This window comes from Harpia harpyja, chromosome Z (assembly GCF_026419915.1).
Source record: "Harpia harpyja isolate bHarHar1 chromosome Z, bHarHar1 primary haplotype, whole genome shotgun sequence".
NCBI lineage: Eukaryota > Metazoa > Chordata > Aves > Accipitriformes > Accipitridae > Harpia > Harpia harpyja.
The window spans coordinates 86,008,736-86,065,988 of record NC_068969.1 but is presented as its reverse complement, the minus strand read 5'-3'; the positions used below and the strand labels follow the sequence as shown (position 1 = coordinate 86,065,988).

General features: G+C 42.8%; 2 protein-coding genes and 1 long non-coding RNA gene across 6 annotated transcripts; 1 reads left to right on the top strand and 2 right to left on the bottom strand.

The window, feature by feature from the left end:
- Window positions 1-24,979: 24,979 nt before the first annotated feature.
- LOC128137237 (uncharacterized) lies at window positions 24,980-28,636 on the bottom strand. Its single transcript, XR_008233632.1, has 3 exons — window positions 28,510-28,636; window positions 27,849-27,908; window positions 24,980-25,020 (listed from the first exon to the last, which is right to left on the bottom strand). It is a non-coding gene; the product is annotated as an uncharacterized LOC128137237 (long non-coding RNA).
- A 516-nt stretch (window positions 28,637-29,152) lies between these two features.
- Window positions 29,153-37,877, top strand: CDC37L1 (cell division cycle 37 like 1, HSP90 cochaperone). Its single transcript, XM_052776282.1, has 7 exons — window positions 29,153-29,407; window positions 30,849-31,130; window positions 32,543-32,633; window positions 34,712-34,827; window positions 35,128-35,250; window positions 36,124-36,279; window positions 37,125-37,877. Exons 1-7 carry the CDS (start codon window positions 29,168-29,170, stop codon window positions 37,224-37,226), a joined length of 1,110 nt encoding a protein of 369 aa, XP_052632242.1. The 5' UTR covers window positions 29,153-29,167; the 3' UTR covers window positions 37,227-37,877.
- A 2,574-nt stretch (window positions 37,878-40,451) lies between these two features.
- Window positions 40,452-53,173, bottom strand: AK3 (adenylate kinase 3). Of its 4 annotated transcripts, none has more exons than XM_052776286.1 (6): window positions 52,854-52,995; window positions 49,566-49,677; window positions 48,492-48,611; window positions 44,703-44,875; window positions 42,176-42,294; window positions 40,452-40,805 (listed from the first exon to the last, which is right to left on the bottom strand). In XM_052776286.1, exons 3-6 carry the CDS (start codon window positions 48,550-48,552, stop codon window positions 40,682-40,684), a joined length of 477 nt encoding a protein of 158 aa, XP_052632246.1. In that variant the 5' UTR covers window positions 48,553-48,611; window positions 49,566-49,677; window positions 52,854-52,995; the 3' UTR covers window positions 40,452-40,681. The 4 variants fall into 4 exon arrangements, with proteins under 4 accessions (XP_052632246.1, XP_052632245.1, XP_052632247.1 ...); XM_052776285.1 differs by having other exon boundaries at window positions 49,566-49,725; window positions 52,854-52,976; XM_052776287.1 differs by lacking the exon at window positions 52,854-52,995 and adding an exon at window positions 52,529-52,717.
- Between the last annotated feature and the right edge of the window lie 4,080 nt (window positions 53,174-57,253).

Sequence of the window (57,253 nt, the reverse complement as noted above, 5' to 3'; positions counted from 1 at the left end):
GCACTTTCACCTTCATTTGCAAAGTGGGAGTTCAAGTGGATTGGGACTAAACAATGAAAAACAAACAGAGTAGCAGCCCACTCTGTGATGGAAGCAGTTTGGCTCAGTGAAGAGCAGGGAGATATTGAAAGACCGCTTGATCTCATCTTTGATACCAGACATAATTAGTAGCATGCCTGATATTTGAGAGAAGAACAACAGCATTAATTGATAGGGCCTAAAACCGTCTCTCCAAAAAGCCTGCCATTCATCAGACGCTCATCTCATGCCTTTCAAGGATCCTTTACCCAGAGGAGGATAAAGAAAATGGCTGAAGGCAAATACTAGTCTCTAGAACAGGTGATGAGATGTGGTATGGTTCACTTCAAAATTAATCTGGCTCCTCTGATAACACCAACTGCAGTTTAGTATGCGCGCTGCTCATCTCACTTGACATTGGCCACATGAAAGCTTGGCATCCACTTTTGACTAGTCGTTCATGTCAGATAATCAGTGAAGAGAGGTAAGAACTGGTAGTATATGATACACCCCAGTTGCCTTAGATGGTGATTTTATGAAGGAACATCATCTATGGAAAGAGCTGAGATGTTTAGCTGAGACTAGATGTCAAACCTTTTTCTGGCTGTAATTACCTTAGATGATCACTACTTCACTGTTGTCCGTTCAATGGTCTTTCTGATGTTACTGCAGATGCAGTTCAATTATTAACGAGCGGGCATGAAAAATAGATGAAACACCTTTATATTTGGCTCTACCCGTCCCTTGCGACAAAGGCTGGAGTCTGACTGAACCTAGAGGATAGTCAATGAATGACAGGCAGAGGATGACCAAGAATAATACACACGAAGAGCAAACATGCTTTTCCGCTACAAGTTTGGTATTTTGGTTGAGCAGTACTCGACAGAGATGGTCAGGACACAAAACCTTTCAGCGCACGGCTGTACCTGCAGATGTGGAGCAATGGTTCTAGAGCCTTTTCTTATCAATACGAATTACTTTCTGCTACTGCTAATCTAAGGTAGGTTTGAAGTCATGACTGAGAGCAAAGCAACCCTTTATCGTGTTGCTATAATGATGTATCCCAGCTACAGCTTTTGTGTGAAAGACTTCCGCACATTTGACACAGCTACAACTTCTTGGGTACAACTGCCGTGTAGCCCGATGTAGCAGTGCAGCATATGACAAAATGCTGACTTGGTTCTCAAGTCAGTTCAGGTCTTTTAGTGTGCTAGCAGTGACTTTCTTTAGCAACCGTACAAGAAATCCTAGACCAAAGGTTGTATTTGCACAAGAAACTCCCATTCAAGATCATATTACACTGGTTTTGCTGCTGCTAATAGTCAAGCAAGTTAGACTAGTGCTGACACGAGTATGTTTTTACTTACCATACCTCCAAGTGAAATGCAGGCATTGGCAAAGAGTCGTTTGGTCTCCTCCCTTCTGCCCTACTTTTAGGACACTTAGATGTTAGGCTTCTTTACAGTTTTTACTAAAATGTGGTCTGTGAAGTTGTAAACAGTTGTAGAGTCGGGCAGGGAAACTTCAGTATCGTCTATCACTATATTTTTGCAAAATTGAGGATTTGGGGTGATTTTTTTTCTTTTTTAATACCTTTGCTTACTTCTGTGGGGCTTTCATCTTCCCTATGCCAAAGTAACACGTCCTTCACATTTTCTCCAAGACAGATAACTAGAATTACCCATTACTGTCTTCTGAACCACCAACCCTCCTCGTGGAACTGTTCTGTTAGAATACGTAGTAACAGAAGAGACACAATATTCGACTTGTTATTTTTCAATTACCTTAACTGAGGTATTTGACGCTTCACAGTTATCACAAGATGAAGCTATAAAAAAAAAAAGAAGTATTTCCGCAACTATGATTGGCAATTAATCTTATATTGGTACTTTCAATACATTAGCACTAAAGTAAAAACGATATCACACAAAATGTTTCTTACAGGAAATGCTCTTTGTAATCTCGGTTACATGATGTACTTGTGTTGCAGTCTTTCCATCTGGAGAAACTGCTACTGTGAAATTGCCTCCATTAGATAATGCCTCTTAAACTTCTGGGTACTCTAAAGAAATATGCGTGAATAAGGACTGATTTGTACCAAGCTATTTCTCAGAACAGAAGTGCACAGATCGTCCTAGCCTGTATGACATCTTTGCCATTTCCCAGTATGCTGACTGGGTTATGAATAGCTTGCATGTGAGAAGGGGCAGAACAGATGACACATGAAAATTGGTACAATGTCATACTGACGCAGGGATTCGGCTACGCGCCCCCCCGCCCCGGCCAAGTATTTCTATTCATGCGAATGGACTTTGGATGAGGACCTTCAGAGGTCCGCACTGGAACAACAAACACTGGACTAAGACATACAGCTTCAGTCACTGAAGAAAGACATCGGGATCCCCTTTTCCTGAAATGACTTCAAGATCGGTTTTCTTCAGAGGCCTGTGCTGCTTAACAAGGGGGAAATCACTTGCTGGAACTCCTGCCTAAATGTTCACATTCTGCCCCTTCTAGCCAGGTATTGCTGCTTGTCCATCCCAAACAGTGTTTTCTTCTGTGAACAGTTCATCTGAACTGAAAAACAGCACAAGCCTGCACATAGTTTTAAAAAGATTTGTTTGAGATAGGTGGTAATATCAACAGCGGTATTAGCCCTCTTCTATTCTTACCAGCAGCAAATTACAAGTACCTCATTTCACATGGAATTTAAGAGAATCTTGTGCTGCTCTCGCACTTTGCTTCACCTTATGGTAAGGTAACAGCAAGGTTACTTCGATTTAGACCTGTCCACGTAAAAATGAAGAAATAACAGGAAGATGCACTTCTTAACGTACAAAACCTCGCTCTAATGTAAAGCATCTCCAGCTTTCACAGACAACAATAAACTCGTTTGTCCTCCCTTTCTAGTCCGTTTTTTTTTCTCCTCAAAGGTGCGAAAGTATGTACACAGCATAATGCAAACATTTTTTGTAAAATCACCTCCTCTAAAAACACAGTTTGCTCTGCTTTGGGGATTTAATTTCATAACTAGAGACTTCCCACACAACATAAAGTTTCAGGACAAAATGTGCAGCAAGAAACATACACAAGTTTTAGCAATATGAAGTGACATATTATTTCTGGAAGCGAGAACAACTTTTCTACTGTCAGTTTCCTGCACTGGCCCTCAACTCTCTGCAGTGAAAATCAGTCTAAAGCAAGATGTCTTCCTTTAGAAGTTAAGAAACGCTGCTATGAAAGAAGCAATCAGAGTTGTTGCTGTGAGATGCAGGTTCTTCCTTCCTCAGAGAAACATGTCCTCAGCTCCCAATTCCTGTTGACTTGATCCCTGCCCCCAAGCAGGAAAAAGACTCCTTTTTCCCCCTTCCAAGCACTGATTACATCAACAGACAGACGCTTAGTGCTAGACCAATAGTCCCGATAGCCAGTCACTACACTTCCTCTGCTTTCCACGCTAAAATATAAATCCCCTCAAAGGACTGGTAGTGTTCCCCAGTGCCAGGTACGGGCTGGAGCTTTCGTGTGATCTCAGCAAGTCTCACTGCCAACTTCCTCACGGGGGCAGTGGAAGGGCAGGTGCTGATCTTCTCTCTCTAGTGACCAGCAATAGGACACGAGAAAACAGAAGGCAGCTGTGTCAGGGGAAGTTCAGAGTGGACACTAGGAAAAGGTTCTTCACTGAGAGGGTGGTCCGTCACTGGAACAGGCTCCCCAGGGAAGTGGTCACGGCACCAAGCCCATCAGAGTTCAAGGAGCATCTGGACGATGCTCTTAGTCATATGGTTTAGAGCCAGGTAGTCCTGCGTGGAGCAGGGAGTTGGACGCAATGATCCTTGTGGGTCTCTTCCAACTTGAGTTATTCTGTGATTCCATGATTCTTTTTTAACATGTTTGGCAGTAAGATGGCAAAGAGTATGAAGACAAAACTCAGGTCAGCAAGATTAGGAGTCTGTTGCTAAGTATTGCGTGGATGTTTCAAAAAGGTCGTGGGATGCTACATTACTGGTCAATTCACACCATGAAGAACTGGTTCTGGATGTGAAGGTCAGGGGCAGCCTTGGCTACAGGGACCATGAGACATTGGAGTTCAGGACTCTGAGAGGCAATGTCAAGGCAAAAACCAGGACCACAACCCTGGATTTCAGGAGAGCAGACTTTGGCCTCTTCAGGAATCTGCTTTGAAAAATCCTGTGGAATATGGTCCAGGAAAGAAGAGGGTTCTGTTAGAGCTGGCTGATATTCAAGGATCACCTCCTCCAAGATCAAGAAAGCTCCATCCCAACAAGTAGGAAATCAAAGAAAAGCAGCAGGAGACTGGCATGAGTGAGTAAGGAGCTCCTAACTAAACTCAGACATAAAAAGGAAGTGTATGAGGAGTGGAAGCCGGGACAGGTGACCCAAGAGGAGTATAGAGTTGCTGTCTGATCTTGCAGCAATAGCACCAGGAAAGGCAAGGCCAACCTGGAGTTGAATCTGGCAACATTTCTGGATGTGAAGGGGAACAAGAAAGTATTCCAAGTACATAAATAGCAAAACTAGGGAAAATGTGGGCCCCTGCTGAATGGGGTAGGGGTGCTGACAAGGAAGGATATGGAAAAGTCTGAGATACTCAGTTCCTTCTTTGCCTCAGTTTTTACCAGTAAAACTGTCCTTGAGGAATCCCAAGCCCCAGACACCAGAGGCAAAGTCTGGAACAAGACCTACCCTCCACGGAAAGAACAGATTAAAGAGAACTTAAACTGGACATACATAAGTTCATGGGGCATAAGAGGTTGTACCCACAAGTGCTGAGGGAGCTGCATGATGTCATTGAAAGTTCACTTAATTATATTTGAAACATCATGGCAACCGGGAGAGGTTCCTGAAGACTGGAGGAAAGCAAATGTCACTCCTATCTTCAAAAACGGCAAGAAAAAAGATCCAGAGAGCAACAGGCTGGCCAGCTTCACCACAATCCCTGGGAAGATAATGGAGCATCTAATCCTGGAAGCCATTTTTCCGAACATGTGAAGCACAAGACAGTAGTCAGGAATAGTCAGCATGGATTTATGAAGAGGATGCCATGCTTAACCAACCTGATAACTTTCTAGAATGAGGTGACTGGTTTGGTGGATGAGGGGAGAGCAGTGGATGTTGTTAGAATATGACACTGGGGCAACTTGAATCACCTTCCTCCACATGGCCCGTGTGCACAGGACATCCTCTGGATCTTTGGAGACCTCATCATCATCTAGATCACTATAGATGACTTCCAGCACTGCTAACTCTCTCAGGTACTGGATGCCCTCATCTGCAGTAGTCCACTTTCCTGAGGAGTTCACAAGATCTTCCTCGAATGGATATCTCGCCCTCAGACTTGAGAGAAGCCAACTCCAGAGACTGCAAATTGCTGCCTCTTTTCCAATTCCTCTCTCAATTCCCCAGTTTCTAGCAAGGGATCCCAGCTGTTGGGCTTCCTTACCTTCCAGTTGCTGACTGTCAGCCCCGTTATCCCAGCATTGGAGCAGCCAGGCAGCAATCCGCTAACCTGGTTGGCAGCTGTAATCTTTCCACATGTCTCGAAGTTCTGATGAGGTCAAGGACCAGGTAGTTTCCACTTCCTGTCTAAGTTCTCTCACTCCTTCCTCCAATTTCTTTGTTGAAGGACGGGCTTCTTGATCAAACCTTTCCTCTTCTTCCTCTCCCCTTACCAACTGATGATATGGACCCGTTGATCTCCTTGTCCACTGTTTCTTTTCCACTACTGAGGCAATTATTGTAGTTGTTGTTGTTTGGGTTCCTATTTCAAGCATGGTGTCCTCAGATGCAGTTTGGGTCCCTGCCTCAACCACAGTCCTCTGAAAGTACTGAACTGAGGCTCAATAGGCACAGGACAGGCGCCAGTACAGTGTGAGAAGCTGCTGGTTTTCACTGGTGTAGGCAAGGCACTCCTCTATCAGGTGCTGTGTCCATTTGCCAGGGTTGCTTGCCTGTTCAGGTGTAAAGTCCCAGGTTATGGGAGGTGATAACCGCCCTAGGAATCTGCCCAAATCCTTCCATACACCCTGCCACCCAGGGACCGGCTGCTTGAGGGCACATTTCAGTATTGCCTCACCCAAAAGTTGTCTTCTCTTATACCAGGACGAGACCAGATTCCACAAACCCCATAATATACCACCAGTATTAATTAGTAGTATTGAACAGCTCACATAAGGGTGAACAAGGACCTAGGGAGCCTGCATAACAAAACCATCCACATCAATCTCAGGTAGGGAGAGGGAAATGTATTCCCTCATCTCCTCCTCAAGATAGCTCCCTCAGCACAGCAAGGCCATCAATGCCAGGGCAAAGCACATAGCCATTGTTTGTATTAGCATATTCCCAAGTTCCTTCATCCTTCCCACAAAATAGCTCCCCCAGCACTGTAAAGCCATCAGTGCTAGGACAAAGCACATAGCCATTATTTGTATTAACATGTTTCCAAGCTCAGCAAAATAGATAAGCAAAGCAGCCAACAAACTCCATGACCCGCACAGGAGCTTGCCACTTAATAACTACTACACCTATACCACACTTAATGCAAAACCGCCATTGTCACGTCCCTGTTCAGGCGCCAAAAAGGACAGTGGTGGGTTGACCCTGGCTGGGTGCCAGGTGCCCACCAAAGTCGCCCTCCTCAACTGGACAGGGGAGAGAAAAATATAACAAAAGGCTCATGGGTCGAGATAAGGACAGTTTAACAAACCGAAAGCAAAGGTCGTGCATGAAAGCAAAGGAAAAGAAAAGATTTTATGCTCTACTTCCCATCAGCAGGCAATGTCTGGCCACTTCCTGGGAAGCAGGGCTTCAGTACTCATAGTGGTTGCTCCAGAAGACAAACGTAAATAACGAATGCCCCCCGCCCCGGCCCTTACTTAGCTTTTATAGCTGAGCTGACAAGATATGGTATGGAATATCCATTTGGTCAGTTTGGGTCAGCTGTCCTGGCTATGTCCCCTCCCAAGATCTTGACCAGCCCCAGCCTGCCAGTGGGGGGGCAATGTTGGAGAGACAGCCTTGATGCTGTGCAAGCACTGCTCAGCAGTAGCCAAAACACTGCTGTGTTATCAACACCTTTCTAGCTACCAATACAGAGCACAGCACTACAAGGGCTGCTATGGGGAGAATTAACTCCATGTCAGCCAGACCCAATACAATCTACCTCGACTTTAGTAAGGTTTTTGACACCGCATCCCATAACATCATCACAGAAAAACTGACAAAGTATGGGTTAGATTGAGCGCACAGTGAGGGGGATTAAAATAGCCTGAACTGTCAGGCCCAGAGGGTTGTGATCACTGGCTTAGAGGCAAGTCATTAGTGGTGTATCCCAGGGGTCAATACTAGGGCCAGTACCATTTAACATCTTCACCAACAACCCAGAGTGCACCCTCAGTGAGTACACAGACAGTACAAAACTGGGAGGAGTAGCTGATCCATAAGATGCCATTCAGAGGGACTCAGACAGACAAAAGGATGTCTGAGAGAAATCTCATGAAGGTTAACAAGGATGAATGCAAAATCCTGCATCTGGGCAGGAATAACCCCAGGCACCAGTACATGCTGTGGACTGACTGGCTGGAGATCAGCTCTGCAGAGAAAGACCTTAGTTAGGGTCATGGTGAACAACAAGCTGACCATGAGCTAGCAATGCAACCTCATGGGAAAGGCAGCCAACAGCCTCCTGGGCTGCATTAGGAAGGGCATTGCAAGCATGTGGAGTGAGGTGATCTTTCCTCTCTACTCAGCGCTGGTAAAGCCACAGCTGGAGAACTGTGTCCAGTTCTGGGTTCCCCAGTACAAGAAAGAGATGGACTTATTGGACCAAGTCCAGCAAAGGGCCATAAAAAGATTATTAGGGGACTGGAGCATCTTTCATATGAGGAAAGACTGAAAGAGCTGTGACTGTTCAGCCTGGAAAAGAGAAGTCTCAGGGGGGATCTTATTCCTGTGTATAAATAGCTGATGGGTGGGAATGAAGATTATAGAGCCAGGCTCTTTGCAGTGGTGCCCAGAGACAAGACAAGAGGCAATGGGCGCAAATTAAAAACCATGAAATTCCATCTGAACACAAGAAAACACTGTTCTACTGTAAGGCTAGTCAAACACATTGCCCAGGGAGGTTGAGGAGTCTCCATCCACAGACTTAATCAACACCCAACTGGACATGGTCCTGGGCAACATGTTCTAGCTGACCCTCCCTGAGCAGGGGGGGTGGATTAAATGGTTTCATGAGTGTCGTGGTTTAACCCCAGCCAGCAACTAAACACCACGCAGCCGCTCACTCACTCCCCCCCACCCAGTGGGATGGGGGAGAAAATCGGGAGAAGAAGCAAAACCCGTGGGTTGAGATAAGAACGGTTTAATAGAACAGAAAAGAAGAAACTAATAATGATAATGATAACACTAATAAAATGACAACAGCAATAATGAAAGGATTGGAATGTACAAATGATACGTAGTGCAATTGCTCACCACCCGCCGACCGACACCCAGCCAGTCCCCCGAGCGGCGAATCCCTGCCCCCCACTTCCCCGTTTCTGTACTGGATGGGACGTCACATGGTATGGAATACACCGTTGGCCAGTTTGGGTCAGGTGCCCTGGCTGTGTCCTGTGCCAACTTCTTGTGCCCCTCCAGCTTTCTCACTGGCTGGGCATGAGAAGCTGAAAAATCCTTGACATTAGTCTAAACACTACTGAGCAACAACTGAAAACATCAGTGTTATCAACATTCTTCGCTCTGAACTCAAAACATAGCACTGTACCAGCTACTAGGAAGACAGTTAACTCTATCCCAGCTGAAACCAGGACAGTATCCACCCCTTATTCTATACCATTGACGTCATGCACAGTTCCCATACCTTTAGTTACATCCTGATCAATCATCACTTTTCCATCCCTTTAAGACATATGAGCAATGATATATATATATATGTATACACACACAGAGATATCATTCCTTTAGTTCATGGGTCATGTTCATAAAATGTTCATTGAGTTCATTTAGTTTCCGACTCTGGGCTCCATCTGTCATACCAGTCTTTCTGGGCAGGAGGGATGGTGCAAAGTCCTCTCAGTCGGTAGAGCAGAATTGGGCTTCAGTGCAGTGTGACAAGCAGGTGACATTTGGCGCAGCAGGAGGATGGTGTGCACCGTTGGATTGTTGCATGCTGGAGTCAGTTCTGGTTCCATCACTACTGCGCTTTGCTCAGTTTTATCACAGTTCTTTTCTTGCTTGATCTAAGTGATTCTTACTATAGTACTATGGATATAGCACATAATTATAGTAAGGATAATATACAGTAGCAGGGTTATATAGCAACTAATATACAGTTTAATTCTGGCTGTTCTCACCTAAAATTAAATCCCCTTGAGGCACACATCGGACTTCCCCATCTTTTCGCATCACCCACCAAGTGCACCCAGGCCCTTGAGCAAAAGCAATCCCACGAATGGGTTTACCTTTGCCTGAGGCAGGAGTAACCCAGACTGTCTTCCCTAACATATTTTTTATGTGCACTACAGGGACTTTATCCCCTTCTACAGTATGTAAAAATTCCGACTGGGCAGGGCCACCCCGATTGGCAGATCCTCTGGTGTTGACTAACCAGGTGGCTTTTGCTAAATGTGTATCCCAATGTTTGAAAGTTCCACCCCCCATTGCTCTCAATGTAGTCTTTAACAGTCCATTGTATCGCTCAATTTTCCCAGAGGCTGGTGCATGATAGGGGATATGATACACCCACTCAATGCCATGCTCTTTGGCCCAGGTGTCTATGAGGTTGTTTCGGAAATGAGTCCCGTTGTCTGACTCAATTCGTTCTGGGGTGCCATGTCGCCACAAGACTTGCTTTTCTAGGCCCAGGATAGTGTTCCGGGCGGTGGCATGGGGCACAGAATATGTTTCCAGCCATCCAGTGGTTGCTTCCACCATCGTGAGCACATAGCGCTTGCCTTGGCGAGTTTGTGGGAGTGTGATATAGTCAATCTGCCAGGCTTCTCCATATTTATATTTCAGCCATCGCCCTCCATACCACAGGGGCTTTAACCGCTTGGCTTGCTTAATTGCAGCACATGTTTCACATTCATGGATAACCTGTGCAATAGTGTCCATGGTCAAGTCCACCCCTCGGTCACGAGCCCATCTATATGTTGCATCTCTTCCCTGATGGCCTGAAGCATCATGGGCCCACCGAGCCATAAATAGCTCACCCTTATGTTGCCAGTCCAGGTCCACCTGAGCCACTTCAATCTTGGCAGCCTGATCCACCTGTTGGTTGTTTTGATGTTCTTCAGTGGCCCGACTCTTGGGTATGTGAGCATCTACGTGACGTACTTTTACAACCAGATTCTCTAGCCGGGATGCAATATCTTGCCACAGTGCGGCAGCCCAGATGGGTTTACCTCTGCGCTGCCAGTTGCTCTGCTTCCATTGCTGTAGCCAGCCCCACAGGGCATTTGCCACCATCCATGAGTCAGTATAGAGATAGAGCACTGGCCACTTTTCTCTTTCAGCAATATCTAATGCTAGCTGGATGGCTTTCACCTCTGCAAACTGACTCGATTCACCTTCTCCTTCAGCAGTTTCTGCAACTTGTCGTGTAGGACTCCATACGGCAGCTTTCCACCTCCGATGCTTTCCCACGATGCGACAGGATCCGTCAGTGAACAGGGCATATTGCCTCTCATTTTCTGGCAGTTTATTATACAGCGGGGCCTCTTCAGCACGTGCCACCTCCTCCTCTGGCGACATTCCAAAATCTTTGCCTTCTGGCCAGTCCGTGATCACTTCCAAAATTCCTGGGCGACTGGGGTTTCCTATGCGAGCCCGTTGTGTGATCAGTGCAATCCACTTACTCCACGTGGCATCAGTCGCGTGATGTGTAGAGGAGACCCTCCCTTTGAACATCCAGCCCAGCACTGGCAGTCGGGGTGCTAAGAGGAGCTGTGTTTCAGTACCAACAACTTCTGAGGCAGCTTGAACTCCTTCATATGCTGCCAATATCTCCTTTTCAGTTGGAGTATAGCGAGCCTCGGATCCTCTGTATCCCCGACTCCAAAACCCCAGGGGTCGGCCTCGGGTCTCCCCAGGTGCTTTCTGCCAGAGGCTCCAGGTAGGGCCATTCTCCCCAGCTGCAGTATAGAGCACATTTTTAACATCTTGTCCTGTCCGGACTGGTCCAAGGGCTACTGCGTGAACAATCTCCCGTTTAATTTGTTCAAAGGCTTGTTGTTGCTCAGGGCCCCATTGAAAATCATTCTTCTTTCGGGTCACTTGATAGAGAGGGCTTACAATCAGACTGTAATTTGGAATATGCATTCTCCAAAACCCCACGACACCTAAGAAGGCCTGTGTTTCCTTTTTATTAGTTGGTGGAGACATAGCTGCTATTTTGTTAATCACATCCATTGGGATCTGACGACGCCCATCTTGCCATTTTATTCCTAAAAACTGGATCTCCCGTGCAGGTCCCTTGACCTTACCTTCTTTTATGGCAAAACCGGCTTTCAGAAGGATTTGGATTATTTTCTTCCCTTTCTCAAAGACTTCTTCTGCCGTGTTGCCCCATACGATGATGTCATCAATGTATTGCAGGTGTTCCGGAGCTTCACCTTTTTCCAGTGCAGTCTGGATTAGTCCATGGCAAATGGTGGGGCTGTGTTTCCACCCCTGGGGCAGTCGATTCCAAGTGTACTGGACACCCCTCCAAGTAAAGGCAAATTGTGGACGACACTCTGCTGCCAGAGGGATTGAGAAAAACGCATTAGCAATGTCAATTGTAGCATACCACTTGGCTGCCTTTGACTCTAGTTCGTATTGAAGTTCTAGCATATCTGGAACGGCAGCACTCAGCGGTGGCGTAACTTCATTCAGGCCGCGATAGTCAACTGTTAGTCTCCACTCCCCATTAGACTTTCGCACGGGCCATATGGGACTATTAAAAGGTGAGCGAGTTTTGCTGATCACTCCTTGGCTCTCCAGTTGGCGAATCAACTTGTGGATGGGAATCAGAGAGTCTCGGTTGGTGCGATATTGCCGCCGGTGCACCGTCGTGGTAGCAATTGGTACTTGTTGTTCTTCAACCCTCAGCAACCCCACAATCGAAGGGTCTTGAGAGAGACCAGGCAGGGTAGACAGCTGTTCCGTGCCCTCCGTCTCCAAGGCAGCTATACCAAAAGCCCATCGATACCCCTTTGGGTCCTTAAAATACCCTCTCCTGAGATAGTCTATGCCAAGGATGCACGGAGCCTCTGGACCAGTCACAATGGGGTGTTTCTGCCATTCATTCCCAGTTAGGCTTACTTCAGCTTCCAATACAGTTAACTCTTGGGATCCCCCTGTCACACCAGAAATAGAAATGGGTTCTGCCCCTTCATAACTTGATGGCATTAAAGTACACTGTGCGCCGGTGTCTACTAGAGCCTTATACTCCTGTGGGTCTAACGTGCCAGGCCATCGAATCCACACAGTCCAATAGACCCGGTTATCCCTTTCCTCCACCTGGCTGGAGGCAGGGCCCCTCTAATTCTGGTCAGAGCATCCAGTATTCACTTCTCGTAAAATTGGCTCAGAAGTCCCTTCAAGAGGATCAGAAATAAGATCAGCCCTTCTACTCTGTTTGGAAACCGGAGCGGCATTTTTCCTGGTAGAATCCCCTTTTGTGGTGTTTTTTCCTCGCAGCTCACGTACCCGTGCATTTAGGACCGAGGTAGGTTTTCCATCCCATTTCCTCATGTCCTCTCCATGATCACATAAGTAAAACCACAGGGCACCTCGCGGTGTGTACCTTCTATATTCTTTCTCTTGGGCAGAGGAGCGCTCACTCCTAATAGCTGAGACATTGGTCCTTACAGGTGGGCAACAGGACATCTCCTCTTTGAATTGCTGGAAATCCTCGGACAGCTTCTCCACAGCCGAAATGCAGGCTTGTAGGGAGGAGGAGAGATTCTCTTCGTATTGACGGAGTTGGCGAGCCACTTCATCCACTGTCGGTGCCTCTTCGTCTTTCCAGGTCATTATTGCCAGTGAGTTGGCATAGGACGATGGTGCGCTCCGTACAAACTTCCGCCACATGGGTCGTGTGCATTGGACTTCGTCTGGATCTTTGGGTAATTGTGGGTTGTCCGGATCATGATGAATTGTCTCTAGCACAGCTAATTCCCTCAGATATTGGATACCTTTTTCCATGGTTGTCCACTTGCTTGATTGACATATAACATCTTCCTTAAAGGGGTACCTTTCCTTCACACTTGACAGGAGTCGCCTCCAGAGGCTGATGGCTTGTGTCCCTTTTCCAATTGCCTTGTCAATGCCACCTTCCCTGGCAAGCGATCCCAGCTGCTTGGCTTCCCTACCTTCTAATTCCAAGCTATTAGCCCCATTGTCCCAGCATCGGAGGAGCCAGGTGATAATATGCTCACCTATACGGCGGCCAAAATCTTTTCGCATATCCCGCAGCTCACTCAAGGATAGGGACCGGGTTATTACCTCTGGTTCTGCCTCTTCCTCCTGTTCCCGTGATGACCCTGGTTCGCCTTCATCCTTCGCTAAGCGAACTGATTTTTTTGTATATTTCTTTTTCTGTACGGGGGCAACTGATACTGGTGCAGGTTGGTCCACTGGTTCAGTTGCAGTACCGCTCGCCGGGTCTTGGATAACCGCAGTGTCTGTTGCCAAGGTTTGGGTAGCTGCTGTGCTCGTTGCTGGGGCTGGAGGGACCTCAGTGCCCGTTGCCGAGGTTTGGGTAGCTGCCGTGCTCATTGCCGAGGCTGGAGGGGCTGCAGTGCCTGTCGCTGAGGTTTGGATAGCCACAGTGCTCATCGTTTTGTTGTTAGGTCCAGAGACCTTCTCTTCCCCTTGAGGGTACTGAGTGGTGTCGAACAGGGCTCGATAGGCATGGGCCAGGCCCCAGCACGTTGCAGTAATTTGTATCTCTCTGGAGCTGCCGGGGTGACAGCATACCTTTTCCAAATATTTTACTAGTTCTTCTGGATTCTGCACTTGTTCAGGGGTGAATTTCCAAAACACTGGAGGTGCCCACTTTTCTAGGTACTTGCCCATACTACCCCACACACCCTGCCACTCATAATTATCCAGCCTTGGGGCAGATCTCTGGGTGATTTTCTTAAATAGTTGTTTAACCTTAAACGAGAGCTGAACCACATTCAGAAGCATGCTAATTCCTAGCAGTAGGGCTAGGACCGTGCTGGTCCCAACATCCCAAGAGTATTCAAATTTTTCAAAATTCTCAAACACCATTGTAACTGGACTGAAGGAGAAAGGAGAGGGGAAGAAAGGTATCCCACCCATAGACTGGTTTTCCAAGGAGGAAAGGTAAATGGTATAATTATTAATAGTTTCCCACAGATGGCTTCCACAGTATAAAGGTGACAATGCTGGGTGCAAGTACCGGATTAATCCCACAGCCGACGACTTTATCATACCATAAACCAGTGTTATACAATACATCAAAGCGAAAACCTTAATCCACCTCCCACGGATGATAAGCAGCAGAAGAGGGACTACATACAGCAAGCGAGGTGATACATAACAGAACTTTAAAAACCAGAGCAACAACTCTAAGAACACATAAATCAACATAATGACCAGCAACTATTAGACCGATATAATGAATGCTTATAACAAATTTGTTTTAACAAGCTCTGGTCAGGTTTGTCGTTATCTCAACCCTTCGTGCCCCACGTTGGGCGCCAAAAAGGACTGTCGTGGTTTAACCCCAGCCAGCAACTAAACACCACGCAGCCGCTCACTCACTCCCCCCCACCCAGTGGGATGGGGGAGAAAATCGGGAGAAGAAGCAAAACCCGTGGGTTGAGATAAGAACGGTTTAATAGAACAGAAAAGAAGAAACTAATAATGATAATGATAACACTAATAAAATGACAACAGCAATAATGAAAGGATTGGAATGTACAAATGATACGTAGTGCAATTGCTCACCACCCGCCGACCGACACCCAGCCAGTCCCCCGAGCGGCGAATCCCTGCCCCCCACTTCCCCGTTTCTGTACTGGATGGGACGTCACATGGTATGGAATACACCGTTGGCCAGTTTGGGTCAGGTGCCCTGGCTGTGTCCTGTGCCAACTTCTTGTGCCCCTCCAGCTTTCTCACTGGCTGGGCATGAGAAGCTGAAAAATCCTTGACATTAGTCTAAACACTACTGAGCAACAACTGAAAACATCAGTGTTATCAACATTCTTCGCTCTGAACTCAAAACATAGCACTGTACCAGCTACTAGGAAGACAGTTAACTCTATCCCAGCTGAAACCAGGACAATGAGGTCTCTTCCAACCTAAACAATTCTGTGATTCTGAGATTGTGTTGCTGTCTATGAGTATCTCATGCAAGGATGTAGAGAAGACTGAGCCAGGCTCTTCTGAGAGATACCTAGTGGAAGGGCAAGAACAAATGGTATAAGTTCCAATTAGATACAAGGACAACTTTTATTACCATGAAGGTGGTCAGCCCAGAGATTCTATGAAATCTCTGTCCTTGGAAATATTCAAAACTCAACTGCACAAGGCCTTAAGTAGCTTAATCTAACTGGACCTGCTGTAAGTGGGGTTTGGACTAGGTGACCTCCAGAGGTCCACCTCAAGCTGAATGATTTCAGTATTCTCATACAAAGCTGGATTTAAAGAATGTAACCTGTCACAGATTAACATATTTGTGGAAACACTTAAAATACACATGACTGTTAAATATAGGGCTGGTAAAACATTTGCACACTGGAATAGGACTGCAGAATACAAGACCAGGACCCAGGCAAATGTAAGTAAGTTACTCTAGATAGCGATCAGTTTAGCCTGCAAGTACCCATCACCTGAGAAACACTGTTTCCCTCTCTCTAAACCAGGCAAATAGTCAGAAGTACACTGTCCTACTAATTATTAGTGCTTCAAAGCATGCAAATGGAACACCCTACTGGCTAAACTCAAAGGTTTATTGACGAAACCCCAGAAACACTTTCCACTAACTTCAGTGACTAACAGAAGACTTTGATGGATCTAAGTAGAACCATGGGGACTGACAATCACTGTCATATCATCAGGTACCTCAGCTTACTGGCCTGTCAGTAAGTACAGCCAGTCCCAGAGATTTCAGAAAGAAGCAGAAGCACTGTCTCAAAAATATGAAAAAAACTGCCCATGGATTCCTTACTAAGTACAAAAATGTACGGATTGGTTTATGTCCAAAAGAAAAGGGGAGGGTTAAAATGTATTATATTTTTATAGTATATAAATGTGTCTTTGAATTCTTTCTTTGTAATATCTTTTCCTTTCCTGAATGTTGTTAACTGACTGACCCGATTTCCACCAGCTGTGAGTTTGACAGGCCAATTACATCCTGAACAAAAAAACATTTATGTTTATATTTTCAAATTTGTTGCTAAATTTCTTCAGTCTTCTGCTGATCTAGTAGTTCATGATAGAATAGACAAAAATGATGAAATTAATACTAACAAAAACTCACCTTCTCAATGCAGTACAGCAGTTTTAGAACTTACGTGTCTGACTACAAACGGTGGCCTGTTCTCATTTTCTAATTTGCACTCAGCAGACCCCAGGCTCAGTCTTGATGCCTGCTGCCGGTTTTCTCTGCAGAGTTCACAGAAGTCGTCTCTAGTGTTTAGAGAAGGATCTTATGATTTTAAGGACCCCGTATGCCTTCCCTGTAGCTTTTATCCCTTTTCACAGATGTCTTGCATTGTGTTAGTGATGAGTTCCTTTGTTTTGGTGATGCAGATGTAGATCTTTGATTCTTTGTTCTGGTTTTGCCCTGGTAGAGAAATTCACTGTTTCACAATTACCTAAGAAAAAACAGGTACAAGCCATTTGCAACTCCCTGCAAAGAAGACTAAGCTCTAAGCAGAAATGAATTCAGTAGTAACTAACCATACGATAGCAGAATTTGGATCTTTGTATGTACAAAATGGAAGAGTCTGTGATTCTGTGTTAGAGTGTGGCAAAGTCAAAACCAGAAATAAGTCAACATGGGCTTATATATCCCATCCTCTTCCACATTATCTCAGTGGTATAACCTCTCATCTAGGGCTCAGTCCTGAAATATTGTTTCCTGGTTGTCACAGAGCTCAGAGAAGGATGAATTACTTCAGAAAAACACTTGTGAGCTTAGAAAATTCAGAACTTTGGTTAAAATCTTGAAATCCTGACTTCTGTGGGAGCTTCAGCTAAACCTTTTAAGTATCTCAGGTCAAGAGACAATTTATGGGGGCCAAATTCAGCAGCTGTTACTTAGACAAAAGTACTTTATCTGCTGTGAGTATTTTGTTCCAGCAGGGAGGGCAGAATTTTGTCCCTGCAGGATATTATCTAATACATAACCTATTACATACATAGCCACTAAACAAAACACAGAAAGCACTGCTAGCACTTTCTCAGAGGAGGACTAACTGGTTGCAATTCGGTCTGGATCAAAGGATGCAATGATAAATAGGAGAAGCATGAATCCACTAAGCAAAAGCATGCAAAGAGAAACATTTATAAAAGCTAAATATAAACCACTGTCAGCAGCAGACAGGAGGCAGTGAAATGCCATCAAATCAAAACAACATCAAATCTTACCTTCCATAGAAAGCAATGCAAGAATTATTTGGTTTTGTGGGCTTTCCCTGGAAAGAATTGCTTAATAATTAGGAAATGAGAACATCTGGGATAGCAGATAACAAACCGAGAAATGGATGACTTCTGTTCAGTCAGTCAGATTTGCTGTTGTTACAACAAAATCTAGGACCCCTAGCATGGCCTTAAATCTTACCTACCATTGCTGTCTAAAGTATCTAGATACAAAGGCAACAGTAAAGCTAGATCAAATAGACTCAGTCAAAGGTTATAAAATTGTAACCAGGTCTGCATCCTTACCATTAAAACATAATTTGTCCTTCTGTACTGAAGTGGAAGCTCTGTAATGGTTATTCTTGTGGAGAACTCTATTTTTGGTGCTATTCCCTTAAAAATAAGTTAAGGGGAAAGGATTACAAACATAATCACTGCATATACATCCCCCTTATAATCAGAACACTTCAAGACCTTCATTGTAACTGCAGAATCAAAAGTGAGAGCAATAAGGTCTCCCCTCAGCCTCCTTTTCTCCAGACTGAACAACCCCAGCTCCCTCAGCCGCTCCTCATAAGACTTATGCTCCAGGCTCCTCACCAGCTTGGTTGCCCTTCTCTGGACACGCTCCAGCACCTCAATGTCTTTCCTGTAGTGAGGGGCCCAAAACTGAACACAGTACTCGAGGTGCGGCCTCGCCAGTGCCCAGTACAGGGGGACGATCACCTCCCTGCTCCTGCTGGCCACACTATTTCTGATACAGGCCAGGATGCCGTTGGCCTTCTTGGCCACCTGGGCACACTGCCAGCTCCTATTCAGCCGGCTGTCAACCAGCACACCCAGGTCTTTCTCTGCCGGGCAGCTTTCCAGCCACTCTTCTTCCCCAAGCCGTAGCACTGCATGGGGTTGCTGTGACCCAAGTGCATGACCCGGCCCTTGGCCTTGTTGAACCTCATACAATTGGCCTCAGCCCATCGATCCAGCCTGTCCAGATCCCTCTCTAGAGCCTTCCTATCCTCAAGCAGATCAACTGCTCCTGCCCAATGTGGTGTCATCTGCGAACTTGCTGAGGGTGCACTTGATCCCCTCATCCAAATCATCAATAAAGATATTAAACAGAACTGGCCCCAATACTGAGCCCTGAGGAACACCACCAGTCACCCACCGCCAACTGGATTTAACTCCATTCACCACAACCTTTGGGCTCGTCCATCCAGCCAGTTTTTCACCCAGTGAAGAGTACACTTGTCCAAACCATGAGCTGCCAGCTTCTCAAGGAGTATGCCATGAGAGACAGTGTCAAAGGCCTTGCTGAAGTCGAGGCAGACAACATCCACAGCCTTTCCCTCATCCATTAGGCGGGTCACTTGGTTTGCCTTCAGCTGGCTCTTGAGGACCAAGCTAAAGAATCATACACTTAACATTTGGTTAACCAGAGCATATATTTCTAAACTTCTGTTCTAAATGTACAGAAAGTGTTCTTGTATTAGGCATAACTTTCTAGCAGTTAGTTTTTCTTAAGTCTAGTATTTTCTGTATCTGCAATTTATGCATGAAACCCCAGCTTTTCAAGTGAAATAATGGCTTTCCTAGTTTGTAGAGTAATTACAAGAACTTTCTGAATGAATCAATGCAAAATTGAGTCTGCAGGAAGGATGCTCCTCTCTGTTCAAAGCTATTCTAAGCTGCAAGGAACTCAGATTAATAAAATTCAAGTCAGTTTTATTGCTTCTTTTGCATAATCCAATCCATAACACAGTGAGAGGGATGAAAATGTAATCATTTTAGGCTGATATTGCTGCTTCAGGAAACAATGACCCCTGGCAAGAAAGGGCACCGGAAGGATTTACAAAGATATGAAAATGAAAGATCCCCAGGAGATAAGTGAAAACAGGCAGAGTGAAAAAACAAGGTCCGTACATGAAAGAAACAAAATGGATAGAAAGCTGGTGTCCTCAAAGGCAACTGGTACAAAGAAACTTGAAAATCTTTTAAGTGCCAGGCCCTTTCACATAATCTGTGGGTTGAGATACATAACTGAACACAAAATTTTCCTGTTAGGGCTTCTAACCTGCCTATGTAGAGAGGATTATTCTTACTGTCTGTGGCTAACAGATTTAATTGTTAGGACAGCACATAACCCAGTACATTCTCTAAGGCACTTCCATATTCAAAAGAGCACATGAGCATCCCTCTCTGCTCAAGAGGACCAAAGGGATAGTCAAAACCCCGTCCTCACAAAGTTGCTACCAAGTAGCTGAATTCCTTCTTTCTTCAGACACATATGATAAGAGCCCGCTTCCTGGGAAATAAGAAGTTTTCATCAGTAATTCTCTATCCACACCAGGATATGCAGGAGTTAGCTTGTGCTCTGGGAACAGAAAGTCTCATGTATTCTCTTCATAAAATGCAAAGTCATCTCATACTGAAAGAACAAAAAAACACCCACAGAAAAATAGCTGTCAAGGTTGTTTTTCACTAATAGCTGTGCAATGAAAACTCTGTAAATTATGAATGTCCTTGAGAGAATGCTGCCCCTCTCATGCACAAAGATGCTGTCAGTAATAGGTGGTGGTTGGGACATTACTGGGCCTAGGAAGAGTGGTACAAGAATGGCACATGCTCAGCATGATTTAGAATTCTTTGACATTGGAAATGTTTCAGACAGCAGTTCCTTTTTAGTATATTGTCCTTCTCTGTGTCGGGGAACATTTCAGTTCGCATTCTTGAGAGCCACAACAAACAAAAGCACAGAAAAACAGCAAACCCAAACCGTTTAGTTCTGTATTTGTATACAAGAAAGCATTTGTATACACAGCAACATCAGATTTTTTTTTTTTGCCTATTTGACTGGGAGAATAACTGCTTTTCCAGCAAATGGCTTATTCACTTTATTCCCAGTGCTCTGATTATGCTGTACCTCTTTACTTTGTCTTCTGAACATGATATGAAGAGGGCGAAAGGGAGGGAAACCATTTACTTTTTCATTGGTTTTGAAAGATTTGGCTTAGCAGAGCAGCACTGGAGTTTGATGCTGTCATTAACTTTCCAACCACCACAAGTGCCCCGAAATATTTTGGAGGTGGAGATGACTGCTAGGCTTGAAGGCAAACTACCCAGTTACAGAGTACAGAATGTCCAAAGCTGTGACAGAGGATGTATACAGATGATGTACAATGCATGTTTTACAAAGTATGTATAATGCATGTGTTTATACACAGCACGCTCAATCTTGGTCCACCTGATTTCTCAGTGCATTCAGTACAACCAGGAGTCACCTCACTGGGCAAACAACTAATTATTCTAATCAGCTACCTGCAGGTATAAAATAAAAAAGATTGATATGAGATTACAACATTCCAATGTTTATTCAGCAAAAGTGTCATCATAAAACAGTGTTGAAAGACAGTTGCCATCTCTATTCCCTCCAGAGAGCCAGCATGTAGTAAATGAACATCATGTAATTTGGCCAGCCAACCACACAGCATGAGACCAGTGTCCTACATACTGAGGGACTAAGCATCCACACGCTAGAAGCGAAAAGCAGGTGCAGATCCCTCAAGGATGAGGCACAACACTCAGCAAGTGAAAGCTTTGGCTTTAATGAAAGAGTGGCGTTACCACCGTGGGAGCCCCGGTATGTCAATGCTAATCAAAAGGGGACCTGATACAGTGGAACTTGGGAGTGAAGCTCAAAGGAAAGCACCATGAGGGTGGATAAGAAAACTTGCACTGATTAACACATCATACCTATGCTATGTCCTGTTTTGTTCACTAGCAACCTTGCTGATATGATGCAGGTGCTGTTGTCTGAATTCCAAGATCTGCAGCTGGCCATAACATTGGCACCTGTGCAAAGGTGGGTGCAGATGAGCGGGGGAAGTGAACTATCCTGGGTTATTCTCACAAGATGAAGATGTGCTTGGGACTCTACAGATTCAGAGGGGAAGAAGCAAACTATCCCAGGGTACCATGACAACAAGATAAGGTGACCTTGGAACTACACACGTGGATGTTACCATAACAAAGTCTTCTCATGCCCTACACTACCCTTGTCTCTAGTTCTTCTCTTCCTTCAGAAGCCCATTAACTGTGTTCTGAGTGAATGGAGGTCAGCACTGCTCGGTATGTGTAGCACAGCCAGAGACCGAAGACACTTTCATAAGCTCCCACCACAGGAGGCAAGCTCTAAGGTACACTGTCAAGTACCTGGCTTAGAAACTACAGCAAGGGTTTTGCCTTCCTGAAATGAGACACTAAGCTGCCCACAATGGATACTATGCTATAAAAGCTGCTACTGCCTTCACTTGGATGGGTTCTGTGTCTTTACAGGGGCAAGGACACATGTTCACTTCTAATCAGACTGAAAACAAAGCCTGCAACTTGGTGATTTCTAGACAAAACAATGGCACAAGGAAGAAAATTTTCAGAAAAAGTTAATAATGAGAGTAACACTTTTGATCCTATTCAAAGTTTCATCTTTTCTAGTCACATTGCTTGTAAGGACTGTCTTTCTAATGGATCCCAGCTTTACAATCACCAGGAAAAATGCTTTTGTGAGCTTTTGACAGTACAAAAAGAAAGGAAATAGTCAGGTTTGTTATATGGGGTCTGACTTCCGATGTAGTAAGGACATAGGCAGGCACTGGTTCCTCTCATGAGTAATATACTTAGTTTTTCTGAATATTTATTTAATTTAGAAAGTTGAAAGAGGACAACATATCCCACTATACAAGAAGTAAGCAAAATCCCTAAGCTGCATATTTTTGCAGAGCCAAAAAAAAAAAAAAGGTGTGTGGGGGAACACCTGAAGTTTGAGTCAAGACAGTCATGTAGGTACTATACAGAACAGGTGTTCTACAGGGCCAGAATATGCTGAGGAAACTATTAAATCCTTTAGCACTTTTTAAAACAGTCTCATCTCTTTTAGACTTATCACTGAACAGTCTTTTCTGTCCTAACAAGCACAGAGAAAATCTGCTATGCCGAGGGGACAAACAAGCATTATATACTACAATTAGCTACATGACAGCGTGATACCCACAAAGCTTGCATGAAAGTAATCATATGAGAAGATGAGCACGCTCTGGACTAACACAGAACACACTTTTTTTTTTTTTTTGGCCTTGTTTAGGCTTTTACATACAGGTAATAACAGATTCTCTCATTTGAGTCCTTGCATCTCCTTTTTCCAGCATCAGTGAATGTTTTTGAACCTGGAGTGACATCACCCTTTATTATATCAGCAACCCTTATAAGCAAAAAGCAAAGAAGAAAGGGAAAGATGAATATCTGAAGCAAAGCATTTTGAAAAATAAATACAAAATGTACAACCAATATTTATTACACAGGGAACATAAAGTATATTTTGAATTTGCCGTAATAGAACAATAACCAATTTTAACAAATTGCCTGTAGTTTTAGAATGTGTACGAATGCTCCATTAATCAGTGACCTTAACAACAGCACTCCTCTGCCAGCCAGTGTCCATTTGCTTTTTTTCCCTTCTTATAAATACACACAATATGAAGTCTGTAGAAAACCAACAGTACTATCGGTCAAGATGAACTCTACATTATTATTTGTGTTCTCTTTGAATGTTACTAGCAAACTAGACTACTATTAGAAATATGAAAATCAGGGCAAAGAAACTAAAGCAAAATGACTGATCATAACAAATTACTCAATGAGTCTAGTCAGAAGAGGGATTTTTTTCTCCTCAAGTGTGTACCCAAGAATATATGGGAAATGATGGAGTAGAAGGAAATAGTGTTGGAGAAGGTCTTGAAATTTATGAGGGGGAGAAAGCTGGGGATCATGGCATAACACTAATATCCTTTCCAGTCTCAAATTAACTAGCATGTGGAAAAATATTTACTTGCCTATTACCTGAAGACACAAGCTGAGTTAATTCAAACTTCGTTACATTACCCGGAAGACAAAAAATAAATTAGAATCATAGAATCATAGAATCATAGAATCATAGAATCATTTCGGTTGGAAAAGACCTTCGAGATCATCGAGTCCAACCATTAACCATGCCCCCTAAACCATGCCCTGGAGTACCCTGTCCACTCGCTTTTTGAATACCTCCAGGGATGGTGACTCAACCACTTCCCTGGGCAGCCCATTCCAATGTTTGACAACCCTCTCAGTAAAAAATTTTTCCTAATATCTAACCTAAATCTCCCTTGCCTCAACTTGAGGCCATTTCCTCTTGTCCTATCTCCAGCCACCTGACAGAAGAGACCAACACCCACCTCACTACAACCCCCTTTCAGGTAGTTGTAGGGAGCTATAAGGTCTCCCCTCAGCCTCCTCTTTTCTAGACTGAACAACCCCAGATCCCTCAGCCGCTCCTCATAAGACTTGTGCTTAAGGCCCCTCACCAACTTGGTTGCTCTCCTAAATCATAGCACTGTGGCTGAATAGTTAGATTAGATTTACTGTTTACTCCTGGCACACTAATCAAAAACTTACAGGAAGGGATGGAGGAAGGACAGCGAAGGAAACAGAAGAGTTGACAAAAGATAGAGGAGAAAGAAGACAGATGTAGAGCTAGTCCAGTCTAATCGACAATATTCTACTTTGTTTCCTGGAGTATTTAATATTATTAATATTAGAATAGAAACACACAGAGAAGAAATATCAGCACAAAGTAACTCTCTGTGGTTGACACCTGATGGATTTATAGGACAATGGGACAGTCAGTGGCTTCTGGCTTTACCTTCTGTTGACTTTACAGGAGTGGCTTGCTCCAGGACAAAAACCTGAGACCAAGCAAGGGCAAAGGAATGCTACCTGAATTAAAGCTAAGGAATGAATTAATACAACACCTGCTCCTGTAGGTATGACTGAAAAAGTCTAGCCAAAGGTTACTTGCAATGATGAAACAGAATGTAGACAGACCATTTTATAAATAATTTTCTTCTCTCCCCTTATCACCCTACAAACACTAAATAAAATTTTGGCTTTTAAAAGACTGACTAGTCATGAAATTCATGACGTGTCACAGACTTCAAAATAAAGAATTGCTGATCAAAAAAAAAAAAAGCAGACCTGTCAGGTTAGCCCAGTGTTACACTAGGTGTCAGAACACAGCCTGGTCTAAGAACGGAAAAATCATGTAATTGACTCGACGGGCAGTCGTAGAGGCTGACACTCAGATGACGCAATTCAGAGCAACCTATAAGGGGAACAATGTGTATCAGATCACATACTTTAGAAAGACAGTCAGACAAGCAGGCAGACAGACTATGTGAATACGTGGACCTACTTCATAATTTTTAGTTTTTCAACTATTCAAGAATTTTAAAAATCATACTTATTTTCAAGCCTTTCAGTTACTGCAGCAGGATCTATGGCACTTTCAAACACCTTCAGGAAAACAGTAAGAAGTAAACAAATTCTTTATAACACCAACTAACTTAACAACTTAGCACTCACAGGAACACTTTAATACCTATTCAAAATAATTCCCCTATTCCCTGTCAAGCTGCCACTAAGCAAAATCAAGCTTAACTAATACTTGTCAAGCTGCCACTAAGCAAAATCAAACTTAACTAATACTGTATGTTTGTGTACTTTAAGATGTCATCCACATTTCTAAAGTTATGCGATATTTTGGAAAAAATACTTTAAAGCTGAAATTGCATATTCATTCATGTCTGCATCAACATCAGAACAGTCTGTACTTTGTAGGAAAAATTGTCATGCTTACAGTACCATAAATACAATTCTATGAACTGTAAATCAGCAGAACCACAAGTACAATTAGGAAACTCATGTTTGGAAAACACTTGAAATCTTGGCCAATCCTATCAGACACACCCCAAAAGAAAAAACTAAAAGCCCCAACTGCAAGCACCTTAAAGCACAGGTAATCTTCCACAGGGATTACAGACAAATGAGAAGGTGTAAGGAAGTTTTCCTGTATGTTTCTATGTATTATATAAAGATTGCCTGAATATCTTATAAAAATAAAATTAATTAAGACATCATCTACGAAATGTCTTTTAAGAAACAAATGCCTTTGCCTGTATTTAGGTCTTGTCTATTTTACTACAATGGATTATGTCTGATTCAAAGATACTCTTCTCATGCCTTGGAGTGAAATTCTGACTCCCTTGAAGTAAATGGGAACTTTACCACTGATTTTATTTGGGCATTCATGCCAGTTATTCTACCTATCTAAAGAAGCTGCCCTCAGCTGCATCCCACTTATTTTATCCGTATTTGCTGCTTTTTCGTTTCTTTCAAATGTGCCAACATCCTTCTTCAAATGATATCAGTGTTTTCAGACAATATTTTGGCAATAGTTTTTTTTTTGAGAGGGCTGTGCAAAGGCATTTTTTCCCTAAGAAAATGTGTTGCTTTGTGCTAGTTAACACCTATTTACGAAGGTCACAGGCACGAAAACACATTACTGTGAGGTAAGACAAAAGATGAACTTATCTAACAACATCTACTTCGCAATAATTACTTTGATGCTCCTCTTATGACTAGGTAAATGTACGAGAAACTACCCTCTGTAGAAGTGGGTTATGTTACCCACTTCTGGTCAGAACATGGCTATGGGCTTTTATTGCAGAGAGACTGAAGAGTTGTGTGTTCAGAGCTGTGTTTGCCTTGAGACAGGGTAAAGGCCTTAATGAAAATTATACCTTGTAGCTTTCAGACATATTAACTACATAGCTTTTCACTTGTGTGAATAATAACCACAAAGGGAAAGGGAAAGTAATCATGTCCCTCAAGGAAAGGCCTCTTGTGAGCCAGATGCAAAGAATTTTAGAGAAACAGACAGGTAGAGGGAGTGGTTTGAAAAAGAATGGAGGAAAGTCTGAAAGAAATAGATAAGAAAGATACTGTTTCTCTAAACTTCATCTATTCCTATTTTGCAATGGCTTCAGTATGGTTTTGCTTGTCAATAGACATAGCCATTCTGTCTTAGACCACTTTTTTAAAAAACAATTTTCAAACACAAAATACCATTCACCAGAATCATAACCAACAAGCATACAGTAGAGTACAGGAAAAACACACTGAAGACTCCTGTTCTCACCAGTTCCTGGTGTTAGTGTGTGTCCTGGTTTTGGCGGGGATAGAATTAATTTTCTTTCTAGTAGCTGGCATAGTGTTATGATTTGGATTTAGTATGAGAATAATGTTGGCAACACACTGATGTTTTCAGTTGTTGCTGAGTAGTGTTTATACTAAGTCAAGCATTGTTCAGCTTCTCATGCCAGGCAGCAAGAAGGCCGGAGGGGCACAAGAAGTTGGGAGGGGACAGAGCCAGGACAGCTCTTAAACCACGACAGTGTGGCATGTAAAATGACAGGAAAACCATTTGTCTATCATCTATTTGGATCTTCATTTACACATGTCTGCTGTAATGACAAAAGTCTTGAATAGATGATAGCCATATTAGAATCGAGGTATCATACTGCTTCCAGAACAACCAGCATAAATAGAATTATTCTGAAACAGAGTATATTCAATTGCCCTCATATACACTGTTGCCATTACTGAGATTAGGTAAGAACTGTCCATGTGAGAGATGACCTCTCATAACCACTGCTCTCAAAGCTCCAGCCCATGAAATTTTAAAGGAATGTTAAAATCGATTCCATTCCAGGAATAGGTCTAATACTTTATCTTATTATCTTGAAATACATGTGAAACAAGAATAAGCTATCAGTTGTAAACAAAAATAAGACTATACATGAATTACAGCTTGTACAAGGCTTGAGACATTAGACTTTATAGCCCAAGGCATCTAACAAGTGAAAGTCACCTTTTCAAAGCACATCTTCTCATGAAACAAGAGAGGGAAAACAGGAGAAAGGCATTCTGCCTCTTTGTGTTGACCCAAGATGCACTCACTGAGAAAAATGTCATGTTTCTCTTGGGCAGAAACACAGTGGGACATGTAACCTTAGGAAAGAAAAAACCAAACCATTCCCATGAGACTCCTCAGTCCAGTCTTATACACATGCATTAGTCCAAGTCTACAGGACTCTGTCTCAGAAGGGACTCAGTAGGCCCTTGGCTTTATTACTGATAATCTCAAAAGGTGCCAGATTAAGATCTATAGTAGAGAGTTCATGCATTTCATATTTTGGTCTTTTCTTTTGTATCATCTCGTGTAACAGGGACTCATTTCACAGACCTTAGCATTGCACACAAGAGAAACATCTGATACTTACAAGGAAATGAACGAGTGAAAACCACCGTTTTGGTTTTTTGCTTACATCTGATGAGGAGACCTGCTATGAGCAACATATTACTACCATCCATTTGCACAACAGCAGTAATCCCCTTCATTAAATAAATGTCACACAGCAAGAAAACCCCCGCATTTAATCTAACTTTTTCCTTGCATACTCTTTCTAGGAGACTTTATACCTGCAGTCCCAAAGAACCAGCCAGTGCCTCCTGTTTGGAGGAAGAGCTACGTAACTCCACGGATGAGAAACTATGGCTACAACAAGGGCACGTTTTAATCTTCACAGGGGTATTATGACTGCAAAGGTATGGCCTCATTTTACATGAACTTCCATTCCCAGACGAGAACCAAGCCGTTAAAAACCAGACAGCTCCCCAGGAGCTCTTAGAACTGAAGGCGCGGTCACAGATGTACGAACACAAGTATTCACAGTACACGTGTATACGAACGTACGCACACATACGGTATGTATACGGGTGCGCATCTGTTCATGTATGTGTCGCCGTGTCGTATGGTGAGGCACCTCTGGGTCCCGGAATAACGGCGGTGACGAGATTCTACCTCCCCCCGCACCGGCTGTCTGGGGCGACCCGCCGCTACTCCCTCCCTCCCCGCCGCCCCGGACACCCTGCTCTGCGGACCTGCAGCTCGACGACAACCTTCAGCGGCACCTGGGACTCGGGGCCGGGGCGGGGTGGCGACCCGGCCCGGCCCGGCCCGGCCCGGCCCGGCCCGCGTTGCCACGGCGATCGCGGCGCCCCAGCGGCCGCCCGCGGCGCGCGGCCCGGCCCAGCCCGGCCCGGCCCCGCCCCGCCCCCTCGGGCGGTGGCGCTCTCGCTGGCCGCGCGCCCGGCGGCGCCCCTCACGGCGGCGCCTGGCAGCGCCGAGCGCGCGCCGGCCCCCGCGCACGCACCCGAGGACGCGCCGCCTTTTTCTTTCTTTCGAAACACATCTATTTTATATATATATATATGTATATGTATACACGTATAATTTGTCAGCGTCCTGCGGCAGCCTCGAGGGAGGTCGCTGGCCCTCCGCCGGCACGGAAGAGGCCCGACACACGGTACTCCGAGCAGGGACAGGCGGGAGCGCCGCGGCGCCACAACCGCTGGCCACCGCGCGCTACCGGCGGCCGGGCCTTGCGGGGGGGTGGGGGCTGCTGCACCTCCTCACCGCGGCGGGCGGCGGGGGCGGCGGCGGGGGCGGGGGCACCGGCGGGGGCAGGGGCAAGGGCAGGCCCCCCCCGGCCCGGCCCGGCCCGCCCCCGCCCGGCGCGGCTGGCGCAGGCCCCGCCCCATGACGCCGGGGGGCGGGAGCGCGGCGGAGCTCTTAGGTTGCGGAAGTGGTACGCCGCCTCACTTCCGTCGAGGTGTGCAAGCGCAGTGGGCGGCGGGGAACGGCGACCGGCGGGGGTGGGAGGTGGGGATGGCGCTGTGGCTCCCGCGGTCGCGGGACGGCGGCCCTCCGTCGCAGGAGGAGGACGACGAGGAGCGGAGGCGGGCTCCCGACTCCCGTCAGCGTCCGCTGGAAGCGCAGGTACATCCGTGCCTCCCCCCCCCCCCCCCCGCCACCCCCAGCCGCCACGGTACCTCGCGCCGCTTCCCGCCTCCGGTGGCGCAGCTCCCCCCTGCCCCGGCCGGCGCGGAGCGGCTCGGTGCCGCGGGCGCCTGGGCTGCCCCGCGGCCGCAGCCCCAGCCCGCTGCGGGGATGGGGCCGCGGAAGGACGGGGGTCTCCGCGCAGCCCGGTGCGTGTCGGGGCGGGGGTGTGCGGGAGAGTTCGCTCCCCTCCGGGGCCGCTCCGCCGGGCCCGAGTACGCCTGGAGGGGCAGATGCGCTGCCGCCGCCGCCGCTGCGGGGTGGTGGGTTGGGGGTGTGTCTGTGTGTGTGACGCCTGCCACTGCCCGTGGGTAACAGTTCCGCGTTTGAGGAGTGATGCGGAGGGAGCTGGGTTGAAGTTATCCTAGCATCCTTAATGTCTAAAAAGTGGATACATAAGCGGTGTGTTCCTCTGCTGGCTAGGGCAAGTCGGCGTTTTGCAAGTACCTCGTCAGGAATTCTGCGTGTTCTTCCAATAAGCTGCTGTTACATCAGTTTCCCAACAGAGAAATTTTCATCTCGTTATTAAAAAAAGAAAAAAAAGAAGCTGCGATTCCCAGACAAAGTTGGCACAAGAACTTTGATGTACCCGCGTTAAAGTTTCCTTCAGATAATCTTTAGCAACTTAGCACCACAAATTTAATAATAGGGCACTGGAAGGCTGAGGGACTAATGCATATGTTTTTTTCCCCACTCCTGGTGGGAAAGCAGGCATATAATTTAGAGGATAATTTCTTAAGTTACTGAGTGTGAATACCCAGCACACACCTGGAAGCAATACAAGCACTGTTGCTTAAGAGGTTATTGTCTCTCCCAGCTATGAGTGGTGACCTCCTCAATAGATTTGACCAAAAGGAGCATATGCTTGTGCTGGGCCTCAGCCACTTCATAACTTAAATTCCATTTTTACTGCCAGTTCAAGGGAAGATGTTGGCCATCTGTTAGGTACTAATCCATACTGGAATGTAGGCAGCAGCAGTTACTTTACTATTGTGATCTGACATCACAAAACTGATACTTTCTTCTCAGAAGTATGTATTCAGAGTATTCTCACACTTGGCTGTCGGTAGCATTGCAGCCCAAAGATAGCCAGAGGGGTCTCAGCTGTGTCAAAAGTATTTTTACAGTCTGGAGACTATTACTGGTAGCAGTACATGATCCATGATTTTGTAAATGCACTTAAGATAGCTTGAATTAGAAATCTCTTTCTAAAAAACATCTAGCAATACAATACCATGTTTCATCACTCCTGTGAATATAATGCTGCATATCTAAGGTGCCTTCCAGGTGCATTATATTTGAGATTTAGGCCTGTCTGCTCCAATACAAACTAAACTGACAATTTTCCCTCCATAAATAGCGTGTCTGATTTTCCTCACAGACATATGACCAAGAGGTTGAATTAGCCTGCCAAAAAGAAAGAGAGTTTGTGAAGCACTCTGTGGAATATACGTGGAACCTAGCAGAAGCCCAGCAAAAACTTGGTAGCTTAGCACTGCATAATTCAGAATCCCGCGATCAGGAATCTGCTAGAGCAAAGACTGATGCTGCAGAGCTGAGACAGAGAGAGGAAGAGTGGAGAAGAAAAGAAGAAGCACTAAAGCAGAGGGAAAGACTGAATCTATGGAACACACCTCCTGTTAGTAAGGAGGTATTTAATAAGGTATGACCCATATCAGTGTGCATGAAAACAAGTGTTAGCCTCTTTTTTTCATTCCACTTGTCTCGAGTGTCTTCTGTGTGCCGTACAGTGCAAAACCACAGTATATCTTAAATGGGCTGGGGCGGTGGGGGAGCTGGTGTCTGTCTTTGCCTCAGGAAAGGGAGTAAGCTGCACTCGTACTACAAATCTGGATGATGCTTCTCTACCAGAAGTGCAGGTCAAAACTTGCGTGGGTCATCTGAGTATTTGATATGAGCCAGCAATGTGCACTTGCAGCACAGAAAGCCAGTTGTATCCTGGGTTGCATAAAAGGCAGCATGGCCAGCAGGTCAAGGGAGGTGATTCTCCCCCTCTACTCCACTCTTGTGAGACCCTACCTGGAGTACTGCATCGAGCTCTGGGGTCCTCAGTACAAGAAAGACATGGACGTGTTGGAGCAGGTCCAGAGGAGGGCCATGAAAACAGTCGGAAGGATGGAACACCTCTCCTACGAAGAAAGCCTGAGAGAGTTGGTGTTCTTCAGCCTGGAGAAGAGAAGGTGCTGGGGAGCCCTTATTGTGGCCTTTAAATACTTAAAGGGGGCTTGTAAGAAAGATAGAGGCTTTTTTTTTTTTTATTACAGACTGTAGTGATAGGACAAGGGGCAATGGTTTTAAACTGAAAGAGGGTAGGTTTAGATTGGATATAAGGAAGAAATTTTTTATGATCAGGGTGGTGAAACCCTGGAACAGGTTGCCCAGAGAAGTTGTGGATGCCCCATCCCTGGAAGTGCACAATGTCAGGTTGGATGGGGCTTTGAGCAACCTGATGTAGTGAAAGACGGCTCTGCACACAGCAGGGAGGGTTGGAACTAAATGATCTTTAAATGTCCCTTCCAACCCAAACCACTCTGTGATTCTGTGTAGTGCAAGTGTTGCCAAATGGCGCTGAACAATAGTTTCTTCACATGAAAAGTGTGCTTCTCTACTGAGTGCCAAAGTCTTAAAATGTAGAACTGTTAGTTTGCCTCTAGTAATGACTACTGTAATACATATTATTTAGCACAAGCTTTTTTTTTATAGTAGGATCTCAGCTTTCACTTTACAATTTAATTTGAACAGCTAGCACATCTCCTGATTTCACTGATTTAGCTGCATCCAGGCTGCAATGTACATAATTCTCATTGCTGACATCAGTAAGTTCCTACATGAGGACAGAAGTTTCTCAGAGTTCTTTGGTCAGTAGACTATAATGAGACTTTGAAACTGTTATTAGGTAATGCACTTTTTTAAAGAAAACCTTCTCAAGTATATGGTGCTACTCTAAAATTAGAACATAGCCCTTTAAATAGTAACATTAAAATACAATACTGCTATATGTCACAAAATATATGCCTGGAGTTTCTGTTATAGTACAATTTTTCTCTTCCTCAGAGTCTTATTAATCAAAAAAGAAAAGAAAGAGAAGATGAAGATGAGTCTGAACCACTTATGCAAAAACATGAACAAAAGATTAGACACTTTGGTGAGTGTGCTTTTTCCATCATTTTGCAGTTCAAACTTCTACAGAATTTGTGTAGGTTCGGTGCTTATTGTACAGAATGAATGTTAACAAATGAAAGACCTGGTTAACAGACTGTTCAGCTTTATTTTATCATGACAGATAATAATTTCAAAGTGAAATACGGTGTAAACTGTAGAAGCTTCTTAGTTCCTATGACCAATAAGAACTTAAATTTAAAAAAAAAATAATTAAGAATTACTATGCAAATGAGCTTAAGCCCTGCAAACTAAAGTTCTAGCAATGTTTTTTGCAGTTCAGTGGGAAAGGCAGGGACATTCATGACAATGTAAATTGTGTGTATAAAAGTGTATGGGATTGTCCGTAGCTGTCTCATTTTAATAAATGTTTCTTTTCTGGTGGCTATTAAGCTACAAGGGTAATGACTGATTAAAGGGAAATGTCTGTAAACACTAGCTGAGAGTATGTGTGCATGGAATTGTGTTTCTTAAAATTATATTTAATTATCCACTAGGTGTTACTTTAGCTCTGTCATAATTGTTGAACCCAGTTAAGCACAAAGCTGATCTTGTAAAGTAATCTGAAATTTTGATGGTTCTCTGAAGTGCTTTCCATTCTTAGTTACTGGCTGATTTCAGACTATGGTATAGTACAGCCATATTTGGAATACCAGAACAATCAACAACAGGACTGAGTCGGCAAAATCAAATTCTTCGTACAAGCTTAGTTTTTACTAAGCTATTTGGCTTCTAAGGATCTTAAACTGTTCTAAAGAAAGGGTTTCTAGCCCTGTTAGCCTTAGCAAGCCTTGCAAGTACCAAGTTGAGGCACAACACTGTCAGAATATGCAAATAGCAGTGACAGCCACAGGTTCTTTCAAATACTTTAACTGCTAAGTGTAATGACAGTGGAATCAGAAGACATCTCCCCTGCTGTGTATTTCAGCAGAAAAAAAGATGCTTTCTTGCAGGCTTCCTGGCTAACAGTTGGGCAAAATTACTTTGTCTAAATTCAGATTAAGCTGTTACAGAAGGAACCTTATTACAGTTCATCAATTTTTTTCTTACCTGCTAAATTCAAAGCCACGTTGTTTTTTTAATTCAAAATATGTAAGTCCATTGTAAAAAGGGACAGTACACTGATGTTCTTTCAACTCTCCTGTTCTGTGCTAGCTGCTGCCAAGGAGCAGTTTGGACTTTGCTAGCCATATGGTACGAGTTCTGTTTCTGGATCCTGCTCTGGCTTCCGAGCAATAAAGAACTTGCATGGAATAGCTCTCTTGAAAACAGCCGAAAGAAATATTAGCCATTGCTTTCTCTTTAGGCATTTGTTTGCTAGAATTAAGATTATCTTAGGTCATTAGCATTGAATTACCTTTAGCCCAGTTATAATTATATGCTGATAGATGGGTAAAGCTGTACATCTGGTACCTGTTGCCAGTAATGACTTGATTGTCAGTGATACATGAAGGACAATTTTAAGAAGTGGTCTGAGAATTGAGTTCTGATTTTTAAACTCTTTACATGAAAGTAGCTTCATGCTATCACAATTCAGTCTTCTAGTTAACCTTCCAATACTGATGTGGCTTTGCTTTTTGAGATCAAGCTGTTCCTGTAATTAAATTCAAATTTCCTAAAAACCTAGCAAATCATGTGTTGGAATGATTTTTTACAGATTACACATTCTTCTTCTACATACATTTAGAGGATTTGTTTGTCAGAATCACTGAATGTAAATCTCTATCCATAAACTTTTTAAACTATTTGATGATGTAACTAATAGGTACCTATATATAGAATTGATTTAAAATAACTTATCAATGATGTTAGAGATGCATTAAAAATTGTGACTGTTAAAATCTACTTTTAGTATCTTCAAAGTCTGATTATACCTTCTGGTAATGCTCTTTCAGCATTAGTTAGATGTATAAATAAAACCCCCAAACTTAGTTGTGTGCTATCATTTTGAGGTTAGTGAATTGCAAAGGTGTTGGTATATGCTGGAGTATCAATGCAAGTGAATTCCTTGCTGCATTAATCATTTAACCATTTAGAATATCTTAACCATGTTTCTCTTACTAGGTATGCTGAGCAGATGGGATGATAGTCAAAGATTTTTGTCTGATCACCCATATCTTGTATGTGAAGAAACATCTAGATATCTCATGTTGTGGTGTTTTCATCTAGAAGCTGAACAGGTATGAAGAAGATGTTTAAATTGTTTGAAAGCATACGGTTTCCCACTTGCACTATAGAAAAGCTGACCAACTTGATTAGCTGTTTAACTGTTCTTCCCACCCTCTCTCTACTTTGTGAAGAAAAACTGTATATAGTGCATTGTCACTTACATGTGTAGTTATAGCTAATTATCAGTCCCCTTGCTTCTGTAAGCATGAGTTCTCATCTGCTTAGGAACTAGAACAAAAGGAAATTATGCTGAATTTTAGAAATATAATCACAGGCAGTATCTTTAAATCATAACTTGAACTTTTTTTCAGAAAAGAGCTCTGATGGAGCAAGTAGCACACCAGGCAGTTGTAATGCAGTTTATTATAGAAATTGCCAGAAGCTGCAGTATGGATCCAAGAGGCTGTTTTCGTCTCTTTTTCCAGAAAGCCAAAGTAAGTCAATTTGGGTAATGATGGGAGAAACACTTGATGCTGTACTAGGGACCAGTGTTCTAGAGGTTTCTTCCTAACCATAAGAGGCTAAATATTTTATTGACTGACTTAGGCTTATGGTAGTGTTTTGTTAGCAGTTCTTTTCTAGACAGAATATTTTGGTGTAATTCCAATTCTGAAAATGAAAGTTTTAGGCATTTTGCTTATCCCAGAGGAAAAGCAAGATACCGCAGGGGGACAAACAGGGGTGTTATACACAAGTAGTAACTAAGTAACAACAGCAAACAGACCAGTTTAAGGACTGATTTTGGCCAATTACACCTGTGTTTTCACAGTGTACCTATGTATTACCACAACTTTCCATTTCATCTGCAGTTCACAGAGCGGCCCAAAGTAGTGCCCCTTTCTCATTACTGAAATGGAGCAATCCAGAGCTATGCAGGAGAAACACGGGAAGACTGCAACTGTGGTTTGCTGTAGAGTGTATTCAGTTATTCAAGACTGATGGACCTCAATATTGCCTAAAGGAGTTCAGTTAAAGTGCAAGTCAGCTTGTGCTTTGCTTTTGACCAGTGTTACAACAAGCACCTCTTCTTCTAAGGGTACTGGCTTCTGAGTTGGAAAGGCTAAAACTAGATTTATTTTTACACATCCTTAGATAAATCAGTTAGTTTGCATCTACATATAAATACTACAGATTGTCTTAAAAAGAAAGCTACCTGAAATTTCATTTTAAATTGACTAACATTATTCTTGTTATTCCCCAAAGGGTATAACATGCATTACTGCGTGGGTTTTGTTCAGCACTGTGTATGCTTACAATTCAAAAGTAAATCTGGCTGAAGTGCAAATATTTCATTTTTCTCTTTGCAGACCGGGGAAGGTTATTTTGAGGCTTTTAAAAATGAACTTGAGGCATTCAAGACGAGAGTGAGAATCTGGTCACAATCACATGGCTTTCAAACTATGTTACTACGTGATCTCAGTGTCAATCCTGGTCTTGTGGGAGAGCTGCTATCTCTTTCACAGGTAGGCTTATTATTTCTAGAAAATAATTTAACTAAAGTAGGATTAGGTCCTGCCTTGAGAAGCCATACCTCTCTGAAATATAAAGAGGATTATTCCTAGAACTGCTAGTGCTCAGGATATAATGTACAGTATTATCAATATGCAAGGCATATATGGGCTTTCTTTTTACTTGCTGGAATTCAGAAAGCATCAGCATAAGGTCAAAAGCACATGTTAGTTCAGTGCCCTTACATTTTCGTGCTTAAAATAAACACTGCATCATAAAACTGATCAGATGCTAGAATTGTATTCACAGCATTTAGCACAAGCAGTGAAATGAGGTTTCAGTGTAAAATGACTGATCCTATTCATGGGATCATTCAGGTAAGTCAAGCCTAAGAAAAGTCTCCTGTTGTAATAAAAGGAAACTGAGTGTACTTAAGTCTTTTGTTACAGTACTAGTGATGGCCACATTCTGGAATGAAGAAGCAACTTAAAAGATTGTAAAAAATTAGGTATTAGGGAAGGAGTCACAATTAAAACTACTTATTTGAAATAATTTGATTAAAGTACCTCTCAAGTAAGATCCAACAGCTTAATTTTAAGTAAATGTGCAGTCAAGTGCTAGAAACACTGAGACCAAATACAAGCTATGCCAGCAAATTTAAAGAATTCTTGACACAGTGACATAATATTGGTTGAATTTTTCAGAGCTTATTTCCTTACTATTGTAAATTTGTCTCATCTTAAGATGGACAACACGGACAGTCCAACTTAAGCTAAAAATCTCTGTTTCTCTCTCTGTGTCTATTCCTCCATATATACAGTTACGGAGAGTTAAGCTGTCAATTTTTCATCTGTTGCAGAACACAGGTGATCTACAAGGTTCCATGAACACAGATGTCTGCAGTGCAAACTCTGTGATGCAAAGAGATGAAGAAGAATCCAAAATGATGGATACAGTGTAGTACTCCTAAGGCTGAGGCCAAGTACTTTTTTTTTTTATCCCCCCAAAGAAACAAACATGGCTATTTTTTCTTGACACTTATTTTTCTGGGTACTGCACTTTATTTTTTGTGTCAGATTTTTGTTGTTGTTGTTGTTTGGTTTCAGGGGGAAGAGATTTTGAAGGGTGGGTAATTCAGAAAACCTTGTAATACTGTTTGCAAATGTGCTGCTAGGTTTTTGGTTGTTCTTGAAGGGCAGGGTTCTCATATTGCCGAATGTGAAACTGGATGTGTTTTCTGCTACTAACCTTGCCTTTCATGACTTTTAGAAATTAAAGTATGAAAAAAAAAAATCTGCACAAATACAATGTTTACAAGAAGTGGTAGATTCTTGGTAGAATCTGCTATTGTCTTACTACAGCTGTGGACATGTTTTACTCTATGAATATTGGAGATCACAACTGTATTCATGCTACCTTGCTGACATTATAAGCTCTCAAATTTAGTTATCACTAATAGCAATAAATCAATATCTGGTATCAGTATTTCACATCTGAATGGGTTAGATTAAAACACTGGCTTTCTACCTCTACTAAGGGGATTTAAATGTTACACTGTGCTTTCATTAAATGTAACTTGGTTTTGTCCTAAAATGTAAGCAACGCTTGTCTACATATGAGTGCTGGGTTGTATGATTTCTGAGAGTCTGACTCTCTTCTTGTTCGTAAGGCTAACTGTAGACTTTTTTTAAACCAAGTCTTATTATGGGGAGAAGTCTTTGATGAAGGGGATGGAGGGAACTTGAGGTACAAGGGTTAGGTTAAGACTTCAGTTTAAACAAAAAGCTTTGTCACAGTTCATATAGGGTCAGGTGTCATGTGAGGTTTGGAAGGTATTTCCTATGCTATGAAACTAAAGTTGGTTTCTGATGTTGGTAACTCAACTAATTAAAGTGGAAAATCATTAAAAGCTTCCTGTTTGAGGAGCTGGAAATCCAAATACTGTTTCTAGACAAGGCCTTCCACAGAACGTCTGCAATCCAAAATTCTACTGTGCTTTTCTAACCTGCTGCTATTACAGCATCTCTGTTTATAAAAATGTATACTGCAGTTGGAAGACTCCAGTGAAGACAGCTCCTATCTCAAATAATGGTATTGGTACAAACTCTGTCCTTTACTGTATTGTTCTGATTGTATGCAAGGTCTGGAAAGTCTCTAGTTTTAATAGTTTGATGAACACAGTCTACATGCAGTTGCTAATTCAGGTGAAAGCTGTGCTGAGATGAGATCCAATAATTTTCAGTTTGGCTACAGCAGAGAGAGGGAGGAGTCTTAAGTTTGCAGTATATACCAGAGTGAGTGTTAATACAAATGCAGTAGCAAAAGCAGGAACTCCAGATCCACTGGCAGCAGTAACTTTTCGTGTGCCTTGAGTTCTCTAGCAGTTCTTCTGCAGACAGAGGATAAAGGAGCAAGCAGCAGCTCTGTCCCAGATGCTAATGAGAGATAACCAGCTTCAGTAGTAATTTTTTTTAAGTTTGACATACTCCAGAGAGGCTAAGTAAACACTGCCTCCTCAATTAGCTAATTATTAAGGGAAACTAAGGGAAACTAGTAACTTCAGGTTGTTTTTTAACTGAATGTTTTGTACAAGGATAGTAAGAGCAGGGTAGCGCAGTCACTTGCAATTGCTACTCTTAGTAGTGGAGCCATATTGATCTAGCAACCTCTGATATACTGAAAGTTATTTTTAAAGTTTCTAAGGGGCTACAATTGGATTGTGTGGGAGTAAGTGTCAAATCATAAGGAGGTTCCCTCCCCCTTTTCCTTCTGGCTAACTGCAACTTACATAGGCTGGCAAAAAAACAAGCGTAGCTGTTTTTTATTGAAATCAAAATGCATAAATAGAAATAAGCAGCACATCAGGGCTTCTCACTGTAATGTGGTAGCTACTGTTTTCTAATCGTGACTTTTTTTTAAAGAAGTGTATCTCTAAACTCGGTCTACAGCCTCCATATAGACATTTCTGAAGATGAAAGCACAAGTGGTCAGCCTTTTGGGAAGCTTTCTTTAAAATGTAAGGAGAGCTGCTTGCAGTGATAGTTGCTGCCCATATTGTTCATTTATAGTAATGGGAAAGCTTTACAAATTCTACAATGACCATCCTTTTTAGACTCAAATGTGTCTCAATATTGATAATGCTACAACTACACATGCAAATGTAGTCTGAGGTATGTCAGCACCACAGCTCTGTAGTTGTTTACAGTCACTGCAAAAGGAGATTGGGATTTGCACTAGTTGGACACAGCTACTTCAGATGTTGCCTAGATGGAGTTGTTTGTTTCTCAGATTTTGCTGACTCTTCTGGAAACTCTCAATCTGGTGAGCATAAAAAAAGGGCCAGGGGAGTTCACTGAAAAATAGCAATGTCTGCATTACCTAGACTGCTAAAAGGTGTGGCCTGTGGAGGTTTGTAACTCCAGTTATCTAGAGAATAAATAAATACAAGAGCTGGTCAGAGAAATGAATTAGTTGTATGAACTGGTGAAAACCAGTCCAATTGCTACAATAAAACTTGCTACAGTAATATGACAATGTTAATAATTTGACCACTGGGAGTCCTGGCACTGGCATCAATGAGCAGTTGTTTTTTCAAAGGTAGTAGAAGAGACACATTCACTAGTCAAGATCATCTAGCTACAAACTTAGCAGATTACATTCAATCTGTTCAGTACTTGCTGTCTTTTTACTAATAAAGTCTTACACAGCTGCACAAAGACAGAGGCTTTACCAAAGGTGTTGCACGTCATTGAAACTCCATTTCTCATGCCTGCAAGATAGCTGCTCTGAGGGCAGAAATATAAACATGGTAATAAGGCCAATCATCCAAGCAAGTGTTAAGGGTAATTTAAGCCCAGCAAAAAGTTCAACTAACATCTGTGCAAGCAAAGCTAAAAGAAGGTGACTGTTGTCCCTAAGATCAATCTATATGTATGCCAGTTCTGGTCTGAAATGTCTTTCTACAGAGTGGTGGTCATGGTTCCCACAGCTTCTGGCTGGCCTCAACTAATCCCATATTCAAGAAACATGCTTTCATGTCTTTGTCATTGCTTCACACTACATTTCATGAGCAAGTAAATCAATCTATGTGCTTTGTAATTAAGTTGTATTCTGCAATGTGTTTCTTCCACCAGTCAATATTTGCAAACATAAATATTTTCTGAATAAGAGACATGAGAGTAGCTGCTTTTGTTGAAGTCAGTTACTATATTATAAAAATTAGGTATATTTAATATAAAAAAATACAGCATTAAAGTGAGAACCACAGGCAACAAAGTTTTATCATAATGTAAGTTAATGACAACATTAGACTTGTAATTATTGATCAGTCTGGTGGACTAAAGAGAAATCCTTGACTGCTGAATCTCATGTAATCAAGTGTGAGCTATGACAGATAAGCAGAAGTTAGACCTATTTTCACCTGGGAGTGGCAGCATCTTTCTGGCTCACATCTGGCAACTTGGTTTGGAGGAAAGCATAGATATGTGGCCAGATCTTATTGGTTTCTGTTCCAGGGAAGGATTTCAATAACCCTTTTTCCCTAAGAAAGAGAAGGAAGAAAGCATTACAGAAGTCAAATTGTTTAATTGTTCCAAGATCACCACCTCACTTTAAGATTGCCCTGGCAGGAGTGTGTAAATATGCATGTGATTTAACATCCGAGAACAGCCATAACATTGGGAGTGCAGGGTGGACATGCATTACTGCGTTCCTCAGAGTGAGCTATTGGCCACATCAGTTCACAAAACTGACAGCTGTCCACAGAGTACTTAATAACAAACTATGAAGTGTAAAAATAAGAAGCAGCAATGCAGTCATATAGCACATGCTATACAGCAGTCATCTAAACAACTGTGATTAACCCAGGTATCGTAAAGTTACACTTCGAGGATCAAAGAAGGTGCATCAGAGCAAGCAAGTGAACCAGGCACAATCGAGTTATTCTGAATTAATTCTAGTAGCTAGTTATATCTGTGAAGTATGTTGTTATCAATAATAACAATATCTTAGGCCTACGTCTTACTGTGGTGCTTTGAGGCATTTTCACTTCAGAAAACTATCAAAGTCAGGAAAATCGTTGTCAATCCAGAAAAACTCCTTTAAAACTTAACTGCCCCAAAGACAGAGCTTCTAATCTTCTGCTCAACAGTTTTGGTAGAGCATAATGAAGGGTGGTGAATATGGAGATAGAGGAAGGACAGTCACTTCAGGATGTTGTCAGAGTCTGATTTCTTTGTCTAGGCAAGATAAGACTACAAAACTCTACATGGTGACCTACTATTATCTATAGATTAGCACTGTGATATTTGCAGCTTTACATTAAGAGAAACTTTGTGTATAATTTGGGGTTTTAAAAGAACTAATAATTTGTTATTCCACAGTGCAAATGGCAGTATGGTCAAATACCTACTTATTCCCAAAGAGTCTCACTAGCTGTGCCTGTGACAGTCCTGTTCTTAGAACAGCCACTTTCAAATCCTTATTAACAGTTTTTCTGTTGCGTATCACTTCTGGACCCCTTGTTAGAAGGGCTTCTACTTACACATCCAGAAGAGAAAATACTGTTAAATCTTCCAAAAAAAGGAACTGTCTCTGTTACCTTACTAACCAGAGCTATGTTGCTCAGAACAGTACTATAATGTATTGAATAATGCCTAGCGCTCTTCGTAAAGCCAAATATGGCTGCAGTGAAAGGCTCTTCGGCTAAGCAGGCTTGTGAAGAGGTTTCACACAACAGTGGAAAACTTATTCATTTTACTGAGTTGATTTCTTACTGAGTTGATGAAAGATACACTGCTGCTCATACCACATTCACTGCTGCAATATCTCTGTAACTGAAGAGATCTGTTCCCCTCTACGCTAACGTGGAAGAGGCTTTTAGAATGTGGAAGAATAGATTTTACTACTTACCGATAATATTCTAGAACAGGTTTTGTTTGTGCATCATAAGCCTGCAGCCTCTTGGTAACTGTTTCTGGCTTATCATCATCACGCTGAACAAGTGGCTCTCCAGTAATATCATCAATGCCCTAATTATGGTTAAAAGCAAATATACTGGTGTATATTTCTTATTTCTGTTTGTTTTGTGTAATTTTCTTTTTAAATTATGATCAGTTTGCAGTTAGTCAAGGTGTAGATTTCTGCTTATAAAGAGAAGGGCTACTGCCAATATCTTATCTGGATTATAAGCAGCTGACTATCCAGTAAAACAGTCCATCAGTTAAAATTATTTTCTCAGTATTTGCAATGAACATCAGGTCATTAGTAACTTGACTGATTTGTCCTCTGGAACATTCGTTGAATATAGGAAATATGTAGACAAAACCTTCATATATGAGGGAGAACAATATTGTTGGTAATATGTTCTTGCATAACAAGAAACAAGCAAGAGACCAACAGGACCTCTGGGAATACTGAAATGGGGAAAGGAGTTAATGGCCCTTTAGTTTTAAGTCACAAAATGGAAGAGTTATCATTTAGCAACAGCTGTACAATAAATGGCATAAAAGCCAGCTGAAGTTTTTGTAGGCTTCAGTAAACAGAGGTAGGGACCAAATGCGTGAACTATGATAGCTCCTACTTCACTGCACATTTCACCTCCAATTTACTGAAGTGCTTTAAGTGATTACAGAGCTTTTAAGCCTTGAAACCAGCAATGACTGAAGAAATTGCTGACCACTGGCATGTCTTATGAAGGACTAGCTAGTGGCATAAAAGTTGGCTCCTTCTTAGGTGCATTGAATCATTGTGCATCTAAGGACAGAATATGACCCACCACAGATACAAGTGACTCTGTGCTCCTTCATACATATTAATTAAATCCTCAAGAATTTTTATTTTCCCTAAAGACAAGTTTAATTTGACATTTGGAGTGGAAACATGAGTGATCTTGCAAGTACAAAGCCAATTAGACCACAAAAATATTTTCCTTTCCTACTTGCGTTCTGGCAGTTTCAGAAAATAAGTAACCGTCAATGTTCAGTAAGCTTCTCTGTTCCAGAAGTTCTTCTCATACTGAACCCAAAACACAGCACTATGCCAGCTACTAGGAAGAAAGTTAACTCTATCCCAGCCAAAACCAGGACAGGAATGTGTGAAGAATATCTGTTCCAGAACATCTGTATCATATCAGAGATGGATTTATATGGTCAAACTTACCTTGTTTACATAATACAATAATTTAAAACACTCAAGTTTTCCTTTCTAGCACCTGTGCAGACAGCCATCCTAGTGCCTTCATTGTATCTATCAAGTATTGAGCCTTCAGCCTTGCATTAACTCTAAAGCCATCATCTTTTGGTTCTGTTGAGTAAGTAAACATTTTGCAGGTCTATTAGATAACACAGACAACTGTATTTCAGCTGTTCAGCTCCATTCCATGGTTTCACTTAAAAATTGCAATCTACTTTACATGTTGTGATATGCCTGCTTATTAGTAGAAGGTAGAGTGGAGTGTTCCTAATAGCAAAGCTGTTGTAGCTGAAGCCCACTCTTTGCTAGGTCTGATAATTCTGTGTTGCAGCTTGCCTATGCTCTTCTGCAATTAAAAATAATCATGACTTAAACTACCATATTTTAAACAATACAGTGTTTCCAGTTGCTCACTTCCAGTGCTTAACTGCTATTTCAGCTGGCCTCTTTTCCTGCAACACTGAAGTCCGAAAACTACAAGGCCTGCCATACTTCTGATGTGACTTAATAGAGCTTCCAGGTGAAATGTGATGCCACAACAGGTATTTAGAATTAAGGATGAAATACAGCTTAAGTTGAGTTGCACTAAGGCTAATCTGAGTTCCTCAAAAATCTTAAAGTAACAATGTATGATCATTATCTTCAAGTTTACCATTCCTTTTTAGGATATCTCAAGCCATAACCTCTTTGATCTGTTGAGAAGCTTCCTTGATTGGCAAGTTTCTACATCTAATTTTGCAATATGACAACTGTTCCCTTGAAAATACCCACGCTGGTTAAATATAAACACAGGGAAAGCGTTAAGTGGATTCCTCTGATGATTTGGTGTGCTTCCTAGATACAAAAAATGAGTCCTCTGGAGGAAGGAAAAGGAAACTACATTTTGGACTGTACAGGCTGCAAACTTGCAGAACAGGCTAAGAACACACCCAACTCCTATGCCAGTGTGCAAGACTGAGAGTATTCCAGATCAGTGAATAGCTTTAACAAGAGCGTACTAAACTCCATGGTGTTTCATTCTGCAGGGGACAAACACGTGTCCATCAGCTGGAGCTTCTACCAGGTCACTAACATACTCTCAGAGGCAGAGTGTTACCAGAAAGGTTCTGTGCTTCTAAAAGATGAAATGAGCCTTTTTCTTCTGAGCTACTGTGTTTTGCAACAACATATGCAAACAGTATTTTAATGCAATTACCAAATGCAATGCAACATTTATTTAGTGCCAACACTGACATGTATTGCTTACCTGCACTTTGGGAGGACTGAATTCAAGATTGTAGACTCTGCCACTAGCAGGGTGGATCCAACGTGCTGTGAGCCGACTTTTTATGGTCTCAAATGGCACATCTAGGTCAATCACAGTGTCTATTTGACATTCTTTATCCAGGGCTTCTGCCTGAGCAACCGTTCTGGGGAAACCTTTTTAAAGGAAACAACTCCGTAAAAATCCAAAGGCAGAGTTATAGCAAGAATTACCTGGATTCAGTCATTACAGAAAATAATTGCGAGACAGAAAAAAAAAAAAAGCATCGTCATACTGTAAAGGTTGAAGAGACATCAGATTTTCCAAATATTTTTCAGTGAGCCATGGCACTTTAACTTGTTAAACACCTCCCAGCTTCCATTTCTTCATTTCAGTTGATCATCTTCCCAAACGTGTAACAAATGCAAAAAGACCCCATACTTATATGTACTACATACCACTATATTGAATAAAAGCACTGTGTACACATTTTGAACAATATAAGCTACAGGCAGTTCACTCAGAGGTCTGGAACAACCTAGAAACATTTGTGACAACTCTTACTTCCATAGTTGTGTAAGTCTGGCTTAAGAAGGTGACCATTACAAACCTATTTTATTCAGTTGCAGTAAGCCCAATATATATACCAGAGGCTGTCGAGGATTAATTTTACATAAAACAGTAGCTTTAGAAAGAGTTCTGGAAAGTCTAGTGTATCAAACTATCCTCAGGGACAATGACTGTGAGAACACTCGGGCTGAACAGGAACCTCCCTCTTCACTTAAAAGACACTGCATTTTGCCCCATGAACTCTATGGCTCCAGTAGCATGCCTTCAAAGGCACATGTTACTACCAGAGAAATCTAGTGGAACTTAAGGCGGGGCGGGGGCGGGGGGGAACAGGACACACAACAGAGAACAAGAGGACCAAGGTCTCCACAAAGAATTTAAAATGAAAAATTGACCACAAGAACTTTAGCGGTCAAAGGTACTGCAGAACATGCTATTGCACTACTGATTCACTGCAATAATACCTCTACCCACAAAGCTCTTGCACAGTCTCGTGTTCTTCAGTAGCTTGTAATTTTCATCATACTATACAAGTAAACTTCTCCACAAAGGCAAGTACTGATAGATACAAACTTAAGAAACTCTTCCTTATGTAACATTGGTTGATGAGTCCATTGCCTGAGTAAGGAACTTGCCAAGAACTAGCCTTAAAACAGAAAAAAAACATTTTATGGTCTTAAGGCTTCTATGTCTTGTCTAACACATCACAAAAGGAAAGAGCTGATTAACTTAGACCAAGCTCTTGCTTGTGCATTAAGTCCGATGTACCTGGTTTGCATCACAGTTATCAACTGCCCTCATCCTATTTCTCTCACATTGACATTATCTCATGGAAGTGCTTCTAAATGTTATGAGCAGAGGGAAAGCCAGGACTCCAGCACTGCTGTTCTTTCTTACTATTGACAAGCTAGTCAGCCACCACACATCTTAGTTATGCAGCTGGAAAATGAGTTTGCTTTGGGACTCAGTAATGAGAAACTTCCTCAACAAACTAAAGTGCTTTTACAAAAGCATTTCATTGAAACTGAACCAGCATTTGCTGCTGTCATGGTTTAAACCCAGCCAGCAACTTGGCACCACGCAGCTGCTCACTCACTCCCCCCTCCCAGTGGGATGGGGGGGGAAATTGAAAAAAAAAAAAGTAAAACTTGTGGGTTGAGATAAGAATGATTTAATAACTAAAGTAAAATAAAATGTAATACTAACAATAATAATAACAACATATAATAGTAATAGTAATGAAAAGAAATATATGAAAAAAAAAAAAAACAAAAAACAAGAAAAGACAAGTAATGCACAGTGCAGTTGCTCACCACGTGCTGACTGATGCCTGAGCAGCAATCCACCCCTCCTGGCCAAGTCCCCCCAGTTTATATACTGAGCATGACGTTCTACAATATGGAATATCCCTTTGGCTAGTATCGGGTCAGCTGTCCTGGCCGCGTTCCATCCCTGCTTCTTGTACATCTGCTTGCTGGCAGAGCATGGGAAACTGAAAAATCCTTAACTAGATCCTAAGTGCTGCTTAGCAACAACAAAGACGTCGGTGTGTTATCAACATTATTCTCACACTAAATCCAAAACACACTGTACCAGCTACTAAGAAGAAAATTAACTATCCCAGCTGAAACCAGGACAGCTGCATACAGTGTTTTCTCGATACCAAAAAAAATAATCTACAAGATGTGATGAATTATGAAGAATCCAGGAACCCAGAGAAAAGTGCCCCAATTATACAGCACACAAATCTAAGCAGATCATACCCATACACACACGACTTGGACTGCTACATCTGCTATGACTCTAGAAGCCAGCCTATCATAAGGCAGTGGAAATGGGTATTTGGCTAAGTAAGCATACAAGAAGCTCAGCAACTCTATTTAGTTTGACCTAGCTGACCTCAGCTATTTGTTCTGAGTTGCAGTTATCAATCTGAAGACTTTCTGCTTAACATATTTCAACAGAACAGTATTGTTCCTACAGAGCCGATTATGCCAGAGCTATCCCTAGTGTAATTCACTGAGTCTCATTACAAATGCTGATGCAGGCAAAATTTCTGCTCCAAAAGTTTAAAGAAGGCAGCATGCTAACATGCAGCAGAAATTGATTTATTCTCTTACAGCCTCCACACCATCTTCCTGTTAAGAGTTGCCACTGTGCCTAGCTATACCGCTACACATCCAGATCCAGAAGGCTGGAACTGTGTGTACACAGGACCTGGAACTAAAGAAAAAAAAAATCTGCAGCTCTTTCCCTTATTGGTTAGGTTTCATTGTGCTGTTCACTGTGGGAATTAAGCCTTTGTCTTCACTAAGGAGGAACATAATCGTGACTAAAGCCACCAGAACAGATCACTGTACTAGAAGCAATTATAATAAAGCACTAAGGGACAGAAAGCACTGTGGATTTCTCACTCCCTCTGAATAAAAAGCCACACCAACAACTTTTTAGTTTTATCTACTGAGGCAGGTTGTGACTAGAATCCGAAAAAGCACACATCCAGCCTAGACACTATCTTTGTGCTGCGCATCCAACTGTACTCCCACGGGCTGGGGTAACGAGCCAGTCAGTTCATGAAGACAGCGGCAAATGCATTTTCTCTCTACTGTGAATGTAGAAGCAATGAGCTTACGCTGCAGAATTGCAGAACATTTCACTCTAGAGAACAGAACCAAAGAGCAAATGAAAGATACCTTTTAGAGCACTTAAGCAGTGTTTTTGTTAGTGATTTATTACACAGTGCACTGCTGCAGAACTTGCTTTCCATACTTGCCTTGTTGCTGCATCACATACCTACCTTTCTATTTAAAGAATTCCTCAGCCCCATTCTTCAAAGTGTTCCATTCCCCAAGGACTTTAACAAGAAAAGGCTTTAAAAAAAAGCAACTTCTCGTGTATTTTAAAGGGGGAATAAAGCATAAGAATTACCACAATTGCCAGTTCTGAAATTTTACTGGAGTGTTGAACTACCCTTTTCAACATGAATTAAACATCCCTGTAAAGCTCTGAAGGTGGGATGCAACCAAAGCATTTTACAGCCAAAGAACCTGGGGCAGACTGGCTGCTGAATGTTTCACAAGCAGCTGGCAACAAATACTGTCCAGTTACTACGACTCAAGGATGGCTACTGGAGTGTAGCTAACCACAAGCAACCAAAGCACTCCAAGCTTTCCAGTGCAGATTTTCTTTCCATATGTAGTGATATCCAATATGCTGACTTACCATCCAACAGCCAGTTGTACCGATCTAGACCTTTTAGCTCATTCAGCATCAGTCGTGTCATGATGTCATCTGGAATAAGCCGTCCTTGATCAATGTAGGACTTGGCAAGGATTCCAACTTCTGTGAAAGTAAAAGGAGTCACACTACACTATCTCTGACCTCCAGCAAGCGAAAAAAAGCCCACAAGCCCTCAAAAAATTTGTTTTGATCGGGATGGCGCAGAACCGTAAAGTTGTAAACAAGACAGTATGCTTGCTGAAATTCAAAACAGATGATCAGTTAGGATCTGATCATGCAAATATGCATCAGATTAATTTGATAGGTCTATAGTTCCACGGATGGCAACAGGGTATTCAGCACACCTCTATCCCCACACCCTCTGAATAGTACTAGTAAGTATTTGAAGTATTAGGTCCCCAAAACTAAAATCAGGAGAGGCCATTAGGTAAAAGAGTCTTCAAAAGAAGCAATGTAAAGGATAAAAGTTCATTAAGATACCAGCCCTGAGATTTCCTGTCAAGAAAGTTATCTTCTCAGTTTAGTGACTAGTTATTAACTTATGACTTCACTACGAAGAGAAACGCCTTTGGTATTTAAAAGAGCAGTATGCAGTGGGACACGCTTGCCAGATAATGTATTTTTACGATTTCTAGAGTTACAAGAGGATGTTTATAGATGTTGTAAACTATTTATGGGACCACACAGACACTAGTATTTTCCCATGGAACTGACTAACCTTTAATACCAGTTATTTAGCCTACTGGCTCGCTAAAATGCCATTCACGCATCATAGTTCTGGATATCATGCCATGCTTCTACATGACAGGTGGCAGCATACCGTACCTCACCCAAATCATGGGTATAGCTGGGAAGAAATTAATTTGCCTGGGTTGTGTCCTAGAGCACAAAGTCTCCGTGGCCTTTGTTTATAAAACAATTACCCAATTATGTAAGTCACCCAGAATAGCAGCTAGATTGGTTTTATTATGTATCTGCAGAAGCCTTTACTTGCAGCCAATTCAGATCTAGGTACAGTAAACTAAACAGAAGAGAAAACGGGATGGACTGACATACCAACACAAGATATAACCACTTTCAGCAGAAAGCAATGAAGAATGCCACTCCCATCACTTGACGCAGGATTGGAATGTGCAATAGTACAGAGGCCCTTTTTCAGACGAGGCAACTGAAAAGCAATAGATGTCCTCAAGTAATGCAAAGAGTCGCTTTGGTGCTGAAAAAAAAGTAAGTAACAAAGGGAAAATTTCCCCTTATTGGACGTTCACATCTAGAGTCAAGCTTTGAAAAGTTTGAAGGCCATTTAGAAATAGGCACTATGCACCTTGGTCACATTTCAAATAATCCTCACAATGTGGAAGAGTCAGACTCTGGTGCTGGAGTCCTCCAGCACATGACGAACTGGAAAGAAGGTGACAGTCTGCCTGGGTATAAAGTGTCTATTCTTTTCCCTACCTCCCTTCTTCGAGGTCAGCAAGTCATACCTCTTTTACTATTCTAGTGAGTGCACTTTGAAATATGTACCCTGCAAAAGTAGGCTGGGAGGAGGAATAAATTATGTCTAGATAGTTTAATGTGTACTTGATGCTTGGATCTGTTACTGATTTACACTGAAACATTGCTCTAGCCACAATGATCTAAGAATATGTGCAAGGCAAGGTTGACAGAGGACAGTACTAACTGTTGGAAAGACAGATGAGCTTTTGGACCCAGAGAGGTTTGGAGTATAGCAAGCTGTAAGGTCCTATTATTAGACCAACAGAGCTGGAAACACGCTGCCTCTCTCTACAAACCTCAGGTCCCTTGGAAAGTCACTATTACAGAACAAAAAATTAGGCACAACTGTACCCAAATAGTTGTATGTTAGGATGAAAAGTTTGTATACTGGACCATAGCTGCCACCTTTTTTTTTTTTTCTTTCTTTCCCCCCTTGTTTTTGCAGGCAGGATTTTGTGAGGTTTTGTTGTTTTTATTTTGCTCTGGTTTTTTTCAGCTTGGGTCTGAAACCACTACAGGCATGGCAATCTTTGGAATTAAAAGCAACATGGGTTTCTTTCCTCTCTAGGTGATAACAGGTATCCATGTTTCATGTATTGCAAAAGATTGGCATGTCCTAACCACATTACAGCAAACAAGCTCTAGCCACATTCAGACAACAGGTTGCTTAGCACTAGAGAGGTGGTCACGGACTGTCCACTCTCCAAAGCAGCAGAATGTGGTAGTAACTGCAAATTGCTAAGGATGCTCACATGTTCAACAGGACTTTTCAACAAAGTCCATTTTCACAAGACAGCAAATGCCAAAAATGGCACCATGTAACTGTTGTTAGTTATATTTAATTTTCCAAGTGTTTTAACTGCCCAACTTAGCCTAACACAGTTCCCAAAGAATTTGGAATTGCAGGACTCTTCTATTATAATCAAAACTTATAAACTCTTTGCCTCAACTAAACTTGTCAAAGCTCTCCGAGTTGCCTCTCAGTCTCTCTCCCTCCTTCAGCGTACTACGCACCCCTGCTACCTCAGTGTTGATCTCAATCCTTTGGAGACCATTTCTGCAATGAGTGACTCGCTTTCAAAATTAACAGAGCTTCATCTGGGTTAATTAGTGAATGAAAAACTCTGTAGCAGATTCCTATAACTTCTACGCTAGCTAATTCAGAGCAAACCTCATCATCTCTTACACCCTCCACTGGCTTCTCTCCTCACATTCAAGGTTTAATGCATCTGCTACACTTTCATTTCACATCTTGGTTCTCCTTCACATTCTTTCATCTGTCCAACCCACCTCGAACACTTTGCCAAATCACTTTTCTTTCCACTACTTCATGGCTGCCTCCTTAAATCAAGCAATGGGGTATTTCCACTTGCAATTTCCTCTTCTCAGGCACCCTTCAGCTTGATTTTGGTGGTCTTTGATCTTACTTCTGAGACATATTGAAAACAGCACAAAACCTGAAGTATTTAGTAAATAACCTATTTCCTTAATCTTCTGCAACACCTTCCTTTCTCACTAGGTCTTACTTACACTGAAAGTTCTTAACAGCAACAATTTTGGTTTTGTGACACTTTGTAAATAAAAATTTACGCTTGTGCAATCAGACAGGAAAAGCATGAATGTGATCAGATATGCCTGCACAGGTGGTGCTCTAGCAAATATTTAACTTGTAGTTATCAACTGTAGTAAAGTCAGTCAACTAAGCCAAAGTCATTGTTCTTTGAGAGCAAACAGAATTTGTGTGAAAAGAGATGTGGAAATCACATCACATCACAATTGATTTCATAATACTGATAATTTTTCAATTTCAAACATGCTTATAAGCTTCCAAAACCTAGCTTCGGTTACCTAGCCATAATATTGCAGAAATACTTGCAGTCCTCTGCAGCTTCAAAGTGCTGGAAATAACAATACCCTCACTTCACCACATGCAACCTGAAACGGTTCTTACAAGGTTTTCGACCCCACCGTGAAGAAAAGCAGATGCGGCAGTCAGGAGGGGACCTTTCATCATTGCAAAAAACCACCAGAGGGGTTGTGGCATCTCAACAGAGAGCCAGAGGTCAGGTTACAACCATATAGTAAATATAACGCACATCATTACCTAATACAAGCAACTCTGTATGCAAACACAGACCATGCTGAAACCTAAGCACAGTATGAACTTGTCGTAGGGTAATAATAATTGAAAAAGCACAAGGTAAGCAGTTTGAAAATTTTGCCCGTTGTTTTTGGAAAGCAGCACTACAGTTATGCCTGCCAGTTCTGGAAAAGGCCTTCTAATTTTGGAATACCTGGTAACTCTAGGTGCCTCTACTCCTAGCCACCTCATGGAAATCTGAAAAAGTCTGATTGCCCAGAACCCCTCCTGTTGCCCTGCCTGTTAAAAACATGAATATTTTTCCCTTTCAAGAGAGGAGTTAACGATTAGGTGTGTGTTACAAAACAAGGAAAACGCCCGGAAAAAAAAAAACAAAAACAAAAAAAACCCTACCAAACAGATAAGCCCGGTTCACGCTTACAAAGAGGATGCCAAGTGACAGCTTTTAGAGGATCCTCGGCTGAAGCCTCGAGGCCCATCTCGGTGGCCTCTGGCCTCCAGGTAGAGCTGCCGTGAAGACGCCCAACCTCCGGGGCGGGGAGCACATATTGGTGGGACTGGGGAGCAGCAATGCCCCCAGGGACTTCCCGGACGGGGAGAGGAAGGACCGGCGGAGCGGAAGGACCGGCGTGGGGCCGGTTCCTGCGTGGGCCGGGGGGGGGGGGGGGGGGGGCGGGGCGGGGCGGGGGGCGGCCCGCCCCGGATCGTCCCCGCCGCCCCCCGCCCCGAATCGTCCCCGTTCCCACCTGTCTTCTTCTGCATGTTGTCCCTCAGGAGGTCGCCGCTGGATAGGTGCTTCATCCCGAAATGTTTGATAATCCGAGAGGAGACGGTGCCTTTCCCGGAACCCGGTGGCCCCATGATGACGACGCGCAGCAGCGGCGGCACCACCATGCTGCTGCTGCTGTTACTGCGGGCAGGGGACGGGCAGGGGACTGGGGAGGAGCACCGCCTCGGCCGCCTTTCGTAGGACCGGGGAGGGGGAGGAGGAAGACGGCGGAGGGGGTTGGAGCCGAGGCCGGTCCTGCCGGGGAGAACCAGTGGCAGCTTTTCTGGCTGTCAATCAGGGGCAGGAAGGGAAGATCCTTTACGTAAAAGCACCGGGGGCGGGGGTGTGGGGGAAGGATAATAAGCAAATCGCATTTTAGAAGGTAAAGCATCGGAGGGCGTCACTGCCCTGACTGGCCCTCACCAACCTCCCCTCAGCCCTCTGCCCAGGAGCCCCATTTCGGCTGCCCCCGGAGCCCTCAGTGCCTGCCCCAGCCGGTTCCCACTCTCCGTCCTGAGCTATCGTGAGGATTTCCCAGGCTGAGGGGACACAGGGCTCGTTGCCTGGTTCTCACCTGACGACTGCTGGGCCGCTGACACATGCTGTTGCTGTTCTGGAGATATGCTGATGGGTGTCGACCACTGTGAGCTAGAAGGGCTGCAGTGAAAAAGGGATCTCACAGAAAGCAGAGCTAAACCCAAAACATGAATGAAATTCAGCTTTCCGTTTTAAAACCTTTTTTAATTTCAATGGTTTTACAAGAGACTTGCAACAGCAACAAGAAAACAGACAAATGGACGTATGGTACTTAACAACAGTATGAAAACGGGAATATAGCTCAAAAGCTGCCTAGCCGACAAAATAAATCACCTTAACAATTAAGTAGGAAGGCACTGGCTTAGCATGGAAATCTTAGTATGAGCATAAATCTTACTACACTGAGCAATGTGAACCTCCATAACTGAACACAGTATTACCTTTATTCTAAATGCAGTAGGACAGGAAGAATGAAACATTTAGGGCTTCATGAATATTCCCAGGGCAACATCTCAGTCTGCCAAAATAGCACAGTCGTAAACAAAATTTGGCAACAAAAAGCCCTTTAAATGTTAGAAGACATACTATTCGTTTTAAGCTCCACACTTCACAGACTTCTGAAAGGTGGAAGTCCACAAAATGTGTAGAGAACATCTGAGTGTCCCTAAAGCAAACCTGTGGAAAAATGGAAGATATTATATGAAATAAATATGCAACAAATAACTAGATTTGTTAGAGAGATCATTAACCCTTATCTCCAAAGACACCATGTATAAAAAGCAGAAATAATTTATCTGCCTGTTAAAGAGGGAACCTGAGGTTCAGCCTCTCTACATGCACTGTTGAGCAGCTTGGAAAAACTCTGCAGAGGACTGCTAAAATAATCCCACTGTTGAAGACTACTTAGAAACCTGTCTGAGCTTCATAAAGGATATGCAAAGAAGGGGTAGAAGTGGATAGAAAGGCAGTTGTCTCTCACACTCACACACTCTTACTAACATATGGCCTTTGCAGAACGGAAGTGGGTACTTACAAAAAGTTATGTAGTAAAATAAATGATCGTTCCCCTCTCCTTGGCTATCTTTGCCAGACTCCAAACCTTGTCCTAGTGGTTTTCTGCAATAGTTGTGACATATTCAGAAGTGGAAAGGGAAATCATGGGAGGGTACATAGTACTGAAATAGGTCATTGGTTCATTAGTTCGTATACAATGTTTTACACAGCTATTCTGTATTTAAAAACATGCATGTGAGTTTTTTCTGCAGCTATAATTTTGATGTTTGGAACATGACATTTGCTTGCCTTCATTCAGACTTAGTTATTCATATCTTAGCACAGTAACCAATATTTAATAAATACAACTTGCATTGTATTCTGAATTAACCTGTTTCTGTTTACCGACCAGATGCCTTATTCACACATATAACATATAGGCATAAGTTAAAATGCTGACTCTTGCTCAGTGAGCTGAAGTTGCCCTCATGGTGGCTGAATAGTGATCGAAATCTTGTTTCAAACAAGTCCAAATGTTCTTTCTGATAGAGAGCCTTTCAGATTTCTCAGCATTTTTTCAAGCATAAGAAATTCTTTGAAGAGGCTTTTTAAGACTTATATTGTCAAAAGAGTTCCTGGCATGTCTTCTCCTTAGAGATCTAAATCCTTTCTTTTGAGTTTGATACAGAATTCCTTTAGTACTGTCAGGTAACTACTTCCTAAGTGTTCTATTTTATACCAAAATGGTTTCTTACATGAGAAAGAAGTTAGAGTATTATACTGACTTTGGTAGGGCATCTGACATGGTCTCCCACAGAATTTTTGTACTTTACCTGGGTGAATGGGCAGACAATTGGATGGGTGAAAAACTGGCTGGAGTCAAGGTCACAGTGTAGCGGTTAAAGTTTTGTACCCTACCCAGAAGCTGTAGTTTGTTAGGGTCTACCCTGGGACCTTGTCCTGTGTAGTATCTGTAAATAACCCCAGGGAGGAGACGGAGTGCACCCTCGTCAGCTTTGCAGGTAACGCCAAACCATGAGACCTTAGTGGACAGGCCCAAGGGCAGAGCTGCAGTTCAGCAGGATCAGGTGGGGAAATGGGCCAAGCAGGAACCTGAAGAAATTTGACAAAAAGGCAGGTGCGAAGTCCTGCACCCAGGACGCACTAACTACTTGCAACAGTACAGGCTGGGACTGACCAGCGAGGTAGCAGCTCTGCTGAAAAAGCCTGGGAGGCACTGGTGGACAGCAAGCTAAGCACAACCCAGCACGTGCCATGGCAGCAAAGGCGGCCAGTAACATCCTGGGCTATACTAACAGGAGGGTAGCCACTACATCAGGGGAAACAATTATCCCCCTTTATTAGTCACTCCGTAGACCACATCTGATTACTGTGGCCAGTGTTGGGCCCTCCAGTACAAGACAGACATCGATTAGTTGGAGCAGGTTTCGCAGAAGTGACCAAGATGGTCAGGGGCTGGAGAAGAGGCACTGCCAGAGGCTGAGGGAACCATGCTTGTTCAGCCTGGAGAGGAGAAGGGTTCAGGGGTACCTAACAGCAGCATTCTAACACCTACAGGGAGGTTACTGAGAAGGCAGGGCCAGGCTCTTTACTAAGGTGTGTGGCAGCACTCGTGCAGTCAGGCAGTGGAGCCAAAGTAGTAGGAGTCTCAGCCCTTTGAGGTTTTTTAAGACCCAACTGGATAAAGCCCTGAACAGCCCAGTCTGACCCTGATTTGGGCCACGGGTTGGACTAGAGATCTGGATCCCGCCCTGAATTAGGATGTGACGCTATATTTTTTAAACAAGCTACCCCATTCATCAGCCTTAAAAAAAAAAAAAAGGCAGCGAGTGCTTATCCAATGAAGGCTAGCATACATACACAATCTAGTTGGAAATTCTCCCTCAAAAATGTATACCATCAAAAACGTTTGAGAGTAAAGTTTTTCTTTTTTAATTAGATATAGGTTGAAATATGTAGTGTGAAATGTTAGCTTTGTTTGCCTTATAATTAAAGTTGCAAATGCATGACTTTTTACAAACCAAACGTGCACAGGTGTGATTCTTTATTTAGATTTAAGTAATGTTTTATGCTTTGCAAAGAGGGATATAACAGTATCACTTTTGTGGTGTCATTCCTACCTTTGTTAAACAGTCTAATGCATTATTCCTCCCAGAATTGCTGAGTACAGCAAATAAACACATCCATAACAGGGGTTGTCCCAAAACTCTAAGTTTCCTAGGAAATGTATGTTCTTGAGACAGAACTTTACTGTCTCTACACCAAGCTTGTTACACTCAAAACCTTATTTATGACAAAGATGAAATACACCTTATTTATAAAGTAAAAAAATTTATTCTTAGCATAATTGAAATCTTAACAGCCTTGTTCAAGAATTATTATTAATCCAGATGTAATTATTACAGAACAAGAAAGGATATGTCTATGCTGAAAAGTTTCAATAATAACAATAATACGGTTAAAATTCGTCCAACACACTTAGTTTCTACCGTTCTCCCAGTGTTGTGTTCACCCTTCTCCCCTCCTTCCCTAGACCCCAAGGTCAATGGTTTCATTCGGGGGTTACAGTGAGCAATCGGCATCTGGAGTCCTCCACCAGGAGGAACAGGATGTTCATGTTGATGGTTTCTTCTTCCTCGCTCTAGAGTCCACTTGGAGTTATTTTTGTATGCTTGCTAACGCACTTTCACACCTTGCTCTTTCTTCACTAGTCTGCAGCTCCACATTACATCTGAGTTTACTATATCCAGTGCCTTCCACATACATTATTAGGTAGTTTCTTTGTCTTCTTTGCTACCCCTAAAAACAGTTGTGTCCAGCTCCATG

Bases quoted from the DNA above. Each gene is read 5' to 3' on its own strand.
- AK3 (XM_052776283.1), bottom strand. From the start codon at position 53,001: ATGGTGGTGCCGCCGCTGCTGCGCGTCGTCATCATGGGGCCACCGGGT. The intron at 48,612-52,853 runs GTGGGAACGGGG...TTACTTTCACAG, and splicing joins CAACATGCAGAAGAAGACAG to AAGTTGGAATCCTTGCCAAG. The intron at 44,876-48,491 runs GTAAGTCAGCAT...TCCTTTAAAAAG, and splicing joins GTACAACTGGCTGTTGGATG to GTTTCCCCAGAACGGTTGCT.
- CDC37L1 (XM_052776282.1), top strand. From the start codon at position 29,168: ATGACGCCGGGGGGCGGGAGCGCGGCGGAGCTCTTAGGTTGCGGAAGT. The intron at 29,408-30,848 runs GTACATCCGTGC...TTTTCCTCACAG, and splicing joins AGCGTCCGCTGGAAGCGCAG to ACATATGACCAAGAGGTTGA. The intron at 36,280-37,124 runs GTAGGCTTATTA...CATCTGTTGCAG, and splicing joins AGCTGCTATCTCTTTCACAG to AACACAGGTGATCTACAAGG.